Here is a 72,089-nt window from a genome sequence, read left to right as displayed (position 1 = left end):
TACTAATTTCTGCTTTCCTCCTGTCTTGAAGTTTAATTCATGAGTTACTCCAAATGTTTTTGCTTTCCTCAAAAATGCTTTGCAGATTATGGCTGTAAAATTCTTTAGACACCAGGCTCTCTAAATGGGATCTTATTGATCTGTAACAATCAGCAATTATTCTGCACACCGGGCTGCTGGCAAGCATGGTGTTTTTAAAGCCCTTTTGGCATGAAGAATATTTTCTGGATTGGAGTGAAATTAAAAAATAATCACTCGTGTGTGCAGTCACTTCACTTGCCAATTCCTCCGCGACACCAATTAACAGGCTCAGTCAACAGTGGTGCAAAAAACAACTCTATAATCACCTACGGAAATTGTGTGGGTCTCTGAATTGGTGGGAGTCAGAAAATAATTCAAATTGTATGTGCACTTAAAAAGACACATGGAAATAATATAAATTAATATACTCTGAAGGTGTAAAACACTATAGAAAACTGGGAGGTTATTTCTGGGCTAGTGAAATATCACTGGCAGTAACCTCAAGCAGTTTGGACAATATAGAGGGAGATTCAAAATTTAGATAGTAGTTGATGTACACTTTGGGAATTTGGGAAATGTTTTAACGAAGAGAGCATGAGTCAAAAAGAATCGGATGTTATGCCCAATCACATATGTGTATAAAGTTACAATAGCGAGACAATGCCCAGCATCATTGTGGGGTACAAGTAATGAGATGGTTTACATTTATTCCTGTTACTATAGATCAGGGGTGTCAAACTCATTTTCACTGGGAGGCCACATCAGCCTCACACTTGCCTTTAAAGAGCTGAAATAATTTTAGGACTGTATAAATGTAACTACCCCTTAATTGTTAAGGAGTTGACATTTCTTTCGGCCATTTGAAGGTAACTGTAAGGCTGATGTGTCCCCTGGTGAAAATGAGTTTGACATGCTTGTTACAGACAGTTAACTAATTATTTATAAGAAAGGGAGCAAAAGAAATTAGACATTGAGCTTAATAAGTTGGGATGAGTGAGCCTGTTTGCTTCACCAGGAAGCTAAAGCTTCACACACTCCAGGGGATCGGAGAGTTGCCCCATCAAGGATGAACCCTCCTCCCTTTCCCCATCTGGTACCAGGTTGTTGTGAGGAGCAGGGGGAGGTGCTTGATCATTGAAGCCTGCCAGTCTAAATAGGAGATGGACCTGTCAGAACAGTGAAAGCTCGGGAAGTTGATTGGTTATTTTGAAAAAGCTCCTGGTCTTTCTCAAGATAATAAAATCCCAGTCCAAGAATCTGCCTTCACCCCCACGCACTTGTGTGCTCTCTGTCCATAACCACCTGGCCCCAGCATCTGGGAGGACTCCAAACACGGGCTGAACCTGGGCACAACAGCTCAGCTGGGAATGGTGCCAGGCTACCTGGGTGGGGACTGAGACTACTTAGCAGCTGCCTGTGGACTCCAAAGGACTAAGCTTTACTATGACACAGAAACTCTGGACCTGACCTTAGCTCAGCCTTGCTAAAGACATGGCTGGACTTGTTCCATGGTGGGACGGATGGAGATGGAACACGGCGGCAGCCTTCCACTGGAACACACCTTACTACAAGACCATCATCCCATGCAGGTCCCTGAAATGCTTCCCTTGTGCCCATGAAACGGCCCCACTTCCGCTGGCACTATCCTACCACCGATAAAAGAGATCGCAGGAGAGTCCAGCTTCAAAGCACAAGAAAATATAAAGAGCCTTTAGGGAAAACAATATTCGGGTGCAACATAAACAAACTTGGAAATGTAGATTATCCTCCAAATAATCTTGAGATAAATTTTATTTATTCTTAAGATACTTTTTTTGCAGTCTAGACGGTAGAGGCAAGGTGTTACTTAGCTCTGCCCAGCTAGGTTTACAGCTATTCAATCTGGCACAAAAATATGAAAAACCACTACCATTAGTCATATCAACATAATATGATGATGTAAAGTGACTTAAGAAAAGATTATGAACAATACTGTCTACTATTAATGTGGTACCACATTATTGGAAACTGTCTGTCAAATTATAAACATCACCTCTGCTACCTGAAAACTGTCCTGGTGAGTATGCATGCTATTTTAACTTCACAGACAAAGAAACTAAAGCTCAGATATGATATGTAGTTCACCTAAACGCCTCTCTACTGCACTTGGGCAAGTTCTAGATTTTGTCTCTCTGACTCAAGTCTTTGCCCAGGGTCATGCTGTCTAATGACAAAGAGGCACTGGGCATAGAGAAACTCCATCTAAAGTCAGTTCACTGATGTCCTGATTGGGGTGGTTCAGTGGGTTGTGTGCAGTCTTGAGAACTGAGAGGTCCCTGGTTCAATTCCAGGCCAGGGCACATACCTCGGTTGTGGGCCAGCTCACCAGTTGGGGGCATGTGAAAGGCAACCAATCGATGTCTCTCAAGCACACTGATGTTCCTCTCCCTCTCTTTCTCCCTCCCTAAAAATAAATAAAATCTCCTTAAAAATTAAAAACAAATCAGTGCACTGAATGCAAATAAAAAGTAAGTTTAAGAATAAAAGCCATCATTTCAATACTGCCTGAGATTTGCTGAACATAATTGTCATTAAATAAAGAAAAACAGCTCATTTCTCTGACATGTTTAAACAACCCATTTAATGAGCATATTTTACTTGTAAAATTTTAATAACCCATTGAAAGTTAAGAAATACAATACATTTTAAGGCCCAACTGCTATAAAAGTGTCAAGGCAGTTTGATAGGACACCTGCAAGTCTGTGAATGCTATAATCCAATACTATACAATTTCATTTTGAAGAACTTGAGGAATGATAGCTCTTGCTATTTCCAAGGAAATTTAGAGATTTAGAATGGATCCCTTGGGATCCTTAGCGAATATAAGCATGCTCACCGTGGGCATGTCTATATTTTAAAAAGTGCTTAAGTGTCTCATTGGTGTACTCTAGAATATACAATCATCCATGTGAACCTCACCTAAAGTCAAGTTCAGATTGCTCAGGGTTTAATTAATTAGGCTATAAAATTTCACTTCCTGTCTGCTCCTAAGAGCCAACAAATCAGTTAAAGTTCTCAACTCATGTTGGGGTTAGAATTTAAAATAACGTTGGAAATTGCAATTTACAAATGAATTATAAATAATATGGCATTTTAAATTAGGCTCTTACAGTCAAGAATGATAAAAGCCTGTTTTCAAAACTTAGTTCTGTTACTTAATAAATCTACAGAAATGTCTTCATCTGTACCAGCAGAACAATGAAACACTTCCGTGGTTCTTATTAGAAGAAAATGAGATAATGCTTATAAAGTATTTAGACTGTTGCTAGTCTAATGCTAATTTCTCCCCCATGCTGATATTTCATCTCTTCTCTCTTCTCATCATCTCTTTCCAGGTCACATTATCTTATGAGAAGCTATAGAAGTGTTGAGCAATAGTACATGTTAAAATAACATGTAGGAGATGGAGAAAAAACCTGTTAATGTACCTCCCAAACTCTGGACTCTGCTTATTAGAAGGCTGCCCATACAGGCAGTAGCGCTGTGGTGGATGGCTGGCTCTTTGATAAGCTTTTCCATGTTGGAATCCCTGCTTACTTAGCCATCACATAAGTACTCACTAATTTACTGAGTAAATGATACAGGGAAAAAGTGAAGTGTTTTAGAATAACCTGTGTTCTCACTTGGACTTGAAAAAATAAGTGTGACCCTGGCTGGCATAGCTCAGTGGATCGAGCACCGACTGTGAATCAAAGCATCGCAGGTTCGATTCCCAGTCAGGGCACATGCCTGGGTTGCAGGCCCTGGCCCCCAGCAACCGCACATTGATGTTTCTCTCTCTCTCTCTTTCTCCCTCCCTTCCCTCTCTAAAAATAAATAAGTAAAATCTAAAAAAACAAACAAACAACAAGTTGAAGTTCGAATATTTAAAAAAAAATAAGTGTGTTTATCTTGGCTTTTGCATAGATTCTTCAATATATCCCTGTCTGCACCCATTCCATTGTCATCTAATTAACTGAGCTTATGCATTTTGTTAAAGGGAACAGATTAAAAAAAACAATTCCTCAATGGTTATTACACATTTAAAATAGATCTAGAAGTATACTGCAAGCACCTGTTTTTTACTGCCTTCCCATCTGTCAGGAAAACTTTCAACCCAGCAAACTTTGTTTTTGGTGTGTGTATGTGTGTGCGTGCATATGTTTAATATGTTATGTTATTACATGTGAAGTTTTTGTTTTTCCTGGGCAGGGAGCTGAGTCACCCCAGCAGTTTGACAATAGTCTGAAACATCAAAAAAAAAAGAGCTCTGATTGGTAATGAGGAATTAATAAGTCAAGTGGAATTCAGTGTTAAAAGGCAGACAGTTCAGTCAGGGCACCTTCCTATTTTAGGGTGTTTGTGCTGTTTTATTTGAATTAGATTAGCAAAGTGCCAATAATTTGAAAGGATTTGTAGACATACACACACAAACTATGATACATTAAGAGCAAATGGTTAATGAAAGACATTCAGAAAATAATAAAGCAAAGAGGTTTTATTTTTGAACTCCCTTTGCATATCATTAAACAGTGATCGCATTTCAGTAACTGGTTAAATTTATTTAATTTAGGATATAAGGCTGATAAAACCTACTTATACACAAAACACTTTCTCTGGTTATTTTATTCAGCAGCTCATGTATCTAAAATGTAGTAAATCAACCTTGCAAATAACTACTTGCCAGTGGCTAGAAATCCACCGGATTTGGCAGCATTAAAATGATTTGTTCTCTGAGGCATACAACTCTAGTAAAGATAGGAACAGCTTGCCAATGGTAAAAATAAGTAAATGAACTAAATCATGAAGTTATAATAATCATGAAAAAAGGGCAGATTTAAAGAACGCATGTTTTAATTAGAATAAATATGCATTTTTAATCATGTGTGAATATAAGGCATATTAATTTTATAAGAAGTAGATGTACATTAGAAATTAATCAGTTACTGTAAGAATTAAATTTAGAAAGTCCACTTATAAAATGCATTTTTGACTGGAAACATTTCACAAATTATAGCATCCATTTCTGCTAATGATATCTGCTAATATATACTAATACTACATGATACAAAATCATATGCATACATTATGCAGGATCAATACTAAAGAATAAAACCATAATTTTCACATTAAACTTTAACTATAACCTCTAGTTGCTTGTATTGGAAAAATGACCAAGTCAGTTCACTACCTTGTCTGAAATAGAATTATTTACTGACCATTCATAAATATGTATTTGATCATTCAGGTTAGCTCAATCAAGTCAACTAGATAAATAAAAGCATAGTATCACTTTAGTGATCATAAACTTAAAGAATGTTTGATTTGGGAGAACATTTAGAGGAAAAACATTTAGTCTAACCCCTTCCAAATACAGAAATACCTTCAACAAACTTCTAGGCAAATGGATTTCTATGCTCTACTTAAGTGAGAATGAAAAAAAGAAATTAACTTTGCATTGACGGGTTACCTAGAAACAGAGTGGAAACTCTCATTTGCTGCCATTCTGTTATTTTCAACAAAGCCCTCTATTTAGTATGTTTCCATCAGCATTTAAGTGTGGTCTCACATCTCTATCTACAAGAAAACCACCATTCTCAAATTACTATCATCTCACAGAACAAGTGCTAATTATGTACATTTATATATTTAATAGTAATTATATATTTTATATTTAATAGTAATTATATATTTTATATATTTAATGGTGATTATATATTTTATACATTTAATAGTAATTATGTATTTGTTCCTAGCCTTTACTACCTACCTAAGGTTTTTGAAATTCCAAATATTTCATCTTAAAATCATTCTTGCTTGCTATTTTTTGAGACTACTTTTCCGAGGTTTTTATTGTAATTCTTTGTCTTCAGTCTTCCTCAGGATTTTCTTCTCCTGCCTTCTGTTTAAATGATGAATTAGTTGGCTCTCTCGTTTTTTTCTTTAAACACTCCTTCTTGCTAAATCTACCCAATCACATGACTGACTGCCATCTATATACTGTTGACAGTGTATCAGTCAATCAGTAGCTGTTAACCTATTAAGAGTCTTGATCCTTTGAAAATCTTCGTCTACACTTGTAAAGAGATGATGTCCATGTAAGTTGTCTCTAAATTTGATTAACCACTAGCAGAGAATGTCTCTAGAACCAACCAATCATATATACTGGGACAATAGTAATCTGTTTCTATGTAACACTGTTAAGGAGCCCAGGTGGAATGCTGACTATGTCCTGGTGGAGATGGAACATATTAGGACAGATGTCAGAGGAAGAACTGCCATCATGACCCGGGTTCTGTCCAGCACATTAAGTCAAAAGGTTGGGCAGGTCCAGGGACTGTCAATCATAGCATGGAAGTGGCACATCCAGAATCATGTAAACTGTATTCTGAATTAGAATCTTATGCCATCTATCTTGGCTTCCTCTCTCCCTAAACTCCAATTGTGGTTGTTTGGGAACTGATACATGCGTGTTTGGGGGAGTGAAAGAAATGGCTTCTAACAACCTGCAGGCACTGGAAATAAGCCAAACTTTTTCAGAGAAAGGGACGTGAATCCAAGCCAAAAATAGAGCATGCTGCACTACAGTCCCACTTAGGGATGCCTTGAAAAGTTGCGATGTGGGAAATCCTCCCACAAGGCATTGCAGTGTATCTAAAACTTCACATTATAAGGAAAGACAAGTGTTCCATGTAAGAATACTATTAACTTAGGAGTGGAGAGGAATTAGCCAGGGGGCTGGAAGGAATAGATTGGAAGATCAGGATTAAGGAGCTCTGGGTAAGTGACACAAGAAGACATACAACCATATGGTCGCAAAATGGGAAAATATTTTATCGTATGTTAATTCCACCCAGAAAGCATCTATGACATAAGAGGCTTCTAACAACCTGACCTGGTAGTGGCATCAGGCACCTTGGTCAGACTACTCCAGTGCTGGCATAATGGCCACAAGAATGGAGTATCCTTGGTACCAGTGTGGAAGGCTCTGTATGCCTCCAGCGGTGAGCTTTTGTTGCAGCCAGCTTTTGTTGATGTCAAATGTCCAACCTGCTGTTAACAGTGTCCAAGGTAGACCACTTTCATTCATCCCTTATTGAAACAAACCAGCTACTTGGTGGCAAGCTAATTACATCATAAATCCCATCTCTACATCTTACTGGAATTAGCATGTTTTCTGGGGTTTAATTTTGTTTTCCTGGCTTAAGTGACTAAGCATCATTGAGTGTTTGATTCCGCAATACAGGATCAGGCCTCACCTCATATCGGACCAAGGGACTACCACTTTAAGTCAAGGGCTTGCTGGGATGAGCACATGACCATAGGATCCACTGGTCATACCATATATTGTGGCTCCCAGGAGCTCCTCTGTGACACAGCAATGGAACAGCCTTCTGGAGGTGTAGCTAATGGGCTGGCTTAGGGGAACCTTAAAATGCTGGGGCATCATCCTTTAGGATGGGAAATATATCCTAAATCAACAACTACTATATCACACCATGTCCCCTATATGGCCAGGGAACTATAGGAGTAAGAGTGCCTCCGTTTAAGATCACTCACCGTGACCCCTGTGGGGAATTTGTGCTTCATCTCGCATCTCTACTAGCTTCTGAATTTTTAGACTTTCCAGTTGCCAGAAAACTAATGAAATAGTTTTGATATAAATCAAAAAGTTACAAAACCATGCCCTTTTTTTCCCTAGTCACACTCAAATGAATCATGATCACCTCATGCTTTTATGTGTACATTGTAACATGAGTTTACATTTCAGCAAAGTATATGTGGTAGATTGGCTCATTGCTTTTACCAGCAAATTAGTAACAACATTTTAGTGGAATTTAAAAACTTCTATGTTATTGTTGTATTTGCAACACTATTTTGGGCATTGTGCAAGTTCAAACTTTTATCTAAATGAATCTTTCTCCATATAGAATATAAGATCTCAAAAACAGTAAAAATGAGTTTTGGAGGTTATAAATGTAATAAATGTGTATCTTTTTCAAATGTACTGTTGCAAATTGAATAAAATAAGGAAATAACTAAAATCTTATTTACCCATTCTTCCTTTCTGAGTCAATTGAACAGAGTCTGTGGCTGTTTGCAACAGATTTACTTTAAGTGGTTTATTGTGTATCAGTCAACAGTCCTCTGCCACAAGTTGATAGCATGAGTTTGAAAGTCATGTATCAAACTGCTTTGTTTTAGAGCAGAGGATCTATCTCATAGGTTTTATTTCCCAAGTGATGTATAGAAATATTTCTAAATATTATGTTAGTTTGGGTCAATGGTCATATATGTCAACACAGTGGCATAATCAAAACAACTATAACTTCTTTATCTTTGGAGGAAATTTTATAGAAAATCCCATATCAATAGTTTGACTGAACTTATGGTCAGAATTTTCCCCAATAATGTTGTGCCTTGATATTATCAGAGAACCAAATCTTAGGCAATAAACTGCTTCTGAATAGGGGCTAGTATTTAATATGAAATGTGGTATAACTCCTTCTGCATAATATTACAATTGGGAAGGAGTGGAAGACCTCACCACCCAGTTTTTAGATCTCAAATTTTAATGTAAGAAACGTTTGCTGAGCAATATCTGCTGTGCTCGGTATGGGACCAGTGGCTGAGGATCTTCTTATTACCAGTAAAAGGAGATTCCCCAGTCCCTAGACTCCCAGTACAGAGTCCCAATGGCTTGCTGGACAGATCATGTGTTTAATCAAGTCATACCTTCTTTTTATTTATAATAAAACACTTTCCTCACAGTAAAACAAAAAAGAAAACATAATAAAAACTGTGCACACTTGTTCAGAAAACTTGGCTCAAAGATACGTAATATACCCCAGCTATTTCTCTCAAGCTACAAGGTCAAATTGGGCTCACTTCGAATGTTGTCTCAGTATTAGTCAATAAAAATAGCAGGATTCTATTTACCAAGAGAGAGTTTAAAACAAGATCATTATCTGAGAATATCTTTTAAAACTAGGAGTTATGGCTCATATTTGAAAATGAGGAAGGACATTAATTTTAATATAATTCATTTTTCATCTAGTTCACTTAGAGAATAATTTAATTTGAAAAGATCAAATGCATCGATGAAAATATTTTCCCAAATACTCAACAGGAGGGTATTGGTAATGAAAAGAACCTTGACTTTCATCTTTATGATGTGCTATGCTTTAACATTTAATGAATAGAGTAATTTCTATGGAGTCAAAGACTTGGCATTTGACATTAAGTTCACCCTTTCTAGAAGGTCATGTTTTTCTGAAACTATGTTGAACTTTAAAGTATGTTTTGCGTTTCTTTTCTAGTTTACTATAAATTATATATGACTATAATTGATAGAAGGTAAAAAGCAGAATATAAGGTTTTCTCTAGATTATTTTTAATAATTAGAAGCATCTCTTCAAAGATGCTAAAAACAGAGTCCTTTTAAAACAAGATTACAGATCACCTTTCCTTTGCATCCTTTAACAGATATAAAGTAAGCTTACTTTTTCAGAGACAGGATTTCAAAATTGGTTACTGAGCTGAGAGAGTCCAGTAAGGACATCTCCCAGTCGGAGAACAGTTCTCTAAAACGATTAGTTACAAGGAGTTCCATTAGGTCCTGAGCATCTTCTTGGCTGACATTCTCCCGCAAGAAGACTCAGTTCGCTACCCCACACACTAAACACATGCATGTGTGTGCACATATGTATACCAAGAGCGATATATTACAAAAATTACATTACCAATTGTATTACTGAGTATTCCTACGTGGTGGAAAAAAGAAACATAAATAGCAATCTAGGTACATGAATTCTCATCCAAAGTCTGCCATTTATTTTGCTAATTAGTGCCAGAGAAGTAGGTATGGCTTCTTCTTATTGGAAATTGTACAATACCTAATGAGCGAAACAAACCAGAAAATAAGTCTATTATTTGTAATTATGCCCACTTTGAATATGAAAAACACTGATATTAAAAGTATGACCAGAAAATATTATAGCTCTGAATTCACTATTCAGGAAGAGAGTGTTTCATTTGCATATTAAAACTCAGTGATTCACAGTCCATCTAATAGTTCCCTTTGAGTTTCGGAAAATTCTAATTCTGCCATTTGCTGAGCACAAAATGAAATGACATTTTGTTGCATGCCTTCTGCATGTCCTTCTTTGCCACTCTGCATTTTATCCCCCAGTGATTCTCAATGATAGATGTACATTAGAAGTGGAATTTATATTAGAATTCATATTTAAAAGATCCGTGGATCTTATAAAAATGATGATACTAGGGTCCTGCAACAAGGAATTTTGACTTAATTGGTCTTTGGAGGACTTGGGATTGTATCTTAAAAATTATTCTAGATTGCCCTGGCTGGCATAGCTCAGTGGATTGAGCGCGGGCTGCGAACCAAAGCATCACAGGTTTGATTCCCAGTCAGGGCACATGCCTGGGTTGCAGGCCATGGCCCCCAGCAACTGCACATTGATGTTTCTCTCTCTCTCTCTTTCTCCCTCCCTTCCCTCTCTAAAAATAAATAAATAAAATCTTTAAAAATCTATTCTAGATTAACTAATGTGTAGAAGAGTTTCTTAAGATAAAGCAGCAACAGCCATTAACCCCCATGGGAGTAGCTTACCTTTACTTTTCCTAACTTCTAGGTTCCAAACGAGACCTACATTCTAGATGGCATAGCTGATAGCTCTTAAAACAGGGTCACACAGAGCCAGTTCTGGGAGCTACTGGTGAAAGATGGAAGCATGGGGAAGAACGATGGAGCAGCTACCCTCTCTCAACTTATATAGAAGTCTCAAATGATGAATAAATAATTATTCAATTTTGCCTAGTATTATCTTGAGTAAATGTTTGATCTTTTCCTTGAAATGCAATATGCATTGTCTATCCTAATCTTTACTAGGCATTTCAGTTATACAAGAGAAACTGTATCTATTTTTTTTATTTTTATTGAATTTATTGGGGCTACTGGTTAACAAAATTACATAGGTTTCAGGGACACAATTCTACAATACAGAGTTGAGATAAACTCTCGTGGTGATGAAAATAGAAGATGACATGCAAACTATTTAAAGTAAAAAAGTGAATTTATTTTGGAAATTCCTTTGAAACTGAGATTAGTACTACTGCTGGCATGTACCACATTCTTCCTATGAAAACAAGTAAACATATCCAAGCACTGTAACTACATTGATAGAGCACATGCATGTTCTTTACTAAACTTTAACAATGCTGGGGCAATGACATGAATGCCACCCAAATGTCTTTTCACAGCTCATTTTGTTAGCATTGATATATATTTGGTACATGGGTTTCCCAAGTTTGGTTTCAGCATATGATCCACTAACCTTCATAGAAAATTCAACTCAACTCGGGGCCTCAGCTATTTTAACAAATGCTACAAATTATTCAAAACCTTGAATATGGTAGTCCTAAACTCATGCAAATCAACATTTGACAGGCACCATACTTGCATAAATAATTTTGCCACAAAATAATGTGCCAGGAGAATGTGGGAACCTACCTGCAACATTTTAAAGACCCACAGTCCCTGGCTTTCATGCCTGCTATAGCCTTCTCCCACATCACTTTGAAGTTGATCATGTGACCAATAGCATGGGGGAAAAGTGATGGTACCTCATTTCTGAGATGAGGTGGGAAAAAGACCAGGGCTTTCATCTTGAGTGCCTGTTTTATCTTCCCCTTGGATCACTCTCTCGGATCACTGGCTCTGGGGAAATCCATGTCCCTCAGGAGGGACCCATATGAGGAGGCATGGAAGCCACATGCCAACAGCCTCATGAGTTAAACTGGAGGCAGGATCTTTAGCCCCAGCTAAACCTTGAGATGACTGCAGCCCGGGCTGACCACTGGCCTGCGGCTTTATGAGAGGCCTTGAGCCAGTGGTAGCCTTGCTCCTCACTTCCGGACCTTTGGAAGCTGTGTGAAATAATAAATATTTACTATTTGAAGCTGCTAATTCTTGGAGTTATGTTTTATACATTAATAGATAATGAATACCAAGACTACTTGGAAGAACAAGAAAGGGAGAAATCTGTTATAACTGCAGAGCTGGAGAAATCTTGGAGAAAGGGGTTGAAATAGTGCTTGAGAAATAAAAGCAATGGTGAGTGGGAGAGAGGCACAGGTATGCCAAGCTGCCTGAATAGTCTGTTTGCAGAAAACTTGAACTGTGCTGGGAATAATGGGTGGAAGGTCTGTAGTTTGGTTCCTGGATCCCCCGATAAAAACACGTAGAGTAGGAATGGATGAAAATGGCAAAACTGCAGTGGGCTTTGAATACCAGTCTTGTATATTGTCTGATAGAATTGCATATTTGAATTCCAACCACTTTTGATAATGAATTAGAAGAGAAACTACCACCAGGAAAAGCATCCAGTGGCCTGTCAGGGAAACAATGAGGCCTGAAAAAATTTTTTGCAGGGTGTGGGCCTGGGTTGGGGTAGAAAGAAGTGGGAGAGGAACAGCTTGGTGGATACTGTTTGGGCCTAGGTGAGAAGGGTGATGCCTGAAGTGATGGAGAGGGAGAAAGGAGAAGGAGGAGTGTAATGCTTCATGTTTTTGACCTGCTGGTCACGGAAGGAGAATGATGTCTTTAATCTAATGGAACGAACGGAGGAGGGGGGAAAGGTTGGGGGAAGATGATGAGAACTAACCAGGCACATAAATAATAATGTCTTCCATTGGTGCAGCGTTCTTTCATTAACAAAGTAATGTGGAGCCATTATATTGTTTGATCTTCACAACAATTCTGGAGAGAAAAGGGGAACCTCATCTTCTTCATTTGGGAGATGAAGAAAACCAAGATGTAATTGACTTGGTCATGATCCCAGAACTAGTAAATAGTGGACCCCTGACTAAAATTCACATGTCCTCATTAGTAGTTCTGTGTTCTCCCACTGCCTTCAGCATTAATACAATTAGTAATTTAATTTTTAATAAAAAGCTCTGTAGACATGCACTGAATGTGTGTTTGGTTGGAGGGGTGGTGGTGAAATGGGGACAGAAGAGCTGTCCTCTACATGCCAGTACTGGTGTCAACTTGGACAATCAGTGAACCACCTTCTATTCAACCCTTTCAGGGACCGAGTATAAGAGAGATCATTTCTCCTTGGCCTTTCTCAGTTTCTCATTGAGAGCCTTTACAACCGTCCTTCTGAAAGTTGTGTGTCCTTCATGTCCATTGAAGGATACCCAGGCGTTTGAAACACTCTGCCAGCTAACAAACATGCTTTTGAATTCTATGGGCAAGCAGTGTATTCACAGTATGGGCTGTGTTTCTTGTGCAGGATCTTTCATTTAGGAGGTGAGGATGGTGCTGTTGCTTAAAATGCCATCAGTGCTCTAGAAATCCAACCCAGCCCTTAGACCTAATTTAAACCAACAGCAAATATCACAACTACAATGAAGATGTTTTAGAATCGTAACGCAGACCTGTTAACATTTTCTCTATATTTTGAGACAGACGAGATCTGGTAGATTAATCAGAAACTTGGTAATCACAAGAAAATAGAATTCCAAATCTCGAGGTCCTTTAGGGTTTTCATAAGCATATATTTACCTCCAGGATATTCTTTTTTTTAAAGATTTTATTTATTTATTTTTAGAGAGGGAAGAGAGGGAGACAGAGAGAGAGAGAAACATCAATGTGGGGTTGCTGGGAGTCATGGCCTGCAACCCAGGCATGTACTCTGGCTGGGATTCGAACCTGTGACACTTTGGTTCCCAGCCCATGCTCAATCCACTGAGCTACACCAGCCAGGGCTATCGCCAGGATATTCTTAATAGAAAATTGTTCTTTTAAAACTTGAATGGTTTCCAATGTTATTCTTAACCATCTTAGACTGAATTTAAGTTGTGTTTGGTGAAGGCTCTCCTTTCTGCCTAGCGTCCAGAGGCAACTTAAGTGAGAAAGTAGGAGACTCTCCCTGGAGCCTTAAAGAAAGACTGCATAGAGGGGGCGTTATTTTGGGCAGGATCTGAAGGACCCGTGGAAGGAAAAAAGAGGGCGTAATCGAGAGCAAAGCACTCCCGGCAGAGAGTCGAGAACCAGCACGAAGGCCTGAGAGAGAGCTAGCGGGGTTCCTGCTCTTTGAGAGGTGTGTGCTGGCAATCACGCGGCAGGTGGAATTAAGAGAGGGACTGCGTAAGCATCCAACCTTAAAGTGGCCTGGCTGTGATGCAGAGGCGGAGCGATGTCCTCTGAACAGAAACATCCATTTAACGTTTTAACAAAGGATAAGGAAATAAGACTGGGTTGGACCAATATCACTCAGATCCCTGTAAAAGATTATAAAGAGATGAAAATGGAGGGAAAAAATTTCCCGCCCAAATGAGAGAAGGGGAGGGCTTACTCTAAGTCTGTGAAAGAGGAGAGAAGCATGTGACTTATTTAGGAGAAAGGGATGAGTTGGTAGAGGCAGATGCATGGGTAATTACTGAGAGTTACGAAGATATGGGAGCAGGGGGGTTTGTGATTATTTTTTTTAAAGATTTTTAGAAGATTTTATTTATTTATTTATTTTTTAGAGAGGGAGGGAGGGAGAAAGAGAGAGAGAGAGAAACATCAGTGTGTGGTTGCTGGGGGCCGTGGCCTGCAACCCAGGCATGTACCCTGACTGGGAATTGAACCTGCGGTGCTTTGGTTCGCAGCCCATGCTCAATCCACTGAGCTACACCAGCCAGGAATTTTTAAATAAAATGTGTAAGTACAGATGTATACACCTCAGAAGAACAGGCTTCTTGTTCTGTGGGTTGAGGAGAGAGAACAGTCATCAGTGGGTTCTTTGTTATATCAAAGTTAGAAAGATGGAGAATTCAGCCAAGTTGAATTGGTGAATTCCGAGAAACAGGAACAATTTGGAAAATTGGACGAAAATGAGCTTTAAACATTCTGAGGTGAAGCAGAGCTCTGAGAAGTCGGAAGACTATGATTTAGTAAGTAACAATACATGCTAAAAGAGTGAAAGCGAAAATAAGAAAATACAAAGAAAGAGATGGGGGAAAGGAAATGATGTGGAACTCAGTGACACATGAAATGTATATGCAATGAAGCAAGATGAATTTCAAAATTCAGAGTTGTTCTGACGAAGGTAGGGTGTCTGTTCACACGATGTGATTCGACACAGGACACTCTTCAGGGACTGAAGAAACGGTGGTGTCCTTCTCTACAGGAGAAACACCTTGGAATTCTCACATCATTCTTGTTCGACTGTCTCCTGCCATAAAAGAATGGGAGCTGCCGAGAGTCCAAATCAGAAGTTCACATCTTTGATGCAGACGGGCTTCTGCTAGGCTGGTGCCATCACTGGCTGGTCACGGCAATGCCCCGTAAAAACCTTCTCCCTGGGTGTTTAGGAAGAAGAGGTTCTAAGGCAAGAGGTTTGACGACTCACCCTCATCAGTTTCATTTAAGATTTTTCTTTTTTAGCATTAAAGTTACATTTTGAAAGTACTATAGAAATATCTCCCCTCTATCTTTAATTAAAATGGGTTTTATGTTTATAGTGTATCCATTTTTACCAAGATGTTTACCTGATTGATCTCCAGGCACGTCAGACACCTTTAGAAGGAGAAAGGATAATGAATCCTTTCACAAACAAGCATTTAACTGAAATGAGCATTTATTTTTCTTTTATTACAAGTTTTCTTACATTAAGATAATCTAGACCATATATATCAAAAATCAATTTCCCTTAAGACACAGAGAACTGAAAAATGGTCTTGTTTAGTTTTCATTAACTAATGCCTAAGTCATTACTTCTGCTCGACAATCCATTTCTTTCATAGGTAGTCGGAAACTAATGACTCAATCCAGAGCTTCGGGCAGTGGTCCTGTCTGCATGAGAATGGCACTCTGGAGGTACAATTCTTTGCAAGGCTCACAATGTTGTGGGAATCAGCAAAGGCATTTTAATTGTTTCAAGTTACATGATCTTTAAAGCAATCCTGCTATGTAGTTAAACAATTCTGTGCTTTGATGGGTGCCATCAGTAAAGGAAATGTGGTGAAAAGTATTTATGTTGCGGTTCTCTTGCCTTTCAGGTTTCTGAAACGGAAGTCACAAATTTGTCCTCAAGTCTTGCCAACAGGCCTTTCCTGTTTATATCCTCTCAGAGTAAAATCTCTCTCTGTTCATGTCCTGGAAATCTGATACAAAGAGGAATATAAATGATTGAGTTGATGGAGTGAAATACAGTCAGCCGAAAAATAACATTCATAGTTCTCGTATCAACTACCTTGTTAGCATTTCTTAAAGCCAACTTGAACTGAACTGTGAAATGAACTTTAGATTAAAATGGACTCCACAAATAAAAATACTGCATCTCTGAGATGGCATTTAAACAAGGAAAGGAAATATCCGAGTAAGTCTCAACTGCATGTTCTCTTAGGTTTTATCGTTGCTGTTTTTTAAAAAATGCAGTATTTATTCTTCTCCCCTTCCTCAAGCTCTTCCAGAGTTGGAGTTGCCTGTGTATTTAGAACACCGCTGGCCTTGGCCGTGTGGGTAACAGGATACAATAGAAATGCAACGTCGAAGCTTTTTAACGCGGTAGGATTTTATAAAGGCTGAAGGGAGAGTGTGAAAGGATTTGTTAATCTTTCTTCCTGACACAATCTAATCACGTCAAATTAAAAATACACGTTTTCCCTTTTTATTCATCACCTTCTGCTCATTCTCCACTGCCTTCTTCCTGTTCCATATACATGTATCTGTTTGAAGCCCCTTTAAGAAGCTCTACAGAGCCATAATCGATGTGTGGCTACAGTGATGTGAAGACAGCCAAGCTAAAACTCAGTGTCTTGGATACTGATGTTTTATCCATTCTGTACCTGGTGAGTAGGAACTGATAAGGGCAGGCTGTGACACCCTCTCATTCTCACTATGTTTTTCCCTTTAAAAACTCTGGTAAGCATTAGAGTTTCTAAAGTCACTAACCAGTGTTGTTACTTTCCTTTTTATTTTTCATTTTTTTAAAACATTTCCCTTTGAGAACTTTCTTTTTTTAAGATTTTATTTATTTATTTTTAGAGAGGGAAGGGAGGGAGAAAGAGAGAGAGAGAGAAACATCAATGTGTGGTTGCTGGGGGCCGTGGCCTGCAACCCAGGCATGTGCCCTGACTGGGAATCGAACCTGCGATGCCTGGTTCTCAGTCCACCCTCAATCCACTGAGCTATGCCAGCCAGGGCATTTTTTTTTCTTAATCCTTTTGCATTTTCTCACCCAGCCCCCCAACCCCCATCCCCTTTGACAGGTGTCAGCCTGCTCTGTATCTATGAGTCTGTCTCTATTTTGTTGGTTAGACCATTTCATTCATTAGCTTCCACATATGAGTGAAGTGATATGGTATTTGACCTTCTCTGACTGACTAGTTTCACTGAGCATGATGCTCTCCAGGTCCGTCCATGTTCTCTTAGTTTTAAACGTAAAGTTTTGAGTGTCATATTTTTAAAAATCATGAATATCGTGTACAGATATTGTTGTTACTACTTTCACTTTATCTTATGATCTAACAATATCTTATGTTCTAAGATATACATTAAGCTACTTTCCTTTAGAAAATAAGATTGAAAAAAGAGAACAATATTCATTAAACCACTATTTATTCTAAAAATATTTAGAAATGCCTGGCTAGTCTTGATGATGGAACTATTTGATGTTTAATTCAAATAAAAGTCTCTGCCTTTGAGGTTCTTACATTATAGTGGGAGGCATTATAAACAAATAAGTTAAAAAACATGATGTGTTAGATGATGATTAGAACTATTGGAAAAATAAGGCTTACTACAAAATATAGGGAGTCGTAGGTACTAAATGAAAGGCATGTTGTTATTTCTTAGATTTCTTTTTTATTGAGATATAAAATACATAAAAAGGGCACCTTTCTGAGTGAACAATTTGACGAAGTTAAGCAAATGTATGCACCTTTATAACCAATCAACATACAGAACATTTCTGTTTCCCAAAATTTCCCTTGTTGATGTCAGTATCCCCAGACCTACCTTGCCCCGGTGACTCATTAACATGCTTAGTGTCGCCATAAATTCACTTTGCCTCGTGTCTGACTTCTTTCACTCAGCACATTGCTTGCAATACTCACACATCTTCTGTGTGTAAATTGTTTGCTTTTTATCAGCAGTCGTATTCCAATGTAAGGATATACCATACTGTTTTTTAATACTTGTTAATAGACAGTTACATTGTTTCCAGTTCTGAGTCATCATGAATAAAGCTGTTATAAACATTCATGCACAAATCTTTGGACATACTTCAGACATATATATTCACCTGAATTTTTCAGCTTTATGGAGGTATAATTGGCAAGGAGTTTATAATTTTTTGAATTTACAGTGTATATGTTTAAAGTATGCAAAGTTTACTAGGGTTTGGAGGGTAGGAGAGATGGGTAGAAGCTGGTGAAAAGGTACAACCCTTCAGTTATAAAATGAATAATTCTGGAGATCTACCGTACGGCATGGTGACTATAGTTAATAGTTTCATGCTGAATACTCAGAATTTGCTAAGACAAAGATAACATATCTTTAATGTGATCACCATGAAAGATAATAAAAGGTACCTTTATGAGGTGATGGATCTGTTAATTAAGCTGACTGTAGTAATCATTTGCTACATTAATTTTATGATGTTATGGATTATGGGTTAGGTTAAAGAATTTCTGATTGTCCTCCTCTTTAAATTCCCTTCTCTGTTATTTTTTATACATACCTGGATTTTACTTACTTCTATCAGTTTATACATTATCATTTATTATCATAAGCCACACTAGCTTTACCTATTTTTAAAATTGTTTCTGTGTCACATTTTATGTTAGATTTAATCTGGGTTGTGACAAGAAATGAGAAACTTTGTTTTTGTACCTAGGATTTGCAAAAGTACAAATAACCTTAACATTATCTATTTTAACAGCTTTTTAAAAAGATTTTTTTATTGTTGTACAATTCCAGTTGTCCACATCCCCCCCCCCACATCACTCTCTCCTGCCCTACCCACCCCACCTCCCACATTCAAATGAAGTGTAATTCACATACCATGTAATTCACCCATTTAAAGTGTAAACCTTCAATGACTTTCAGTATATTTACACAGTTACGTAACCATCACTACAATCAATTTCAGAGCATTCATATTACCCCCAAAAGGAGTATCCACACCTCTTAGCCATCAGCCCAAACCCTCCATTCTTCTTACCCCAGCCCTAGGAAACTACTATTTCACTTTCTGTGCTTATTGCTTTGCCTATTCTGGTGAGTTTTGATAAGTAGAATCTCACAGTGCATGCCCTTTTGAGACTGCCTTCTTTCACTTAGCACAATGTTTTCAAGGTCGCTTCATGTGGCGGCATGCTGCTGACTAATATTCCATTGTGTGGACTGCTGCATTTTATCTCTTCACTGGTTCCCTCTTCAGGCTGCCTCACTTGTTACCAGTGTCACGGAGGCCTCCCAGTTTTCAGACTCGAGGGAAGCAAGGATCTCACAGCTGGAAGTAGAGGAGAAAGAAGGCAATGTTCAGTTCTCTCTGTTGCTCCTAGTTCCCCAGCTGTTCTTCATGGAAACAAAGCATCCAGGATTGAGAAGGCAGATCTCGATTCACTGGATGACTCTTGACTGCGTGCCTCAAGAATTGCCACATATTAATATCCCTCATCTAAAATTTCACTAGTTATTTTATTTCTGCAATGTTAAGTTTCAGAAAAAGTTGTGGTTTTAGTGATGTTTAAGAATATAAATTAGACATTCCATGTTCTATGTGGGTATTGGGTGGTTTTTTATTTCTTATTTTGTTGTGGAAAATAATATATGAAAATGGAAGAGACGCAGCACATTTAAACACATTCAGGTTCAACAAAATCTAAATATATTAAATAGTAAGTACCCTGATGGCCATCATCATAATTACTTGATATTTAAATCAACAGTCTTGGAATCCATTACAACTAATTCAGCCTAATTGTATTCAAATTCAATATATTTTTCTATTTGATTAAGAGCTAAATTACAGGAGATACAGTTCATATCAAAGTCAATTACAACCTTTGCAGAACCCAGTTCAGAACATGCTGTTCCATCAAAAATGAGCCCCCACAGTACACTTGGCAATGTGCCAGAGAGTAGTTTAGAATTAACACAATTAGGTACTTACTATCTGCTGTGTGGAGAACTTATCAAAGGCTGAGCAACAGACAACATATCTAAATCTCTCAAAGCAAACAGCTAAGATTTCTTTTGTATTATGTTGCACATTTTAAAAGCAAAAAGATGAAAAAATTCTGTTTTGAAATTTTTAATTGTGTATTTCTAGTGCTCAATGCTCTTTAATGATTATAGTGGTTAATTTATGTGGATATAAGAGTTTGTAATAAGGTATCAACTATGAAACGTTATATATATTTCCATTCAAACAAACACAAATAATCAGAAGTACAAAAACAGCCCCACATATTGATCTGGTTTGGGGGGATATGTTGTGAATGCAGATGAGGCTGCTGTGCCAGTGGCGTGCACACACGTCTGGGTGTATTCAGGCTGGTCGATAGTCACAGGGTGTGGGAAAATGCAGGCCCATAAATAAAATAGCTAGCAGAATAGAAAAAGCTTTGATCCACTTGCCAGATAATCTTCCTTAAAAATTTATAGCTGATAGAAGGTTTCAACCATGGCAGCTGTTTTCGTATACAGAGATAGCACTGAAATGAAATCTTTAGTCTAGTTGGATAGCCAGTTGACCACTATTTGTTCATGGAGAGCAAACCATCACTAAACTGGTAAGTTAATTAGTGATGAAAATGTAATATATCATCTTTAACGTCATGACTACATTTTGGCAGACTAGGAGTAAAATATGAACATCAGTAATGACTGGTACAGAACACAGATTGAGAGTAAATATTAAAGAAGAGAGAAACTTCATAAGCCTGAGAGTTTGAAGTGTTTTGTTAATAGTGATAGAGACGTCTGATATTTCACTTTGCAAAATCCAGAGATTGCACATTATGAAAGCTCATCAGGCAAGTGTGTATCTCAAACTGTGTTTTGAGAACATTTGTTCTGTGAGATGCTTTTTGAGAAGAGCTTAAATAGATGTATAAGCTTGTGAATGAAATTTACTGCTCCCTCTATTGCATTCTGTTATAGCTTTGTATACTGTAGACTGTAAGAAAGTGTACATAAAAATACATTTAAGTTTCTTTAAGTAATGTTTTATCAATCAGCTTACATTTAATAGAACAAGTACCATGTAAAACACATTTTTGGAAATACTGTGATGGCAATATCCATAGCTTTCATACTTTTCATATTCTGATTTTGCATGTTAAGAGAGATGCTGAAAGATAAATATTTAACCATCCATAGAATGGTAACTTGAGGGAAAAGGATATCAGAGAATCCCTCTTGCCAGATAGAATGTCGCATATTTTACATATAGTTTTATACCAGATGAGTTAACCTAAACTCCTCTATATTTTAGGGAGAGTCAGTTGTTTTATTTTAGGGTTTCTAAAGTAGTTTTTATTAGAATATATAGAACAACATAAGTTAATATTTTAATTGAAATATCACATATCAGGATTTTGCAGTGTACATTAACATGCACACTTAATTTTTTAAAATTGATATCATAGACTCCTGTGCCAGGTGAATGAATATAACTTATCACAACAGCATCTAACAAGTTCTTTGTCATCCCTCACCAGTTGCATGCCCTTCCATTCCCCTCCTTCAGAGTTATTCACTACAATGAATCTTGTATTATTTACTGAACATTTCTATTGCTGTGTAATATTTTAGTATACATATCACATCTTCTTTATCCATTTATCTATTGATGGACACTTAATTTGCTTCCATATCTTGTTTGCTAGAGGGGAGGAGTGGAGGAGAGGGTGACAAAGGTAAAGGGGAATAAGAGGTACGAAATTCCAGTTATATTGTATGTAAGTCATGGGGTTGTAATGTACAGCACAGGGAATACAGTCAATAATATTATAATGACTTTGCAGAGTGGCAGTTGGTCACTGGGCTTATCGTGGTGATTGCATCATAACACATATAAATGTCAAATCACTGTGTCGCACACCTGGAACTAATATAATATTGTATTTCAACTATAACTAAAAAATTTTAAAAACCTTGAATTTGCATCAGGATGATTAAAAAATGCAAACAAATGGGGCAATGATTTCAGCAGCCAAGTGTCGGTGTAGGGGTATGTGGCAGTGGGGCTGTTGCATTAAGGTGTCAAAGAGAGTGATTTGAGGGGTTCCCAAAACAAGTCTATGGAACTCAAAGATTTATTTAAAGAGACCAGTCCCTGTATGGGCAAGTTGTTGACTGTTTTCCAATCTTTTTAAAGGACTCAATATTGTCAAGATGTCAGTTTTACCCAGTTTGATCGAGGCAATTCAGTGCAATTTCAATCACAATCCTAATAAATTATTTTGTGAATGTTGAAAAACTAATTCAAAAGTCTAGCCCTTATAAAAGACTTCCTGGAATCCTGTATCAGCCAATAAGACTGAGGCTTTCCCGACCCAATTGGAGCTGTGCATTCCAACCAATCAGCGCGACTCTATTCTGACCAATTGACACATTGTGTTTTGGACCAATCAAATAGCAAGGATACAAATTTCTCACGTGAGAACAGATCAGACAGGGACCAGTCAGGGACCAGGGGCCAGGACTCCAGTTAATATAAGCCAGCTCCTCTCTGGTTTGAGAGCATACTTTTTGTTAAGACCCAAGAGTGAGTTCCCCTGGCTGAGCTGAAACATGGATGATGTCTTCTGGGAGCAGAAAGCAGAATGCAGCAGATTAGCACAGGCCAGAGCAGACTGGCACCAAATGGAGCAGACCAAAGCACTGCAAAGCAGACCAGCAAGGGGCAAAGCTGTCTAGCCAGAGAGCGGCCTGGCTTCCACCACTGCCTCACCACTGTGCTGTTTTAACAGCTATACTGTATCATGCCTGAGTTGTTCTGACTGAATCAAGTTTACTCCTTCACTGCACCTCCAACTGGGAATTGCCAACTGCAGTTGGTTGACATTACTAACTGTCCTCACGACTTTCTATAAAGCTACAGTAATCAAAACAGTTTGGTATTAATGAAAAGGACTGACATTTCAGTGGAACAGTCCAGAGGTCAGAAATGAACCCACATATTGGAAAAAAGAACAAAGGCAATTTCACTAATGGTGTTAGTGAAAAGGACTGACTGACATTTCAGTGGAACAGTCTAGTTGTCAGAAATGAACCCACATATTTAATCAACCTATCTTTGAAAAAAAGAACAAAGGCAATTTAATGAATAAAACATAGTTTTTCCAACTAATGGAGCTATAACAACTGGATGTCCACATAAAAAAATTTAGACAGAGACCTTTGGCCTTTTGTAATTATAGACCCAAATGTAAAACCCAAACTATAAAAGTTATAAGAGGTAACAGAAGAAAATTTAGGTGGCTTTGAGTTTAGTGATGAGTTTTTAGTTACAAACTCATATGGTTCAAAGCTAACAGCATGAACCATATAAGAAAAAAATAAGGTGAAATTCATTAAAATTAAAGCATCTGTTCTGCAAAATATGCTGGTAGGAGTGAAAAGACAAACTATAGACAGCAGGAAAATATTTGGAAAACATAGAACAGATAAAGAATTTGTATCCAAGATATGCCAAGAATTCTCAAAAGTCAACAAAAAGAAAATTAAAAAATGGGGAAAAGATCTGAACAGACTCCTCACAAAAGATTGGTGAACAAACATATAAAAACATGTTCACCATCACATCTTGGGAGGATTGCAAATTTTAACAGCAACTTACTTATGTAGTCCTCGTGGGGGATCCATTTATTTTTTTCTGGAGTATTACAATAGAAAATGTTTCCTTTTCTGCTCTGCCCTGAACATTACACCTTTCTTCTCTTTGTCAGAGTAATTTTCAGCAGTATCACGTTGCTTTCTGACCACTTGTGAGCAGTACAGTCTCATTTGTTACCAGTGAAGACATACGCATCATCTTACTTTTTATTTCTGAAGAGATCTTAATCTCCTTCTCAACTGTTAATGTCCAAAATTGCACCATCACCATCACTATCATCTTTCGAGTATCTGTACCTTATTTCCCAAGTCCTTCAATGTCTGATCCCATGATTGATTTTTCTCAGATTTACTCAAATAGAATACATGTACATATTATTATGCACCCAGACTCATAGTAAAATTTGGAATATCATTGAAAGTATTATTTTTACTCTCCAAGGAAACTGTCAATTCACTGACAAATGTAAATGCAAAATGTCCTTTTTAATCAAAACTGTTCAGAAGATAATGGCAGGGCCTGAGACTATTTCATCTAGCCATTAAAACTTATCAGGTTCTCATAAAAGCTCTCCGCTGTGCCTGGAGGGACAGAATACTTTGAAGTGCATTATGGTAATATTCTTTGTCTGTCTAAGCGATAGTTCCTCATCCCACTTCTGTAATCCTCGCAGCTGAGACAGTAAGCAAACAACCTACATATTCATCCCAGCTTCACTCTTGAATGAGACAAACACGTAACTAGATGCAGATAGGAATGCGGTTTCTTCGTCTGTCCTCTGCTATGCCAGAAATACCTAAGGAATGTCTAAAGAAGGGCATATATGAGGCATTTTACCACTGTGAACAGTGCCCCAGGGACACACATGCCACCAACTTCTTTCCTTGGGTTTCCCAGGAGTAGCCTAGGAGTTGACTCTGGAGAGGGGTTAGCCTGTAGAAGGGCAATAATTGTTCCCTGCAGTAGTAGTCTGCTTGTATATTCATCCAGCTGATTTGAATTGGAAATAATTTGAAAGCAAAACAATTCCAAACTTGCATCTGTATTCCAGTCGGATGCTTTCTAGAATATTTTCATACTGCAGGAGTATACTGTCTTCTAAGAAATTGAACCTCAAGTAATGTGTTGCAAAGTATACACATATGCTCGTATTCAAGACACATTTTACTTTGAATAAAATATAAACTTTATTAAAACTGAATGAACAAAGGTTTGCAATAAAATAACATTGAAAATGGCATGACAATGTTAGCGCTGACAAAGAAGAGGAAGCGGAAACTAATGAAGTGTCTTCTACTGAAATGATGCAGCGAATCGTGGGCAATGCCTCTGGGTACCTACCCACCTCCCCTCTGAGGATGCTCTGTTCTCATCCCAGCACCAACTTTGGGGTCTTCGTGTTTCTGTTAACTTCCCTGTTTGTCCTAATGACTGAGCTCTTAAAGCTGAATGATTAACCATGTAATGTGCCACTGTTGTTATCAGTGTCAGAAACTAGTGTAAAACTTCTTGAGCTTTCTAACACTAAACATGATCTAAAGGTCCTTGGGGAATTTAGTGTCTTAAATTATGCATGTAGCTATTAGCAGACAAGAGATAAACAATTTCATGTCCTTGGAGGAAACCAAACAGATACAGGGACCTCTGTTCCAAAAAACAAGACAAGGAAGAAGTGGAGAAGGAATGATCTAATACACCATACATCTGACAGATTTAAGAGGAGTCTGTTAAATATAAATTAGCTGAAAATTTTCCAGAATTGACAATATACATGGATTTTTACGTGCAGGAAGCGCAATAGATCTTCAGTTCAATAAATAAATAGCAACTCATTGGACAGCTATATTGTGATGTAGAAAAAAGTTAAAAGTCAGAGATAAAAGGCAGATAAACCATATAGTAAGGAACCCAAGCTTGGAGAGCTTCAAAAATGTGCCGAAGGGAATTTATTCAGTGAGTGGCAGAGCTGGGGTTTTGGCTCAGGCTTGTTTTGCTCTGAAGACTGTGCCCTTTCCATTATATAATCCATGGCCTCAAGAAGATCCCATCCTAATGGAAGAACAAACAGAAATAGGTGCAACTAGAATATGATAAATGTGTACCTGAGTGTGCTGTCTCCAATATTGGACTCTGAAGTCCCATGGGAACATTGAGAAAGAACTAAGAAAATACAAACATGGTAACAATTGATTTGTTTGTGGAAAGATAAATAGTATTTCATCCGTGGAGAAATGGCAGCTAGGCCGTGCCAGTATAGAATTCCCTGCAAACTATTTTTCCACTGAGTCGTCATCTCGTGGGGAAGTGGGACCATGGGGCCCCTCTTCAAGAGTGTCTGGTGGTCCTTGAGGAAGAACCCAGAGGTGTGGAAAGGGATGTGTTTTTTTTTTCCTGTTTATCTTGCAAATGTGTCAGGCTTAAATGGTAAACTCTATGTGGGAGTGCTTGCTAAGCTTCAGACTGCATAAAACCACATTTTCAATAGAGAAAACTAGTAGTCTTAAATGCTAGATCAATATTTCCATTTTTACCAGCCTGTGTTTGAAGAGCTAACATTTGGAGCTGCGTTTGTGGTTAAACATTAACTGTTGAAGACACACTTGATTAGCATCGTCGATTTCTCATTCCAAAATCATATGCCTAAGCTGTAGTATGAACCCAAAGGAAGTTAAGACCGATTACACTTTTCCAAATCCTAAGAAATCACACTGACTGTATACTGTAATTTGCCATGTATAATGCACACCCACATTTTTGTGAGCATTATTCCTGGGATTATTATACCCATTATTAGACCCATGGTAGGTAATCATACCCATGTATAATGCTCATCCTTATTTTTCCCTCAAAACTTTGGGCAAAAGCATGCTCATTATACATGGCAAAATGTGGTATTCTATGATACCATTCCTGTTATATTATAAAGTAAAGTGCTTTCTTGTGGGCATTTTAAAATATTATAATACAACGTTGGTTTAATGTGGAGTATTCCAGCCTTCAATCTTATTAAGGTCAAGTTTACATTAAGGTTAGAACAACTGTTGATAGCTTCTTCATGCATTTACTTATTCACCAAGTATTTATTGGGTCTTTGTGACTGTAGTGGGGCATAGGATATACCAGAACAAAGCTACAAACGTACTCTTCTAGTTTTCAGTGTAGCAAAGGAAGAGAGAAAACAAGCAATAAAAACTGTAATAAATACATAAATGGTAGAAGATACTAGAAGGTGATATACAATCTGTGGGAAAAAAAACAAAGGTGCATGGAAGGTATTAGAAGTCTTGGTTTGGGGAGAAATTGTAGTTTGAAATATGGTGGTCAAGACAAGATTCAATAAGAAGGTACTATTTGAACTTGAGGGTGCGTTATGTGGATATTTGGCGGAAGGCTTCCAGGAAGAAGTAACTAACAGTGAGAGGTCAACAGTCATGTTGGAAGAACAGCTAGGACTAATTACAGTTAAAGGACCATGAGCAGTGGGTATAAAGTAGGGAATTGAAAGGAAACTGGATCATGTAGGAACTTAACAGGCATTCTGAGACTGGCTTCCCCCTGACATTGGGGGCCATTTTAAGGGATTCACTTTTAAGGAAATTCAGTTAAATTTCACTTAAAATCAGGCGGCAGGATCTGATTTACATTGTGCAGAGGTGACCCTGGCTGCTGGGTTGGGAAGAGCCAACAGAGGTCAAGAGCAGAGGCAGATGCAGGGTTAGAAAGTTCTATTCTAAAGAGAAACAACAGGCCTTTAGCTTTCCCATACATTTTCTGTCTCTTTTTCTGTTTAGCAATGTTGCTTTGAGCAAATCACCACATCTTCTTACATTTTCTCATTTACAGAGAGAGAAAATTGGTTCAAAGTGATTTTCATGTTTCTTCCAGTTCTGGCAATATGTGAACCATAAATCTGCACATTTATAAAAATAAATTTCTCCTACTATTTAACAAGGCACTGATGATTTTAAAGATCATTGTTTAATTTCCTAGCTTTTTTTGGCATGCAACCGTTGGTTTTCAACCCGTAAGGATTTAAGAAATTGCTGAGAGCCTAATTTTCATTTGGCATACCCTTGCTGAGTTGAGATAATGTATCTGCTGACAACTGGTCCCACGTTTGTTACTTGTGAAAGGAGCGAAGCAAGAGAACATCCAGTTTGATGGTTATGAATAAACTTGATAGAGTGCAGGAGAAAGTAATAAAATGAATCAAAGTCCAAGTTTAACTTTATTCATATAGGCAAAAAAAAATGTGAGGGCAGAGGGGAATAGAAGGAATACAGGGAAAAGGAAATATTGAAGATCTATATCTAAAGAATCCAGGGCCCAGTATAAACTTGTGGGTATTAGAAATGATTTGAGAAATATAAAAGGTTACTGGCTTTTTATTATTACATTCTACACTTTACAAATGTATAAAAGGTGTTATGTATTTGTTTTATAGTTTCTGAATTAGTAGTAGAATAATCAGTAAATCTTGGTGATTTTTTTCAATAAGGCCACATCTATCTTTGTGACATCTTATCTTTGAATTTTAATGTTAAGGAGACATCTTTGAATTTTAAAAAAATCCTATTATGTAAATTAAGTAAAATTTCAAATGTAAAAATGATTGATTTTTATAAACACTTTTCTTAGCAACCTCCTGAAATTGAACAGTTACTTGGGTAAAACAATAAATATAAGTTTAGAAGAAATGGCCTAGGTGTTAGCTCAAGATCTAGCCAGACAGATTTTAGTTTAAAGTAAAATTCTGAAACTTACTTCTGTGATCTAGAGAGAACTTATTGTTCTTTAAGCCTGAATTTCCCTCTAAGATGACATAATAGGATTAAATGACATGATGTGTTAAAAGGTACAAAGTATCCAAAAGATGCTGCAAAATGCTTTCTATTATTATTAATTCATTGAGATGTCCTCTTGACTTTCATTGTTGTCATTATCTCCATGGAAACTGGATCCCTAAATATTAAAAAAAAGAATTGTAAAGATATTGTTTTCTTACATAGTCTCAATTATTATATTTTTTCCCCTAAAGGATGGTTGCAAAATGCAAAGAGAAAAAAGAGCGAGCTAATTTTAAAGCTAATGTATTATTTCACATATATTTTTTTCACACCTGCCAGCAACGTAGAGGGAAGAGAGGAGGTGAACACACAAAATACATGTGTGGGCCCCTTACCATGTGGAATTAGTCCTTCAATGCGGTTTCACTTCACAGGACATTAAATGTGACTGTGTTCATTTTCATTTTATCTGCTTTTCTTGGTTTTTGTCTGTGTTTATTTCTCTACAACTCTAACCTACTAGCACATAAAAATATTGTGTTTTCAAACTCTTCCTTGGAAGAATATTTTTAAACAAACACAAATACCACCATAATTGCGTAACAGGAGAGAATATAATACAACACGATACTCAACAAAAGGTCATGGAAATGTGCACTAGAAACACCTGAGTAATATAAATACTGTATATAAAAGCTGGGGGAGGACAGTATTACTCAAGATGTGAGAGTTACAACAGGCGTTCTATATAGCAAAATAAAGGAATTCAAAATAAAAATAGCATTTATTAATTCAACAAGTGTTGATTAAACAGCTAATATGTGTTGAACAAACTGCTAAATGCTAGGGGTATGGTAATGAATAAAACAAACAATGAAAATCCCTCCCCTATGGACCTTATATTTAGCCTAAGGGGAATAAAAAAGAATAAGTAATAATTTATTTATTCTTATTTATGCTATATATTATTATTCTTATAATATTTAAGCAATAAACAGCACAAAATAGATGTTAGATAATAAAGAAGGCCATGAATGGGTGAGTCGAAATGCTAAAGCAGTTGAGAGGATAAAAACTCACCAGAGGAGGGAGGTGATGAGCACCAGGTGACCAGGAAATGTCTCCAAGAGAAGAAGACTGCTGAGAAAAGACGAGAAGGAGGAATGCTAGCTGTAGAGTTACATGATAGAAGAGTGTCCATGGGAAGGGCACAGGGAGTTCAATGTCCCTGATGTATCTGGCAGGTTTAAGGACTAGTGAGGCTTTGGTGGGACATTGTGGAGAGAACAGAAGAAAGAGGAACAGGAGATGCCTTGGGTGGGAATCCACATCCACCTGTCGAGGTCTGCAGGTGCAAGCATTTGATGGGCTTTCAGTTCGCTTACAGCCTTTTCTGGCCCTCTTTGTGGTTACCAAAAAGTTGTAGAATCTTCTGGGCCTAGTTTTTTAAATGTATTTTATTGATTATGCTATTACAGTTGTCCCATTTTCCCCCTTCACTCCCCTCCACCCTGCACACCCCCTCCCACCCACATTCCCCCCTTTAGTTCATGTCCATGTGTCATAAGTTCTTTAGCTTCTACATTTCCCATACTATTCTTGCCCTCCCTCTGGCTATTTCCTACCTACCATCCATGCTACTTATTCTCTATACCTTTTCCCCCTCTCTCCTCCTCCCACTTCCCTGTTGCTAACCCTCCATGTGATCTCCATTTCTGTGGTTCTGTTCCTGTTCTAGTTGTTTGCTTAGTTTGTTTTTGTTTTAGTTTTAGGTATGGTTGTTAATAATTGTGAGTTTGCTGTTATTTTACTGTACATGTTTTTTTATCTTATTTTTCTAAGTCCCTTTAACATTTCATAAAATAAGGGCTTGGTGATGATGGACTCCTTTAACTTGACCTTATCTGAGAAGCACTTTATCTGCCCTTCCATTCTAAATGAAAGCTTTGCTGGATAGAGCAATCTTGGATGTAGGTCCTTGCCTTTCATGACTTGGAATGCTTCTTTCCAGCCCCTTCTTGCCTGCAAGGTCTGTTTTGAGAAATCAGCTGACAGTCTGATGGGAACTCCTTTGTAAGTAACTCTCTTATTTTGTCTTGCTGCTTCTAGGATTCTCTCCTTCATTTTAATCTTGGTTAATGTAATTATGATGTTCCTTGGTGTGTTCCTCCCTGGGTCCAACTTCTTTGAGACTCTCTGAGCTTCCTGGACTTCCTATAAGTCTATTTCCTTAGTCAGAATGGGGAAGTTCTCCTTTATTATTGTTTCAAATAACTTTTCCATGTGTTGCTCTTCCTCTTCTCCTTCTGGTACCCCTATAATTTGGATGTTGGAATGTTTAAAGATGTTCTGGAGGTTCCTAAATCTCTCCTCATTTTTTTTTGATTCTTATATCTTCTTTCTTTTCTGATTGGATATTTCTTTCTCCTTCCTTCTGGTCCACTCCATTGATTTGAGTCCCAGGTTCCTTCCCATCACTATTGGTTCCCTGTACATTTGCCTTCATTTCACTTAGCATAACTTTCATTTTTTCATCTATTTTATGTCCAAATTCAACCAATTCTGTGAGCATCCTGATTACCAGTGTTTTGAACTGTGCATCCAATAGGTTGGTTATTTGTCACTTAGTTTTGTTTTGTTTTTTTACTGGAGCTTTGATCTGTTCTTTCATTTGGGCCATTTTTTTTGTCTTGAAGCACCTATTACGTATGAGGGGCAGAGCCTTAGGTGTTCACCAGGGCTGGGCAACCCAGTTGCTGGGTTGTGATGCTGTATGTGGGGGCAGGGTTCGAGAGGGAACAATGGTACCTGCTCAGCTCTCTGTCTGATCCCAGTCCCCTCCACTGCTTCCCCCAAGCTAACTGGGCCTTTCTGGTGCTGATTTCCCAGTGGGTGGGCTTGTGCACGTTCTAGGACCCTGTGGGTCTCTCCAACGAACTCTCCTGTGAGGTTGGGAGTCTCTCCCTGTGCCTCAACCCCCACAGGTGTTTTCAATCAGTGGTTTGAGGCTTTATTTCTCGATGCTGGGACCCTGGATTGCATGGTCTGTTCCGCTCCCCAGTTTCGCTTGGTTTATCTGCGAGCGATCGTGAGACTGCCCAGTCCACCAGCCACCTTGTGCGCTGCACCCCTCCACAATCTGCTGCCTCGCTGAGTCTGCCAGCTGCCCTTTGCCTTGAGCCCTCTTGTGCCCACTGCCCGTCTCCGCCCCTCCTACAGGTCAGGACGAACATGTCTACTTTAACTCCTTGGTTGTCATACTTCCATACAGTTTGGTTTTCTGTGGGTACTGGTTGTTTTTTGTTTCTAAATTGCTGTTGTCCTTGTTCTGGTTGTGTGAGGAGGCACAGTGTGTCTACCTATGCCTCCATCTTGGCTGGAATGGGCCTAATTTTTTTATTTGTTAAGTAAGTAGCGGATCAGAGACTTAATTCCTACTCTGGTGATCTATGACTCTCTATAAGTATGAACAAATTAAAAATAAGTTTTCCTCTAAATACTCAGGTTTCAGGTAGCCAGGGGCCAAAATAAGAAAAGTAATGTAATCATTATATGAAGTATGAAGGTTTGGACCATGGTAGTGGTCTTTGGGGAGGTGAGAAGTATTAGAATTTTTTAATGTTTTATTTTCTTATATTATATTTTATTTTAAGTGTTCAAGTACAGTTGTCTCCATTTCACCCTCACCGTTCTCCCCCATCCCACTGACCCCTATCTCCCACCCTCAATCCTACCCTCCTTTGGTTTGTCCATGGGTGTTTTATACATGTTCCTGGATGACCCTTCATATTCCAAAGGCAGAGCCAGTACTAACTACTGACTGATTAGGTGTGGGGTACAAGAGAAAGAAAGCACCTAGGAATGACATTCAAGGTAGTCCCATTATTTGCAGATCTCTCGTGTTCTTCAGCATTGAGAGAGAATGAAAAGCACCCAACATTCAGTCTACATGGTCTATTCAGTAGGTGCTTGTAAAGACACAATGTCGTTATGTCACAGCAAAAACCTGAGACCACAGAAACAATGAGACCAAAAGAGATGCCTAAAACATAAAGAAGCCACATATCCAGTGAGTGCTGAGCTTAGATTTGACCTCACATCTGTCCTACTCCGTGTGATGTCCCCTTTGTCTTTGCTACTCTGAGTATGATCCATGGATCAGCTGCCTTGGCATCGCCTGAGAGGTTAGGAAAAATCAGAACCTCAAGTATTATCTGAGACTTACTGAATCAGAATTTGCATTTTAACAACTTCCCCTGGTGATTTGTGTGCACATTAATTTTGAAAAGCACCGTGCTATGCTTCATGGCCCCTTATTACCACTGGAAGCATTTGTGTACCTCAAGGTCCCACTCAGGGCACTGCTCAGATCACCTGAAATCTGCAGTAAACTCCAAAATCAAGCTGATAAAATTCACTGGAAGACTTGATTAGGGTATTCATGTATTCACACACCTATGTATATACAAACACACACACATACAGACACATGCACCTTGCAGGGCAGGCGGGGGGTTAGAAGGAGAGAAAGAGAGAGGGAAAAGGAGAAACAGAGACAGAGAAACACAGAGAAGACCTACTAGAAAACATAACCAAATTATAGATACTGATATAGGGATTTGATGTAATCATTTTCACAGAATTAAGACATGAAATTCATTCCTTCAGCAGATCCTCCAGCAGACCACTTACTAACAGTCTCTTGCATGAGAAATGCGAGACCCACGTGCCATGAGAAGAGCACATATAATAAATGGCGGGTGTTGATTCTTCACTTATTCCCAGATTACTCATCTCCAGACTCTTCGTTATTAAAACTTCAACGATATTGAAAGGCCTCCAGGCATCATTTACTCTGCATCTGGAAAGAGCTTCCAGTGTCAGAGTATTAAATATATTTATCACTTCAAAGTCATTGCTCTGTGACGTTTGCATGGTTTTAATAAAGCAGCAGGCATTACGGAAATCATGAGGAAGGTTTCTGTGCAGGATGCAGGCAGCATTAAGCTAGATGTCAGGAATTCATACCTGAAAAGAGTGTTCTGGTCATAGAAACGTGTGGCTGGGCTGTGTTTTCTGCCGCAGATGTCTGACTCTTCAAGCTCTCTTTTATTCCCTCTGATTCCACTTCTCAAGTCTTTTTTTGTAACTCTGAGATTTTAAAACCATATTCTTATGCCAATATTATCTTGGGGAAATATACTAAATTCTGAGTCCATCATCCTGACACCCTGTATATTCGGGTGTTTTGATGCGCCAAGCACTGGGCATGAAGCCATTGATGACACCCGTCTCCTTCAACTTGCGTTCAAGTCCTGGAGGGTGACCGACTGAGGTTACGCTGACACTCAAGTGATGTAATTGAAACTAAGCTGCTGGGCATTGAGAGTCAGGCGGGACCTCTCGAAAAGAAGCTGGGCTTTATTTTGTTTACAGTGTGATACAGCATGTTGATTGACACGTTGACCTATGGAATCAACCTTCCTAGTATTACTAGCTGTGCAACTCTGAACAAGCTAGTTGACTTTCCTGTGACTTGATTATTTTTTATCTCCAGAAGTTGAAGTTGGTTCTTTTGGTTGTTGTTGTTATATCTTCCATGGCTGAACTTAGCAGTCTGAATATGTAAAATGCTATGACATTACTCAGTTCTGAGTCAATGTTAATTGAATGATCTTCTTCCACATTATGGGTCAGATTTCCCTGCTTTTCCCCCATGTTTTTTGATTGGGTGCTAGGCATTTTAGAATTTACCTTGTTGAAGAATCTCATGTTTTCCACGAATATAGTTTTAATGAGCATGATGACAAATATCGAAGTCATTTTACTTTTCACCCTGCCAGGTTCAGTTCACACATGGGGTAATAGAATCCTCTGGTTTGCTCCAGCTGGAGCAGGTCTGCAAAAACTGAGCAAGCGAGCAGCAAGCCTGCAGAGTGCAGGCAGGGAGCAGACAATGAGCATGCGTGGCAGAGAGAGTAGGGACCCTCGGAGCTACACTGCGCTGCATGGGACATGCAGAGGGAGTGGAAATGCCAGAGCACACAGGTGGTTTCAGGTACGTATCAGCAGCAGGCATCTCTCCGGGCACCCATTTCTGTGTGGGGACCACAGGAAAGTTTTCATCAGGCCAAAGTTGCAAAGTCACTGGGGACTATGCATTCCGGGTGTAGGGACTCCGACAGAAGTCCTCCCACATACACTGCTGACCCCACCGTGCAGCAGCCCAAACTGCAGGAGAACCCCTTCATCATGCAATGACCTCCCAGTGCCCTCTACTGAGGAAGCATGATATCGTGTTCCCTTTAAAGGAGAGATTCTTAAAGAGATTCTATCACCACAGGATATATATATATATATATATATATATATATATATATATAAATAAAACATTTGGGGCAGAGAGGCTATCTATACCTTGGTAACAGGAACAATAAAGAAGTGAAATGAATCACTGTACATAAATCCCAAAGAGCCCGAACATTGCTACACATTAGCATGTCAATATGTTCCAGGACACAGAAAATGACCAGTGGTGTCGAATCTGCTGAGAAGACTAGAGGAATGAGGAAGGGCTAGTGTTCCTTCATTTTGGCCAGATGGCGGTTATTATTGTTCTTGGGGAGGTCAGCTCTGGTGGGAAGCAGCCAGATGGGCTGAAAGCCAGAAAGGCTTTCCCTGTCCGCACTATCATGACACTCACAGACGTGCACAGACCACGTGTGACGTAAGGCATATTACTGCCTTCACTCACAGTAGTGCTTCTCACCAGACCCAGACCAGTTATTGACGGGTTTGCTTTAACCTCAATGCAATGCATTTTGCCCCTTTTTGTTCAGGCTAAAGGAAATACTAGAACAGAAAATGGGATGTTTGTCTAAATCTAAAGGAGCTAACTGTATTTTAATTTTGTACAACAAAAATCAATGTTGATTTTAAAGTGCGATTTTTAAAACTTCTCTAGTAAATTCCGCACACATGAATATTGACGAGACTCATTTTGCTGCAAAAGTGAGAAAGATATTTTACTAACCCCACCCATATTAAGGTTTCAAAACTAATTAAAAACTTTGTTGTGTGGAAGATTTTCAGTGTGTTTTTAAAAAATGACATTTTTATCCTTGCTGTCATGCTTAACCTCTTAGTAGAGAAGAAGGAAGCCATGGTTTTATAGAGGTAATAAAATTATTTGAATACTCTTGTGAATTGAGATGCTACTGTTTTCAGCTCTTGACCTTCTATCAAATTAAATGTATCTTTTAGGGCTATATCAAGGGCAAAGTTTCACAGAAAGTGTGCTGAGACAGGAAAATGGCAGAAAGGTGTTTACGCAATGTAACCACAGAGACTCCTTACCTGACATTTAATTACTGTTATTTGTAAATGTAATGAGGTGAAGAAGAAATGTGCACATTTTTGTTGGCTTTAGAGCCTCAGCATGATCACAAATCACATTAATGACTTGGGTGTGTTTCCTGCCTCTCAGCAGGAGCTGTGATCGGATGAACTGCTGATGCACACTCTGGTTGTTAGAGATACCAATGAAGAGCCGAAGACATTTTGTGCAGAACGGTGACGTAAAATTAACATCGGTATGGCAAATGCAATCTCTCCCACACTGAGCACTCATAGCAATCCTGTTTTAAAAAATGAAGATTTTTAAAAATTGCTACTGAACATCCTTCTCTAAGAGTCCCCGAAGGAGCAACCCACTCTGTTTTGCCTGCAACTAGTCCTCTCGACCTCTGGCTCAAACTGTAAATACATCCATACTATGATTTTTCTTCTCTTTTTGAAAAATAAAAATACATTATGAAACAATGTTATCATATTATAATATGAATGTATAGAACACATAAGTAGAGCTTATAAAATAAAAGTAAATGTGCATGTACTCACCACAGGGATGAAGAAATAATAGAGTTTATACTAAAGAATCTTCCGTGTGTCCAAAGCAATGAACTATATTTATCTTACCCATAGAGGAATGTACTGCCCCAAGTATATAATTCGCATACTGTAAAATACACCCTTTTAATATATATAATTTTGTACTTTCAGTGTATGTACTTTCACAATTTTGTAACCATCACCATTACTTACTTTGAAAACATTTTCATCGTTCCAAATAGAATGTGCCCAGTCCTCTTAGCCCCCGGCCCTAAGCAAACACTTAGTGACTATCTATCTTTGGATTTATCTATACAGGATATTGCATTTAGGTGGAATCAATCAACATTTTCTGTTTGGTTGTTTGTTTGTTTTGTGCCTGGCTTCTTTCACTTAGCATATGGTTTCAAGATCAATCCACATTGAAGCATATATCCAAACTTCATTCTGTTGCAGTGCCAAATGATATTCCATTGCGTGGCTATGGGCTATGTCCCATTCATTTATTCATTGTTCCATTTGTGGATTTGGGTTGTCTCCAATTTTTGTTTCTCATAAATGATGCTGCTCTGAACATTCAGTACAAATGTTTGTGCAGACATGTATTACCTTTTCTCCCGGGTGCACCCCCAAGAGTAAAGTTGCTCAGTCACATGGTGGGGACTCTATGTTTAGCCTTTGAGGAACGGCCAGGATGTTTTCAAAAGTGGCTGTGTCATTTTTAAAAGGTCTTGGCCATTGTAACTTCAAATTTGTCTCCCGCTCAATTACCCCTTTCTTCTCCATCTGGTATTCCAATTAAATGTATGTTAACTTTTTTTAAAATTATCTCACAATCCTTTGATGTTCTGTTTTGTTTAGTTTTCATTCTATTTTCTCTTTGCATTTAGCGTGGAAAACTTCCATGGATGAGTGTTCAGGCTCACTGGTTCTTCCCTTGGTTGTGTACAGTCCACTGAGAGCGATTTTTATTTCTATTACAGTGTTTTTGACTGATGCCTTACATTTTCACTTTATTCTTTCTTAGAGTTTCTGTCTTTCTGCTTCAGTTGCCCATCCCTTCTTGTTGGATCTCTGCTTTCTTCATTATGCACCCTTCACATATTAATCATATCTATCTTAAATTTCCTGTCTGAAGATGCTAAAATTTGTTTTGTATGTGAATCTGGGCCTGATGCTTGCTTAGACTTTTCATACTTGTTTTCTCCTTGCCTCCTTTAATGGCCTCTATTTTTTGTTGACAGGAGAACACTTTACACCCAGTAATAGGAAATGAGGTGAATAAACCTTTGTGTGAAGAGGTATTTTGATCTGGCTGGGAGTCAGGCCGTAATTTAATGTCTCTCATAGCTGTACGTACACAGCTCGAGCTTCGTCCTTGTCTTTGTTTGCCCTCTTAGTTTTGTAATTCACTGGGCTCTCTTCCTCAGAGAAAGTCTGTGTCCTTTAACTCTTACAATTGTAATACAGGGGTCCCCAAAAGTAAGGCCTGCTTGAGTGTGGTTGGCAGGGTAATAATATGGGTATAATAGTTTATAGTTTTAATTTGAACCTTTCACCTAAAATGTCATATGGTGTGTTTGAGTGTGATATTGTCGTGTTACAGAATTACATGCTTATGATTTTGCAATAAAAGATTTTATAATAAAAAGGGAATGCTGTTTGTGTCAGACCCTGTACATTATTATTATGATAGGGCCTTGTGAATCTCATGGTAAATGTGTGAGATACAGGGATTATTCCATAATCTTCCATGGAATCAGTCTTTTAATGGGCCTGTGTCTCTGGATTGTGAATTTCACAAGTGTTTCATCAGGGAATAGCTTTTCCCCCCTGAGCTTCCCTTCTCTGAATGCAACATTCCAACCTATTTCCTTAAAGCTCTGATCCCTATAAACGTCTTTTTTTTCTCCTTTATGTGAGAATAAAAGTCTAGAGGAAACTGCAATGTGAGTAACTTTCTTCCCTGAGCTGGCTCAGGGCTCTGGCCTCAGGTGGAAGAGGAAGCCGTTGCTATGGAGAGGGGCTCTGGGAGGACTTCCCAAAGCTCACTCTTTACTTCTGTCTGCCTGAACCACCATTGTTCTTGTTCCAATCTTCATCAAGAACCTGGTGAGCTTTCTGAAGGTAAAGCCCACCAAATTACTGAGGGCTCCCCTAAGACTGAAGCCCCCAGGAGTTCCTAATTCTCATGCTAATTTACATCGAGTCTCTAGCAATTCATAAAAATTGCCATTTATCAACATAAAGAAAGAAAACAACCCAATTAAAAAATGGGCAAAGAACTTTGACATTTCTCCAAAGAAGAAGTGCAGATGGCCAGTAAGCAATGAAAAGATGCTCAACATCAGTGATCATCAGGGAAATGCAAAGTAAACTACAAAGCAATATCACTTCTCATCCATTAGGATGATTGTTATAAAACAAACTAATCGAAAACAGGAAATAATGAGCTTTAGTGAGGATGTAGAGAAATTAGAACCTTTGTGAATTGCTAATGGGAATGGAAAATGGTGCAGCCATTATAAAAAACAGTATGGTGGTAATTCAAAAAATTAAACATGCATTGACATAATTCAGCAATTCTACTTCTGCACATATAGCCCAAAGAATTCAAAACAAGGACTCAAACAGGTATCTGTACGCCAGTGGGCCTGGCAGCATTATCCACAAGAGCCAGAAGATGGAAGCAACTCGAAAGTCTGTTGTTATGGATGAATGAATAAATAAATGTGGTCATACACATGATTGAATTTATTCAACCTGAAAAGGAAAGAAATTTCTGACACATGCTACAATAGGAATGAAACCTGAAGGCATGTTAAGTGATATAGACCAGAAACAAAAGGACAAATATTGCATGATTCCACTTACATGAAATACCAGGAGTTGTCAGACTCTCCGACAAAAAGTAGAGTGGTGGCTGCCAGGCCCCGGGATGAGGGGATGACAGGAACTTACGATTTAACGTGTCTGAGTTTTAGTTCAAAAGGGTGAGAATGTTCCAAAGATGGATGGCGGCGATGGTTGCACAACAATGTGAACATACACTTTCACATTGAGTGAATAACTGCACATACATAAAAAGTTCAAAAATAGTCAACTTTATGCTATCTGTATTTTATCACCATTTAAAAAAATTACCCACTTGTGTAACCGTACCAGTTTGTGACTACAACGACTTTTGTTCTGGCCCGTGGATCTCAGCTGTTCCTCTGTGAATGTGCCTTCCACAGGAGGTTTCGGGTGGTGGTTTGCCCTGGGACCTTCTTCCATTCTTCCTTGGGTCTCAAAAAAGTTGTTGATTTTTGATTTGTCCAGATTTATCTCCTACAACAGGAATGATGGCTTCCAACTACTCTGCATTTCAGAGCTAAATTTTTACATTTGCACCAGCAATCTGTGAGCATTCCAATTTCTCCACTTTCTTGCCCTTCCAGAATCTTACTCCATTTCCTGCACACCCACTCCCGAGTGACTTACTGCCAAGACTGAGATTTCCACTGTAATATCAATATAAATGGTGTAGCAGCTTTGACTTATTGGTGAACTGATGAGTACGGGTTCAACCTTTCAACATAATGTATGATACTTCCTGTCGATAGTTTTGAGAAAGCATTACATTTAACGCAATAGTTTTAGAATTGTAAATTTCAGAGAAAGATTCATCTCAGTCATAGTCCATTAACTTATCCAAGCCTTAGTCATTCTGTGCTTTAAAAATAAAAATTTGACTTTAATACCAAAATGTCATGAAATTATAAGTTTTTGCAATTAATTGCCTCATTTTTGCAATAAACAGATAAGATATATGTTTGAAGATATTTTATGCCCTAATACTTTTAAATAACTCTTACTAACAGTATTGAAATTTTAGGACATGAGAATCCCACTTATTAATTCCTTAATACCCACTGAAGAATTTATTTATAAGTTCTTATGACAGTGATTACTTCAAAATTTCCAGTAGAGGAGAAAATAGAAATGAGCTTTCATTGCTCGTTTTAGAAAACACAAATCCGTTCCCAAAACAGAAGGGAGTATATAGAAAGATTAAAATAGTGACTAGACTGTAGCTACGTTGTGATTTATTGTGACATTTGAGTGGAAGCCCTTAAAACCTTGGCCATTCCCAAAGTAGTTATTATAACAATTTTAGCAGCATAAATTTTAATTTATAGAAATGTAGTCCCATGACTAAATTATTATACTTCTTTTTAAAAAATTATTATGAAACTACACAAGTAGCCTAGAAGGAATATAAACCAAATTGCTTTTATTAAGTTGTCTTTCTATCTCATAATAATATGGCAAATGACTAGTTTATTAGATCATTTTGCTGTAGCGCACAACTCACCACTGTAATTTACCCGTTCTCCTTCCTGGGCTCTGGAGCGCTTTCATCTTTGAGCTTCGTGGGTTTAGCTTTAAGGAAAATTAAACTCCTAATCAAATCTCCCTTTTAAAACAGTTTTCTTCTCAACTGACTTCATTTTACATCCTTTCACACTCTTCACTGCAGGCGGAGTATTGATTCATTAGAAAGACAGTGTTGGAGGTGAACTCGGGGTACGCTGACCCGGACCTCCAGAAAAACAAGCAGCAGGGGGTCCCAAAGCAAATGATGCCTGAAAACTGCTGGAGGCAAACATGACAAAGCTTCACAGGGCAGAGTGCTTTGTAAAAGACAATCGTGCCGGGGGATAAAAATAGGAGGTTGTGGGAAAGAGAAAGATCAAAATGAGCTGGATCGATTGGCGAAAGAAGCCGTGGAGGGAGGATTCAGGAGCTGAGCGGGGCTGTCCGGCATGGGAAAGGAGGCCATCCCCGTATGTCGGTCACCAGGAGTCATAGCCGAGTCAACAGCATGTAACATATAGAGACAGAGTATGATTAATAATGTCAGTAATTATATCGGCATAGATTTTCTTTTTCTTTATGGGTGGTTAAATAAGAAATTGTAATTCATTCTGTGACCTTCTAATTAACAGTATCCAAGTGGAGAGAGAGAAAAAAATTTCAGGTACAAAGCGGCATACTATTATTTAGTCAATAAATATGTTTTGGGTATGGTACTCTGTTCCATAATAGATTTGACCTAAAACTGTAATGGCAGGTAAGACAGACATATTATACTACTTTAATAACACAATGTATATGCTACATTATATTGATTTACATTTGCTGTACATATTATTAATGTTAGAAATTCACCTTTAATGGAATACCAAAGTGAAAGATTTCTATGTTACCTGTAGAATAACAAAATTTTCTAGAGAATGATAATATCTAAAAGGGAAAACGTAAGCAAAGCAAACTTGGATAAAAGAACTTTATTATGCTTACAATTTTTTTATAGGTCACATATGCTTTGTCCTTACTTTCTGAGATCTGCTGAACTTGGGGCCACTTAGTGTTCTAGAAGCAACGACAGGTGGTAGGAACAGGTTCTGAGGACAGTCTGCTGCCCCTGTGAGGGCAACTATCCCAGGAGATGCCATTAGAGTTTCCTCAGACTAGGAAGTCAAACTTCAAGTGGCTGTTGCTTCTGACATAGGAAGCCTGGCCGTATTCATGCCGTCTCTGGCTTCCTTACTCATATGTCTCCATCTCAGTTCATATGAGCTGTGCCAGTCAGTGCTCTGACTTTAACACAAGGGGCCTTACGTGACTGTGAGTTCACTATGAATTGTGATTCAGCCACGCACAGGGTCAGACTTTGAGTTTAGTTCCAGCAGTTTCAGCCCTGTGCTACGGTTGATAAGGGTTCCTTTAAGGGAAGTTGCGTAAGCTTTCTGATCATTTTCTTTTGACTTGGGCCTTGAGGTGAGACTATAAAAGCCTTGTCACCACTTTGCTGTCTGGTTGTCACCTCAACTGCCATCTATTGGGATGATTCAGATGTAAGGTGAACACATATTCGGAAGTACATACTTAAATTCCACCAAACTTTAGACCTGAAAACTTCAATGTCACCAGTCACCTCACCTCCATTTCCATGCAACCCAATTTGCAAACTTCCAACATTCCTTTACCATAGAATGGTAAAACAATTTGAGGAAGAAAGCTCAGAGAAGTCAATAGCAGACCTGGAGGGCTGTCTTCAAGAACACTGAATATTTATTGAATTAATGAGCAACATACGGTATTGCATCTCCAATACCTAGGGCACCTAATATGGAAATGAGGAGATGACGATGCTGGTAAGTTTTCCCATTCTCATACTCTGGTACTCATTTACAGAGCTAAGCGTTGCTCATAACTGTGGACTTGGCATCTTCTGAGTTCGTGAGCTCTGTGATAATTCCCAAGCGGGGGAAATTCCTTCCAGGGGACAAAGAAAGGGTACTGTTAGCTGAAAGTTGTGACTGGCAATGGACTCTTTGTGTTCCTCTTGCCAGATCAGGATTGCCTGGTACAACATTCACGAATGCTTCTGAATCAAGGTCACGAGCTTAGAGCATGGGCAGAGTCTAGGATGAGACAGTTTGTCATCCTAAGTGCTTCCGTGGCATTTAACCAGATGAGCATGAGTTAGCCTGAAGCCGTTAAGCCTTTGTAGCTCATTGTTTTGAATCTGGCCGCCTGAGGCACGTGGCTCGCTCCTGAGTCAGGACAGAATGCTGATGGGAGTGTACAGGCTGCTGCGGAGCCTGTTGTGGTGCTACGTGTCCAGGACTCCGTGGAATCCTACAGTGTCCCCTAACGTCTACTCTGTGTGAGGTCATCTGTAGGAGAAATACCGTGTACTAGGGTGTCTTCAGAGAGAGTTATTTCACTACGCACTTGATCTATAGCCATGGTGTTTCTTGGAGAGAATGTAGAGCAGACCATTGAATGCATGCCCAAGGCCAGAATACGATACCCTGAAATTATGTCTCTTAATGGCTTGTCAATAAGAAAGGAAAAGGATTGTTACTTGGACAGGGATGATGGATTCCTTCTACAAATCGTGCCCATAATTATTGCATTGATAGAAGAAATGCTTTGTACCAGCAGCAAGAAGAGAAAATAAAAAAAAAAAGAGGAAGCGCTTACGAAACATGAGGAGGATGCCAAGAATTGCAAAGGGGTGAGAGGCTACCAATCAACGTTTCTCTCGCACACTGATGTTTCTCTACCTCCTTTTCTCCCTCCCTTCCTTTCTCTCTAGAATAAATAAATAAATAAAATCTTTTTTAAAAGCTGTGCTTTCCCAATCCTTTCATTAGAGAGAACTAATGTTGGGGCTTTTTCTGATCCGGGTCCTTTGGTGCTGCTGGTTGCTGGTGCGTCTGCATCTCAAGGCTGGGATGTGTGGGGCAGAACGGGAAACCCATGGATGCCGCCACCATACCATTCCTTGGGTCTCCAGGATCCTAGCTGGGCTGCCTTCTTCTCGCCACCATTCAGAGGCATTTTATGCTTATTTTACATAAAATATTGAGGGTTGTATTTGTACTCAGCAGGAGGAATAGAGACAAATACATCTAGTGTATCTCCCAGAAGCTGAAGTGCCTGCAGACAACTATTTTTTCTCTCCTAAATGCAACACTCCCTCGCATCCGGGTGGAAGACAAACTGCATATTTATGGTTTTGTTTTGTTTCTCTTCTGAGTTAGAGGTGTGATTAAGGGAACAATGCCCTACTTTGAGATAACATAAGTCTTCACAACACTGCACCCCTTTTTCTCTACCAAGAAATTTATGCAAATAAAAAATGTCATCTATCTTACAAAGAAATGATGACTTTGTGAAATACACTAAATAAGTATTTTCCAAAACTGATGGAAGCTTATTCTTTATAGTCAAGACCACTGCTCATTGTTTCTGCCACATTAAAAGCTAAGAAGCTCTTTGCCATTACTAAAAAAGACTCATTTGCCCTGCAAATTTAAGAGACCTCATAGAGGAGAGGATTAATCTCTTTTCGATTCCATTTCAATGAAATACATTTTGTCCTGATTTTTTGTAGATTACAGGAAGTTTGTGATCTTTGCTTCCTGAATCATATCTTCATTATCTTATCAGAAACAGCCCTACACTGTGAATTCCTGAAAAATCTTCATATTTCAGGACAGAAAAATTGGCTTTTTTTAATTTAGATAATCTCAAGGGTTCCAATGTTTACCCTTGGAGTGGAAGGGATATTGATCTCAAGCTATTCCTAAAATATAATAGGAAAAAAATTGTCCTGAAAGCGAATGGGTAAATATTCTAAAACAGGTTTCTCAAACTTGAGCCATGTAATAAGTATTTTGCTGAATAAAGGATCTGTCTGACTTTGGTGATGCAAAAGTTATTACCAAAATGCTATGGGGGGAAAGTGGGAACATCGGGACAACTGTAATAGCAGAAACAAGAAAATAGCTTTTAAACAGAATGCTACAGAAGTGTGTTATTACGTCAAACTGTGTATGAAGTTGTGCCGAATCTCTCGCTGCGGAGGTCTGGAGGGGAATACTTGCTTTAGAGAGCGCAGAGAAGCTGCCAGCGAGGGATCCTGATCAATCTCTTCCGTCGTGTAATCAAACTAGGTTTTTCCAAGCAGGTATAGGTCAGATGCAAACCTTAAATAAAAAACTAACCCTGGGCCCTGGCTGGCATAGCTCAGTGGATTGAGCACAGGCTGCAAACCAAAGCATCTCAGGTTTGATTCCCAGCCAGGGCACATGCCTGGGTTGCAGGCCATGACCCCCAGCAACCGCACATTGATGTTTCTCTCTCTGTCTCTCTCTCCCTCCCTTCCCCCTCTAAAAATAAATACATAAAATCTTAAAAAAAAACAAAAAAACTAACCCTGGCAGTCAGCAGGGTAATGGGTACCTTAACCAGCACATCACAGATTTTATTACTTTTATCTTGGCCAAATGTCAAAAGCCAGACCTTCAGGCAATCCCTGAACTTGAGATAAAGTCTTTCTAGTCCAACTGTAAATCAACTCTACCTCCATATACTCCTGAATTAACTTTGTGTGATGTAAGAAGGTATTATTTCCTTTGACAGTGTCCCACATGCCATAATAAATGATCAACACAAAAGCAATGAAATCTTGCTTGGTACCTAGTAATGTGGTAACCATATAGATAGCCTTTCTTTTTTTTTTAAAAAAAAACTGCCTTTTAAAATAGTTTTTAATACATAAGTTAACATTAACATATGGATGTACTTATTTTTGTTATGTTTTGTTTTTAAATGTAGGTGTCTCCTTTCCTGTTTCCCATCTTCTCTCTACTCATTCTTTCCTCTTCTTACGTACTGACATCACAATAGTTCATGGTAGTAACAGAGGTTAAGTATAGTTTTAATTTATTTTGTTTTCTCAATGCCTTTTACCAGGTTAAAGAAAGTTCCTCAAATTTCTAGTTTTTATACTGAATGAATGACAAATTGGTTGAACTGTTTTTTTATGCATAGAGGAGATATGTCCGTTGTTTTTCCTCTTTAATTTAGTAATGCCATGAATGACATTCAATTACAAAGAAGTCAGGCAGTGTAAACTTCTCAAATAAAGTGTGAAAGAAGAAAAGGGCAGTAATCCTTCGGCCAATTTGTTACATCCTATAGGCAGTTGAGGAAGGAGCGATCTAATTGCTTCAACTCACATGGGAAATAAAGATGTCTCATAATTTTTAGCTGTTTACCTGTTTATTGTTTTCTTCAGGGGAATTCAATTCAAATTCATTCCCTTTCAGTAATTGCTTCTTTCTTAGCTAATGCCAAGAAAATGTTTCATGTTTGTTTTAAAGTCAGGTTTAAATGAAACCATCAACATTCATCCCAGTTGACACAAATAATTTCTGGTTATTACAACTGGCTCATTTTAAGAGGTTTGTAACATAATAGTTTATTTACTTTGAAAACAAAACATAAACACGTCATTGTTCTCCCTTTCTAGCCATGCCTAGGTGACAATTTACTTTGGTCAACTGGAGTATATTCCAAAGCAATAATCTTGTCACTCACAGGTCACTAAAACAATGAGCTTCAACAAATCAAACATAATTATCATGCCTAATGTAGCATGAATTTACTACCTTTGCAATGTAGTAAGGTATTATTTCCTTTGACAGTGTCTCAGTTGCCGTGATAAATGATAAACACAGAAACAATGGAATCTTGTTTGATACCCAGGTATGTGGTAGCCGTACATATGGATTATACCTAATAATAATTATGGGTAGCAAAGTCATTCATTGACTTCCCAACACTTGGGAAGAATTCTTAATTCTACTGTGATCAATCTAGAAATAATCTGGTGAATTAACTATTCAGGAGAAATTCTGAGAGTATCAGTGTGCATGAAGCACAGGGGGAAAAAGGATGACAGAGAAAATTAGGGTAGTTCTCAAAGGTATATCCATTGCAGTTATCAGCTTAAGGGCTTGACTGGCAGTTAGTTACTTTTACCAATTTCATGAAAGAGTTAGATCTCTAAGTTACAGGAAGGAAGGGGCAAAGGTAAGTATTAATTCTTCTAAGGTGTTAAAATGTTAATCATAATAGATGTAATTACACTCACTGTGACAAAGAACTAAGGAAAATGACAATACAAAAGAACAATGTGGAAGCTGATCTCTGAATATTAGTTAATGAGAAAAGCTATCACCATTTCACCACCTGCAAATCGGTGTAAAATGATAGCATTGCGTTGCTTTAATTTGCATCTTGGGCTTCGAATGGGTTTGAGCATTTCTTCATAGATTTGTTCACCTCTAATGTTGTCTCTTCCTTAAATTGCCGGCTTTTCTGTTGGTCTGGCTAACTTTTACCTGATGATTTGCTGGAGTTCCCTGTGTATCTAGACAATAATTATTTACCGTTTCTACACATTGCCATTGTCTGCCATGTCTCTGTTACCTTTGTCCATCACATTCTTTATTGAATAGGTAGCATTAATTCTGTGTGTTTGCATTCATCATTCTTTTACCTTGTGGGTGGGTGTGTGTGTGTGTGCGCGCACACGTGCTAAACTTTATTTTCCATCAACCTTATTTCCATTCTGTTTAAGAGTTTGTGAGCCCTGGCTGGTGTAGCTCAGTGGATTGAGAACGGGCTGCGAACCAAAGTGTCGCAGGTTCGATTCCCAGTCAGGGTACATACCTGGGTTGCAGGCCATGGCCCCCAGCAACCACACATTGATGTTTCTCTCAATGACGTTTTAAAAATAAATAAATAAAATCTTAAAAAAAAAGTTTGTGGAAGAAGAGCTAAGACCAGCCGGTGGTTGTTCCTACCCATTCAGTGGCCGGAGCGGTGGGGGCTGCACACGAGGCGTCAGTGGGTGCTGAGCGCGCCAGGCTTCAGGCGGAAGCTGCTGCATAGGCACAGAGGGCCCCTGCGCCTTCAGCCCAGGTGGCAACCTCAGGCTGAGCGGCAGTGAACTTGGCAGTTGGAGCAGTCCATCCACCCTGAAATTCCTCTTTCATTACAGCCTTTTCAGCAGCGGCCTTCTCTTCCTTCTCAATTTCTTCAGGGTCTCTGTGGATGTAGAGATCACGCATGAGGTCCCATGGGTGTGCGTGGGAGATGGTGCCACACATGCGCAGGACTTCTGGGGCCGGCGTCCACATGGGGCCCACTGAGTGAGTCCCCTTGTGTTGCAAGGGATGGCAATGTCTGTACAGTGCAGAGGGGAGTCTGTGTGACCCAGAGCAATGGTAGGCAGTTACCATAAGACGCCTCTGTGAGAAGCTGGTGGTCAGCCCTGGGATCAGTCACCAGCAGAAGACTCCGCTCCCGGGTGGCTACCTGGATCCGTAATTTCTAAGTGTTGTTTTATAAGTTCTCTGCTATCCCTTGAAGGTAGCGACGCTCTCTTGCATTTTTCTTATACTGTCTGTTTGAATTCTTTTCGCATTAAATTCTTTCACCTATCTTGAAGACAACATGTTGTTGAGGTCATTTTACTTTTTTATATAAAATGAATCAGCTCTTTCATTTTACAACCTAAACTTTTCTAATTAGTCTGTGATACTATCTTTTCATATATTGTGGGGTTGGGTATTTGTGCATGCTCACACGTGCATATTAGTCTAGTTTCCTTTTGTGGGTGTGTTGTATCAATAATAATATCTTTGTGACTACATTACTACGGCTTTCTAGAATGCTGTTACTAATGTTGTTACTACGGTAAGTTATCACTATCTCTATTTGTTAATATTTACTTAGCTATTTCTGGAATTTTATTTTTTTCACTTTACATTTTATTATAGGTTCACTGAGACCCTCAAAACCCAGCTGGTTAGAATTTTGATTTATAGAGTATAGGATTGCACCATTTTTCTCAACTGGTCCAGGGGGCATCTAAGCATCTTAAGATCATTGTCCTTCATTCATCTCAGCAGAAACTAAAAATTAAAAATAGATGGATTATCTAGGAAAAAATCTATAGATATGCTATTTAATTTTTTCCTTAAATAATTATTTGTCATATAATCAAAAAGTCCTCTTGCTTTCCCCCCTTCCTTCTTCCCTCTCCTGTGTCCTGAGTGGTGCTCATAAGAATAACACTACTCTGGACTCAGAGAAGCAGAATCCCTGCCCGAGCCCCACTCCTCAGGGGATCCAACATTTTGGAGTATCTTACTCAAGATAATGCTGTGTGTTACATTCCAGTTCCAAGGACCATCTAGGACTGCACAGTCATCTGCACAGCGTGGCAGCACCATCCCAGGTGGGGACTCTTGGGGTGCAGGTCCTTATTTCAGTCCTTCGTGGGGCTCGCTAAATCTCTACCCACATACCCATATACAAGGTTGACAATCTGCCCCAAGGAGCTCCGGGACTTGTCCCCATGGGACAGTTTTAGGGCCTCTTTACTGGCCTTGGTTCCAGGAAGGCAGTTTGGGTCACTTCCGCTAGCTGGTTTCATATCCTTCCTCTTGAATGGAAGATTAGGCCACCAGAATGATGCTGATATACTCGCAATGGACACCGGATAAATCTGGATATCTGGATACCAGCAGCCCACTGTCAGCCTTGGACTTGAGTCTCCTGTGTGAAGCTATGTGTCAGCTCCTACTCAATTAAGTTTGACTATAGTGGTGCCTTTGGTCTTTCTACAGGGTGATTTGTGGGAGGGGCTTCCATGTATATTTGCCCAAGGCCCTGCACATGGGAAAGGGAGATGGAGATTTTTTTCATCTGAAATCAAAAGTCATTGTCATAACTACAAACTATGTGTATAATAAGTATATATACACATATATATGTATAACTCTTAAGTCTAATGTTTTCACTATAAAATGGAGTTAAAGTTTACTCCAAATAATTGTCATTGCATTTAGAAAACATTTTGCTTTAGATTTAAAGTTCATTCTGAGGTGCATTTAATGTTTTTTAAATATAAATATGTAATCATAATATTAATATTTGTAGAAACTTTGTATTAACATGCATTATGAAAAATATGAAGGATATTACATTGTATTTAGTATAATGCTGGTATATGAATATACAATTATTTACAAATACTAATTTTCTAGTAACATAGACCTATAATAATTATGATTCATTTTCTGTTTTAAATGTAAATTATTAATATTATGAAATAACATTTATTAGTTAATTTTTTAAAACATATTCATGTACTAGTCTTTTAATACTTACTACCCTTGATGTTTTTTTAAAGATATCTCTAGAGGTTTTATAATGTCAAAAGAGATGAAAATTATATTTTTCTTAGACTTTTTCAAGATAGAATAATAATAAAAAAGCAACTGGCTTTCAAAAAAAACAAAATTAATAACAGCTTTCAAGTTGCTAAAAATCCCTTTTAGCAGTTTGAGAAAAAAAATAACTGTAATTCATTTTGATCCTTTAGGTATAAATTTGAATTAGTTGATAACATAAAGATTTTATTTTTAAAATCTTGTTGGTTTTTGTTTGAATCTGTTTTTTTGCTGTTTTTAAAGCCTTCTAAAGCTAATATAAAAAGTTTCTAAAGTTAATCATAGGCAAATTGAAGGCAAATGCATCAGAAAATTTATTCAAAAAATTTCAAATTGCTGTCATTTTCTTTATTTTATTGTAATAAATACTTCTATGCTTCAGTATTGTGAAGTTTGACACAATAGGTCATTACCAGTCATATCCTAAATAAAACTGTGTATTCAAATTGCTATATAAGTTGAGATTGCGTATATATTAAATTAATATTTAATAAAGAAAATGACAAAATGACTTTTGATCAAATTGCTGTCTTTTTCCTCTCAGAAACAAAGTGGAATGATTTTTCTGTGCTTTCCATATAACTGTTTACCCACTTCCAAAAAAGGGGGGCGGGACACAAGGAAAGCTTCCAAAAGATAGAGTACAATAGAGCCTTTCTTTTTTATGCTTACAGACAACATTTAGGAAACCAGTTCAGGTCCATGTAACGCACCATTTAAGGCACAAGTAAATGCTGATGAAATGCAGTCTATCTTAGAGAAGAAAGTATTTTATCTGTGATGAAGGACAGAGCAAGCAAAGAGATGCTGGTCAGAAACAGGGTCATAAATAAAGAAATTCAAATCATAGAACGTCAAGTCTTTATTTTCACAACTTTCAGAGTGAGAAGCTGTGAGACACGGAAGAAAATAGTTATGTTACAATACTGCTATTGACATATAAATAATGACTTCCCTGATCTTGAAATAATATAAAGCCTAGTAATAAGTGTGAGGCACAGATGGTAATTTATCCTAGACATAGTCATTATATCCAATGCTATAAAATACTAACTCATAATTATTCTTCACCTGAAAATATTAAAATACGCATTTATTTGGATAATAGGTTATGTATACATAAAAATTTTACAAATGTATGTTTATATGTAATTACTATGCTGTATTTTGCACCATCTGCTAGGTGGAAAGCTATATATTACATTAGAATTCACAATATGTCTTGAAAAGGAGTTAAGTCATTTTAACAATCAATATTTCTTTTTTTGCTGGTTGTATTTCACCACACTTATTTAAATTCTTCACCGATTTTTTTCACTTCTTGCTGAAATATCTGTGTATATATCTTCATATTCTTTCAGAATTTATTCTTCCGTATTTGCTTTAACATGCAAATATTTTTTGTTTCTGCTGGTTACACTAAGCCTTGGCTTTTCATGTCTATTTGTAGCACATTTTATTATCAATTTAATTATCATAATACTGAATTTGTTTTGGCATTAACCATATGCTGGACAATCTTTTGGCTGCTTTATGCAGTAATTTATTTGATTATCACAGTTGGTCTGTGAGATACATATACTACCGCATTCACACCATTGGTACCTCTCACACCATTCACAGATTAACAAATTGAAGCCCAAAGAAATGAAGTTTATTGTCCAAGATTGCACAGTTCATAGAAAAGATACTGGGATTCAGATGCAAAAGTTCTGTTTCCAGAAGTCATGTCTTGAACTATCAGTGGCAGGAAGATGGGTTAGGTCTTGTGCTGGCCAATAATGACACGGCTGTTAGCAGTTAGTGGAGGGCCTTCACCCAGTGTTTATTCTTTGATGTGCAGTGGTCACATGGAGTACACATGGAACTGTTCCAGGGGTTGCCGAGGTAATGATGATAAACATTGGCCTTACATTTCTATACAGATAAGCTCAGTGTGCACGGGCTTACTAAGCAAACTGTCCTTTCCTTGTGGATGCTGCCTCACTCCCCAGAGAAGGATATAAGCAGTGGTCCTTGAATTGCAATAGTCAGTGTTATTTCCCAACACAACATTATGGTCTGGAGAGAACTTTAGGTGATGAGTAGGTCTTCTTACTCTTTTAAGAATATGTAAGATTGAACAAAACACCAACAGTACACTAACATTAGAGACGCCCTCAGTTCCCATCTCAATATTGAGTGTCTTTCCAATGCACCCAAGGCAATTGGGTAACTTTATGTGAAAGAAGTTATCAAGATTTCTTACTTCACAGATTTAGGACAAAAAGAAAAGAGTTTATAGTCATGTAGAATTTTAACAAGAGCAGGATAGGGGAAAGGTTATCAAAGGAAACCTACTTTTTGTCCTGGTTGAAAGATTATTTGTAAATAGTCTAAAATGGAGCCAGTACAAATGGTGTGACACCAGGCATTCAAAAGCAGTGTTTTAAAACTGTCTTGCCAATCTCACTTTATTGGATTTTTAGAATACTTCTTGGCAAGGGCCACATGGTTTTCTACATCACATATAAATAAATGACTTTCAGAAAGCTCACCATACAAGATAAGATAAGAGTCTGGATAAGAATTAGAAGCCAGTGCTAATAAATTGCCCAATTATTGTGAAATAATAATGGCCTACCGAATCAAGTATTTGGGCAAGTTACATATTAAGCAGTGCTTTTCTAAATTTTACTATTTATGCTTTGATGTTAGAAAATGTTTTATAAATGTCAACATTTACACTCTGAAAATTTTTTCTCTTCCCCATCTAAATCTGTGTGTGTGTGTGTGTGTGTGTATAAAACTTTGTTTTTATGTACGTATACACACATACAGAATAGATATGGATACACGTATCCCTATGAGTTGTATACATTATCTACATACATTTTAATTTATATATTTCTGATTACATGCATATATGTTTATATGATACTATATATAGGTATATGATGCACTGATTATTTTATATATACACATACATCTAAAAGTATATGACATACTAATTATATATACTAAGTATATGTATATATATAATATACAGATATTATATACTTACATATACTTTTTATTGTATACAAACATATATGTATATATATTGTATACACACATGCATATATATCCACACACATTTATACCCCAAATTAGCCATTGCATTGCCTCAAATTTCGGATTCATTTTATTGTTACTGACTTATACTTCTGGAACACAATTGTTAATACTTCAGATATATTTACATAGCTCACACACATATAAAAATGTTTGTATTTATTAATGTGTATATATTATTGGCAGCATTTTTTGTAATAGAGAATAACTTGACACAAACAGTAGAGACAGGTTAAATAAAACATGGTACATACTTATGTGGAATCACATGCATATGTAAGAAAGTAAGCAGTCATTCTTTGAACTAATATAGAATGACCTTTCACTTATTTTATTAAGAGAAAAAGTAACACCAGAGAAATGTGCTATCAAAAGAATATATTATATACAAAATCTGTCCAGAAAACATCCAGCCATGTAATATGAAAAACAGAGACACTTATGGAAGAAGATACAAGAGACAAGAAACAATGACACAGGACAATGACACCTTAGTCCCCTTCATACACAAACCGTGGGACCTCACACAGTTTTCCCCATCACCATTAGCTACCCTGTCCTGTTTTCCTGAATCCCATTGTTAGCCTGAAATCTAGTCCCTTTCAAAGGTGATTTCAGTTTTGGGAAAAGCCAGAAGTCACAGGGCACCAAGTCTGGGCTGTAGGGAGGCTGAATCACCTGGGTGATTTGATGTTTCACCAAAAAACTCTGCACGAGACATGATGCATGAGTGTGTGTGTTGGCATGATGAAGTTACTAATCACCATTTGCCCATAGCTGTGGCCTTTTGAATGATCTGAATATTTTCTGCGGAGTTTTCAAGCTTAACACAAAATTTGATGCAGATCCGTTACTCTACTTGCTCAGTCATTTTGATTGCAATGGCCACGCAGTACATGTGCTCACTCAACAGTGTCTACTGTCCCCACTAGTACAGTGAAGTCATTATTGTTCACATATGTGCTTTCCAGTTCACTCTCCTTGGCTGCCAGGTTACATTGATGTCATGCAAACTATTATTATATTAACAATGGCTGGACTTTTTCAGACAGACCTTGTGTGTCTCCGGAATGATCTTCCCCCAAAATGAAGTAGTGGTTGATTGGAGAGAAAGAAATTGGGGCACCAGTGGCCACAAGTAGAAAGAAACTTTACTGTTAATTTGCTATTGTTTAAAAAAAAACTTTTAAACTGTTACATATGCATTTTGACCTGTTTAAAGTAAATTAAACAGTTGGGAAAAACCCTAGGTAATAGCATAAAAGCTTCTAAATAACTAAGAAATCTTAATGTTTATAAACTAGTATTTCCAAAACTAGCATCCTTAGAATGCTGGTCCTGAAAGATGTTCTGAAGGAAAACAAAGTGCATGATCACATACATGTGGGCATGCACATGAAATATCCCCCTCGTACTCATTATGAGTCATGCATGTTACAGGTGCCAATTAATCATTTCATAAAGGAACACCTTTAACTCTTTTTTATTCTAATTGTTGTTCAAGTACAGTTTTCTGCCTTTTACCCCATCCCAGCCCACCTCTCCAGCCCTCCTCACCTCCCTCCCATTTCCACTCCCCAACTTGTTATTGTCCATGTGTCCTTTATACTTGTTTCTGAAAACCCTTCCCCTTTTCCCCTGAAGTTCTTTAACTCTTTCTGTCAACATAGCTAGCTAGCCAATTATTAATAAGAAAAGAAAGCAAAGGGAATTAGATATCGAGTTTAATAAAGTGAGGAGCATGAGCCTGTTTGCTTCACCAGGAGGCTACAGCTGCACAACCCAGGGGATCATAGCATTGCTCCACCAAGAGTATTAATGCTCCTCCCTTCCCCTCTCCAGTACAAGATTGCAGGGAGCAGAAGGGAAGTGGAGGGATGCAGGCACATGCACAATGGAAGTCAAAAAGGTGCTGGGGGAAGGTGTTTGACCCTAGAGCTCTGCCACTCTGGCCTGAAGAACAATCGATTGGCTAGGAAGTGAACCCATCAAACAGCACACAAAGCATAGGAAGTTAATTGGTCATTTTGAAAAAGCACCTGGTCCATTCCAAACCCAAGGTAATACAATCCGAGTGGAACAAAGAAGAGCTCGCTCTCTCTCTCTCTCTCTCTCTCTCTAGTGACCTGTACCCACTGGGTTCATGTGTGCAGTCTCTCACCCAGAAGCACGCAAACATGGGAGTCTGACAGCTACCAGGCCTGGCAGCAGAAGGCCTTGACTTCAAAGGGCTAAGCTTTAGTATGATGCAGAAACTACACCTTGGCTGTTGTTTTGACTTTTCAGAAAACATGGTTACACTTTCTCCATGGTGGGAAGGAGGGAGATGGGGCATTGGAAACCCAGGAACAGGTTTCCACCTGAATAAACCACCTTCCCACGCCACCATCTGCCTGCCATGCATGGGTCCTTGGAATGCTTTCCTCACACTTTATAATTTAAAAAATTGTGTTTGTCTTTTTAACGTTAAAATGCAATTGACATAATATTGTCAATATTATGTTTTAGGTATACAACATAGTGATCGGATATATATATATATATATATATATAACAATATATATATATATATATAAACAATTATATATGTAATATCCATGAGAATACATGTCTGAATACTGACTGGGGCAGAGACCCACATATATATATATATATATATATATATATATATATATCCGATCACTATGTATATATATATACATATATATATATATGTATTGTGAAATGATTACTGCAATAAGTGTAGTTAATTTGCTTTCGACTTAAAAAGCATTTGACTTTTCATTCCTTTTAAATGGACCAAATTTAATATCCAAGTAATTTTCAGCCTTCATTATTTTGGTTTAATTATTTCTTTACAGACTTCTGTAGTCCTGGAATATGCATGTTTTTCTACAAAGTCATGTTTATTTGCTACCTAAATAGAAATGCAATAATGCAAATGCACTACTTTACTTGATAACTGTTTAAATGGCAATACCCATTTTGAAGCCTTTAGATCTTTCCTAAGCAAATTCTAATCCTGCCCTATTTTTTTTTATTTAAATGACATTGTTGTTCTTGTTTTTCTTTTGCTTTTATCTCTTAGTCATTGGGTTCCACTACAGCAAGAGAGAAACATAAGTTGGTTGGGGAGAGACACATTTCCTAATCACTATGAGAGTTTTGAAGAGAGTGAAAATAAGAGAAAAGAAAATTAAATTTTCTGGGCCAAGAGCATTTATCGTTTAATGAAGCAAGCATTAAGTTCTTCCTTACCAAGTAATGATTTTAAACCTCGAAAATATTGTTTCTCTGAAAGCAAAACACATTATGAAAGCCAGAGTTCTCTGCAGGGTACATGGCAATTAGGGGAGCAGCAATGACAGACTTAAGAAAGTGGTGAATTAATCCAGGTTGTGTAATATGCTAGTCAACAGGAGACTAAGAAATTAGAACTCTCAGGCAACGACACCTCAGAATGGTCAGAATCAAAGTTTTGAACTTATTTTCTCTGAAGAACTTATAGGCATTATGTACTCTCTTAAATTTTAAGTAAGCCAAAGATGTCCAATTAGATTGGAGTCGTCCACTTTTCATCACAGAAGAGTCACAGAAAATGCAGGAAAAAAACAATTATATATGTAATATCCATGAGAATACATGTCTGAATACTGACTGGGGCAGAGACCCACCTTCAGGCTGAATTTTAAGGTTGACATCAAGTCATTCTTAGAGAAAAAGGAAAAGTGTAGTTTGATGGACCGAAGTATTTTAGTAATTTGATCAGTAAAGGGTTACAATATCCCCTTGCAGTGTGAGTGGCAGATTATAACACATATATGAAATCAAGTAATTCTTTTTCTGTGGGTAGTTTGCAATTGAATTACTAAGTACTCTGAGTCCTGGGCTTTCTTTTTTAAATGAGCTGAATGTCTATAATGTGAAATTTTTGTAGGAAGTACAATGGGCCTAATGGAGCACTTACATTTTTTAGAAAGTAATGCTATTCTTTCTTTTTTTTAATACACACATTCATAAGTGTACATGTTCTTTAAGTACAATTTCTGTTCCATCTCACCTGCTTTTATGTTTGATGATTTGACTTAGTTCTGGTCCATCTATTACAGAATTGTAATAATTTCTTACCTAAGCCTCAACATAAAATGTGATTTCTAGTTTCTAAATATATGAGAAACTTGAGGCTAACTTTGATTATATTATATTCCCATGTTATTGAATTGCATGGTTTGTATATTTTGAGTTCGTTCAAATTCGTTGAGACCTTTTGTGGCCAAGGACATGGTCAGATTTTCACATGTATGTGCTTTTAAGTGAGCCTTCCGTCTTCATGTTCATCTCAAGTGGTAGCTGTTTTCTTTCTCCGATTCTCATCTGGAGATGAATTCGTTGTCATCTTTGCTACTCATTGCCTCTACTGCTCATTATTTTCTCCCCCCTCTATAAAAGCACTCCTCCTTGTGTCTCATGTCACGAGACTTCACCACCCACCGCATTACTTTACTCTGAAGATGTTTAACTCTCGGATCGCTGTAACTCCTTCCAGCACAACTATTGGTGTAATTTTCAAAATGATTTCAATATCTGTGTCTCCGATGCCTTCTAATACTCTTGACCCATCCCATGCCTTTTCCAATGATCATGTCTTCCATTAAACATTAGTCATTCACTCTTAATGTCACACCCTTGACTTTGTCATTACAAATATGTGCAACCCATTTACAAGACTGCAATAATCTCACAATTATCTTCAGTACACTGATTCTACCACATCATTAGTCACTAGGGAAATGTAAATTAAAATCGTGATGTTATGCAATTAACATTATAATTGCATACACCTATTGTGCAATTTCTGTTCCATCTCACCTGCAATTAATGCAATTAACATTATGCATACACAATAGGTGTATTATGCAATTATACACCTATTAGAATAGGTGTGATTTAAATTTTAAAAAATCTGACAACTGTAAGTATTGACAAAATATAGATCAATTGGCATGGCCATCCATTGCTGATACAGGAATACAGCATATTAAATAAAACACATCAGTTCACACAGACAGCTGTACACAGATCCTAGTAGTTTTATTCATAATCACCCCAATAAGGAACAATCAAATTTAAAATATTTGCAAATCAAATATTTGATAAGGGGCTAATATCCAAAATATATAAAGAACTTACACAACTCAATAGCAAAAAAACAAATAACCTTATCTAAAAATGGGCATATTTCCCAAAAAGGCATGTAAATGGCGAACAACTACATGAAAAAAAATGTTTGTTTTAATTTAAATGTTCAAGAAGCGGGGGCTGGACAGCAAAAGGTGATCTGTATGTCTTCATTTTTGTCTGCATCAGTAGCTTAGTTTTAAATTACAATGATCAAAATAATGTGTTTCCAGTACAAGAATCAATGGAAGATAGAAAATGATATGCAAATACAAACCACAATAAGGTGGAATTCTAAATAAGTGGAACTTAAAAAGAAATACAACAAAGTATTCTTTTTTATCTGTTGAAAAAATATTAAAAATATTATAAAGTACTGTGATTGTATAAAAGGAAAGAAAATGAAAATAAAAATGACTCTCAATTTTATTACTATTATCATTTTAAAAAATAGTAGTGAAAAACTAGCTTCACAGAAAATCTTAAAGGAAACCCACTGAGAATAATAAAGGTCAGCTATATTTGTTGGAGCCCATTTGTCAAGCCTGAAAACCACCTGCTCCTGGGTGGTCTCTGAGGAGATGCTTAGGAAACTTAATCAACCACAGTTGGACCAATGATGAAAGGTGACTGGGGGACTCTCGGGGGTAGAGGGGTCAAGCAAAAAGGTGAAAGAACTCCTGGTCGGACAACACTGTGGTGATTGCAGGCGGGAGGAGGGCGGGAGGAGGGCGTAAAGGGGCTAAAGGGCAATGGGGGAAAACACAATTAAAAAAGAAAGGAAAAAGTGGTTGCAGGTTGGTAAAGCCGTGCTGCCTGCCCGCCTTCCCAGCTGCACTTCCTCTAGACTTTGTATCTGCCGAAGCTTCTTTACCCTGATGGAGAATGTTGAGGTGTTCACTCGGCATATGTCTTTCCCATGATTCCACTTATGTTATTTAAAATGAATACTAACTTTGCATTGAACTCACATCTCTAAATCCTTTTAAATAAAACAGATACCTTTCTCTTCCATTGATTCATAAACACAACTAGTGTTTTTTGACAGTAAGAGACAAATTGATGGTTGCCAGAGGGGCGGGGCTGAGGGCTGGGTGAAAAGATGAAAGGAAATATAGTCAATAGTATTGGGATAAGTTTGCATTGTAAGGTATAAAAATGTCAAATCATTACATTATACACCTACAACTAATATAATATTGTATGCCTGAACTAAATAATTTTGTATACAAACTATACTTAAATAAAACATTTTTTTTAAAAAAAGAGGTTCACTGAGGGGATTAAGATACATTAAAAGCACATTCTTTGGGTACAGGGTTAGTCTGGATATCCAGTAGGACTCTCAAAGCTTGATGAACAGATTATGCTACTACGGATCCATACGAAGAAATTCTGGTTCCTGAGTTCCAGTCAGGACAAGAGATCTCTCGGCATCAGAAATATCTCTGCCCTGCCTCCTGCCCAGCTACTCACACCGTGAACCCTTCTAGGCACACCATCCCACTAAGGGCGAGAGGAAGCGACTCCGGGGCGCTTTCCTGATATTTGGTGCCTGATGAGTAGGGTATTACGGGAGGCGTGAGAGACTTCAGTGAAGAAGGAAAACCAGAAACAATTTCCCAAAGGAGAAAACATCGACTGTGGAAAATGGGAATAAAATCCCCGCTGCTGCGGGAATCTGTCTGGGAAATCCAGGGAAGGCCACTCCGTGTTCTCTGGGATTCACACGTTTTTTTCCCCTTTATTTTGTTGGTACCTCCAATTACAGTTCCTTCAGAATGTTCTAGAACTTAAATCTTTCAATGCATTATTATTTATTTAATCCTTGTTTTTAATTTTAAAATGTTAATGTGATGGTTTGAAGAAAATGGGATTTATAGATCTTATAAATATTCATATAATTCGCACTTCAGAAGACTTCATGGAATTTTTTTTAAGATGATTAAATGCTTCAAAGAACAAACTCCATGGAAATAAAGTTATTGCATTAAATAGTGTATCAAACAACACAGCCTTAGCTAAGTCTGCTGTATTCAAAGTGTTGTTGGTAGTTACATTAAGTAAAATTGTCACACACTATTCTTGACATAAGATTTATAATTATGCTACTAGTTCATCTTTTCTACTTTCACAAGAAGAAATTATGGTATTCATTGGTTCCTGAAAGATGAGAACTTATATAACAGGATAATTTTATTCTAAGATACACATTTCACAGGCAATCAAGCAGAAATGGTTTAATTTCAATTATTATTGTTATAATTACATTTCAAAAGATTTAAAGTTTCATTCAGAAGTTCTCCATTTTCTGTTGGGGAGACAAAATCTGATCAGCATGCCTTTCTCAGTAGAAAATGCCTTTTTAAATTTTAAAAAAAGATATTGATTTTTCAGAATTCAAGTGTATATATAGATCTTGTTTCTTGCTCGGGGTTGGCTCTGACCCCACCCCTTCTTTTGACAGATTTCTTTTGACAAGTAATACTAAGGCTCAGCATTGAAGACGAATAGCATGGATGGAAACTCCATTCACCTTTCTTTAAAAAGCGACCCCTGACCTAGTACTTGGTTCTCCAGAGTGAAACTGGGCTGCTCCCATCTCCATATCCTCTGTGCCCTGTGACCCGTGGCCTTCTCTTCACCTGAACACGCGTGATGTGACTCCCGCTCCCGACTTCCGCTCTGATGTGTGAGCTCCTAGGCCCTTCCTTTCTGGGCAGGCATTGTGCTGTCTGTGGCCACTCGCCTTCTTTGAATGCTGGCGTGACAAACGTCTCCATCTTTCTTCTGGCCAATCTTTTTGGATGGGTTCAAGGATCACTTCTTATGACTCCTAGATCGAGATCTCTAGCCATCACTTCTCTTTTACACGTTCTGAATATGTTTTCCCAACTGCCTGCAATTTATTTCACCCTGAAAGGGTGTGCAGTCATTTCAATGTTGAGTTAAAAGCATAGGTATTTCTCCGGGATGGCGTAGCTCAGTGGATTGAGCGCGGGCTGTGAACCCAAGTGTCACAGGTTTGATTCCCAGTCAGGGTACATGCCTGGGTTGCAGGCCATGACCCCCAGCAACTGCACATTGATGTTTCTCTCTCTCTTTCTCTTTCTCCTTCCCTTCCCTCTCTAAAAATAAATAAATAAAATCTTAAAAAAAAAGCATAGGTATTTCTTCCACATGTGTGAATCCACAATGCAGTCCATTTTCTGGCTTTGAGTAAGTTCAGTAAACTTTTCCCTTTGTTCCTCACCTCCAGTTGTTTAAGTTGGGGAAATATAGAGGGTGGGGCAAAAGTAGTTTTTTATCTTTTTTATTTTTTTAAAGAGATACAGTATAACAGTTTATGCTGGGCTGACTACCTTGTGTACAAATGTTTTTTCCTATTTCTTTTTTTTAAGATTTTGTATTTATTTATTTTTAGAGAGGGAAGGGAGGGAGATAGAAAGAGAGAGAGAGAGAAACATCAATGTGCAGTTGCTGGGGGTCATGGCCTGCAACCCAGGCATGTAACCTGACTAGGAATCGAACCTGTGACACTTTGGTTCACAAGCTAAAGTAGTTTTACAATTGTGAGTACATAAAGCACATGTTTAATCTTATATGTATTAGCTATTGTATCGTTTTCCATGTGAACAACTATAAACCTGCTTGTGCCCCACCCCACCCTGTATAAATCCTCAGAGTCTGGCCGGTTTAAAGGTTCCTTCACATATTTCTCCCTGAGGCTCATCTGTCCCTAACCTCTCAGCCTCTGCACCCCATCAGTGTGCTGGGGGGCGGAGCAGGGTTAGGATAAAGACCAGATCTAAAGAAGAAATTCATGCTATCCACATTTTTCTCTTGGCCAAGATTTTCAGTCTAATTATTTGTACACATCATTTTAAATAAGAATACATAACATAATTAAAGCAGAATCCTAATGGGAAGTTCAAAGACTTACTTAATCTTGTCCAGAGCTCTCATAAGACAGCTTCACACAGAATATGCTCCCATCTGTTAGGAATAAATTTTCCAGCTTCTTTGTGGCAAGCGTTAAGGAACTAGCATGGATAAGGAATGGAGATACTGATAGAATGTTCTCAAAGGATTTGGAGTGATGGGTGCAGGTGAAATGCTGCAGTTTTGCTGGAAGAAATGATTGCTAAGCAGCCAAAGAAACTTTGAGAAATAAAATGGCTCTTTATTTCATAAGTTACATGGAAAACTCAGTGACATTTATTTATCCATTTACTTAAAAACATTTGTGAAATAATTACTATGTGTCACAAAGATAGAGCATCTGTAACTGACAAGTTCAACTTTTTGGGAACTGTTTATTCAATAGTTTATTATTAGGTTGGTATTGTGAACTGCTGTATGAAGTGTTAAGCTTTTGCCCTACTTTTTGGGACATAAAGGGTCATCACACGCCAGATAGAATAGTGGCATAGAAACTAGGAGTTTACTATTTAGGGTAGCAGATACATACAAAGATTAAACGTCACACATTTCAGTAAGTGGGGGGCTGAACTCATGTTCAGTTTATGGTCTGAAAAGGAGGGATTCAGTGGCAACATGAGGCCATTAGGGTGCAGCAATAGGAATTCATTTTGGAAGACAGAAATAGTTATAAAAATAACAGTTGATGTTCTCAGTCCGAACAAAGGAAAATAAAAATGAGCAATAAAATGCTGGAATAATATATTGAGAAAAAGGAAGCATAAATGTAACATTAAAAAGAAAATTTACTACTGAGGATTTAAAAGTTTACTAAAACTTTGTTAGAGGAAGTTGATTTAATGGTGTTAAGAACATGTATAAGAAATCAACTTAGAATTCAGATTAAAATACGACCAATGAACAGACAACAAATAACAAGGATAATAAAAATTCGGCATAAGGACATTTATATTTCCTTAAGAAGAAAGCAGAAGTGATGGCTTAGGAATAGTAATTGAAGAAATGTTTTCCTGAGGTGAAGAAAAATCAGGAACTACATAATGAAAGAACTCACTATGCGGCTAGAAATAAAAAATATCCAAAACCAACTAACAGCTCTTGCTTTAGACGTACAGGCCCAAATCTCAGTGGCATAAAGCAGTAAGCAATCACTTCTTCAACCTCTGCAAGATCACTGGGTGCACCAACCTGATCTAGGGCCATGCGCATGTCTGGGAGTCAGTGGGGAGGTAGCTGATCTAGCATTTGGGGGCGGGGGGCCCTTGGCAGGGTGAATCCACTTCAAGTCTCAGGCTTGGCTGTTACAGGTCTGCTCCACATTCTGTTCTGAGACCCAGGCTCAAGGGCAGCAGCTCCTGGGTCTGCCGGTCTCATGGCGATAGCAAAGACACAAGGCCAAGTCCAAACACACAAGCACACATCAGAGCCCTACTTGCATCACGCATCTTAACCTCCCACCCACAGAAGAAAACTACGTGGCTGAGGTACTTGAAGACAATTTTGTAAGCAAATCGGGTTCATCTAGTGAAGCCAAAAAGAGCTGCCATTTCTTGTAAGAGCTCTATGTTCAATAAAAATTAACTCAGCAGTAACTAGAAGTATGTTCTTCATTCATGTATTCATGTTGTAATTTAATGACTATAAAGTGAATTTTAAGGATTTCCATATCATTCTATTTCTAAATTAAATGTAATCTATAAATTATTTGCAGAGGATGTCATTTAAATTTTGCCCCCACTGAACAAGAGGAAAAAAACTTCAGTTCCATTGCCTTTTTAATTCTAATAACATTATTTCTCCTTTTCCTAGTGATTCATTTATTTCTAAATATAAAAGCACGCATTTTTACTTTGGTGAGGTTTCAAATTATATCACCGCTGTGATTCATCACTCATCCCTAGAAGAAGATAGGCAATTTTGGTTAAACTACTCTCAAAGTAATAAGACTAAAGGCTCATTTTCTGGTTTTCACAGAAAATCTAAAGAGAGATGAGCTGCTAATAAAATACCATTTATGTAACAATCCCTGGGTCTTTCATGAATATTTCCAATAAATCAAATTCGACAGCATTACAGATTGAAATGTGCTACAAGAATAAAGCATGTTAAGGATTTCAAATGTGTGTGTGTGCATGTGTGGGTGTGTGTGTTACATTTGCTGAAAATAATTATTGGAGATGGGCAGGTAATTTTATGTACTTTAAAAAGTAATAGCATAGAAAGGATGGGTCAGAGGAGGATATACAGGAAAATAGACACTGTGTCCTGTTCATGGAAGTTTAATGGGTGCAGCCATTCTGGATAGAAATCCAACAATGCTTAGTAAAATTAAGTATGAATTGTTATTATTTGATATAGCTTTAATAGGATATTCAGGTGAAGGCGGGCTGGGTTTTATTGATCAGAAATAAAATGTGTGATGCCAAATGAGCAAAATTACTCTATTCTAAAATAAAGATATTATTCCCAATAACTAGTGACTGTAGCCAATCTTTGTATGTACAACACAGAGTAGTAAAAACGTTTGCAAATGAAATTAATAGTAGTTAAAACAAAAGGAGACGTTCTCTCATGCACTCTGAATTGGAGGAAATGTTACAGAGGCTAAGAGGGTGGTAGGCAAAGGGCTTGGATGATAAAATTTGTTTTAAAAATTACTGAAACCAGCCCCTGGCTGTTGTAGCTCAGTGGATTGAGCGTGGGCTGTGAACCAAAGCATCGCAGGTTCGATTCCCAGCCAGGGCACATGCCTGGGTTGCAGGCCATGGTCCCCAGCAACCACACATTGATGTTCCTCTCTCTCTCTCTCTCTTCCCCCCTTCCCTCTCTAAAAATAAATAAATAAATCTTTAAAAAAAGTTACTGAAACCGTATGCACAAGACTATCTTCAACATAGTATACTCTGGTCAAGACCAAAATTTGTATTGCATTATATAGCTTGACCTGCCCTGTTAAACAGCCTGAAGTAAAGTCACAAGCTCAAATTCTCACGCAGGTCAAGCTGATGCCTGAGTGGAGTGAAGCTCCGTTGAATTTACAGCAAGACCATAAGTCCTTTCTCAAAAGTGCAGCTGCCACACGGAGCAGCATTTTTCTTGTCACAAAAGAAAGTATCAGTGTATGGGGTTTGAGTTTTTCAGGAAAAGATAGATTAAAAAACGGTGGTACATTTATACAGTGGAATGTTACTTGGTCATAAAAAATAAAAGGAAAGCTTATGCTTTGCGACAGCATGGATGGACCTGGTGAGTATTAATGCTAAGTGAAATAAGCCATTCAGAGAAAGACAAATACCAAATGATTTCACCTATATATGCAATCTAATGAACAAAGTAAACCGAGAAACAAAATCGAAACAGACCCACAGATAAAAACCAGAAAGCTGCCTGAGGGGAGAAGGGTTGGGAGGCTGGGTAAAAAGGGGATTAATCAAAGAAAAAACCTCAAACACAGACAACAGTATGGTGGTCCCCAGAGGGAAAGGGGGCGGGAGGAGGTGGGAGAGGGTTGAAGGAGATAAATGGTGATGGGAGGAGACTGGACTTGGGGTGGTGGACACACAGTATGGTATACAGATGATGGATTACAGAAGTGTACCCCCGAAACCTATATAACTGTATTAACCAGTGTCACCCCAAGAAATTAAATAAAAATTTATTTTTTATTTTATTTAAATTGTTGTTGCAGTACAATTTTCTATCTTTTACTCCCATCCCAACCCACCCACCCAGTCCTCCCCTCCTCCCTCCCATTTCCACCCACCCCTAGTTTTTATCCATGTGTCCTTATACTGGTTCCTGTAAACCCTTCCCCTTTTCCCTGAAATTCCCCTGAAATTCCCTCTCCTCTCCCCTCTGAACTCTGTCAGTCTGTTCTCTATTTCAGGGAGCCAGAAATTAAATAAAAATTTAAAAAGATAAAAGAAAAAATACAAACAAAAATGCTTACGTGAATCTTTTGATTTTTACATTTATTTGGTTTACCTTCAGAGTTCAGGAGAATAGTGTTACATTAATAATTCCACTCTATTATAAAATTTAGCTATTTAGATAGTATACCTAAATGTATTATGATATAATAAAAACATAAATTAATAATACTATTATATTATACACATTATAATCAAATCCATAAATCTCCATTGTTTTACTTTTATATTTGATTTTTTATCTAGTTTAATTATTTAATTTAATTTTATTATTCCATACTCTGGTCACCCATTTCTCGCCACTCCTTGTGTACTGTTCTGATGCTTTGGGTGTCCATTGGCCACGGTGTAGCTTGTTATAAAACACATGTTTACAAAACGTGTCACATAATTTTGTTGTATTTCTTTTAAATTACTTCAAGTGCTATTTAGCTATTGATCATTTTTAGGATTTTAAGCACAATGCTATATTTTTAGTTCACACTAGTCCTCCTTTGAATCGTGCTCTGTGCTTTAGACACTACGCCCCTGTGGGCGGTGTCGTGCACTGTGGCCCCTCCCCCAGAACAGGGGATGTGTCGTAGTCCTCATCACCGGGACCTCAGAATATGACTTCATTTGGAGTTGGAGTTATTGCAGATTTAACCAAGTTTAGATAAGATCATTAGGGTCGGCTGTAACCCAGTGCTTGATATTTTCATAAAAAGAGGAAATTTGGGCACAGAGACAGATGCACGCATGGCAGCACGCCATGTGACGATGGAGGAGGAGATTGGAGTGGTACTGCTATGGGGACAAGGCATGCCACAGCTCACCTGCCGCCACCGGACGCTGGAAGAGAGGCATGGGACAGCCTCTCCCTCGCAGTCCTCTGCAGGAGCCCACCTGCTGACACTTCGACTTCAGAGTTCTTGGGGGGGATTACACACACACACACACACACACACACACACACTTCTGAATACATGGGAGTATAGGGTCGTTTTTCTGACTTTGATGTCATATACTAGGAGAGCTGCATTATATGCTGTCTCCATAATTAATTTCATTAACTGCTGCCAGATTTCTCTCCGGAATTGCTCTACCCAGCTCTGCACGCCTCCGCTTCAGTGCCGTGGAAGTGTTCGTCGCTCAGCCTCCTAAAGGGCTTCAGACCTGTCAGACTCCCATCATGTGCTCCCAATCTGCTCTGCATTTCCCCCTTTCTGTGAATTTCTGTGAATTTCCTATTCATAACATTGAGTCTTCTTCTAATTGAAGAGTAGGATGATTCTTTTCTTTAAATATTCAGATACTGCATTGTAAGTACTTTTTCCCTGTCCTTTGCCGTTTTACATTTCTTATGTTGGCTTTGATGAGAGGAAGACTTTATGAATAATTTCCTTTATAAAAAAAGCATTCATCTTGTCTTTTATAGCTTGAGTATAACAATGGAGAGTTTAAAATTCTCTCCCTACCTTGGTGTCATACAGCTAGCTTCCTCAAGTTCGTTTCCGAATGTTTAAGGCTTGCTTTACATGTTAAGGTCTCTGATTCACATGGAATTGGTTTATCTGGATGGCGGGAGATAAAGTCAACACGTATTTCCCCAAGTTTCTGAAATGTTTACCGCCTGATACGTCTTGCTGGTATGCAAGGCCAGTTTGGTTATGCATAATGCTTCCATGTATTCATATTTGCATTTCTAGAATCCTGATTCTGTTCCACTCATGGTTTTCCACTCATGAGCCACCGTCACATGGCCTTGAGTACATTACACATACAATAGTATGCAGTGAAATAATGTTAAGCATTCTATATAGATTTAAAAAGAAAATTAATTTCCACAAAAATATACATAGAATTCTAATTGGAATTATAGTGAAATAACGATTTCCTTCAACAACTGATATCATTTAATAACTATAAAATTTATTGTCCAAACAAGGACATACTGAAGAATAACCAAAAGTTTTGTTATTTCCCAACAATCTGTATATGGATGTTTGAAAATGCTTTTTAAAAATTATTTGCAAAATAAAACCGTTTCTGAGCATATAAATAACATTTATAAATCATTAAATAACCATTTGATTTTGATAATCTGAGCATTACATATAATGTAAAAAATTATTTTGGAGATGCATATGCATATTTTAATGTTCATTTTTCATGTCTGCTTTTAATAGTATTCCCTTTGTTATTTCTAAATAATATTTACCATGTTATTATTTCTTAGTTGTTCATGAAAGTATGTATCCATTTATTCAAAGAAACATTTTGTGGTTATTGAATTTGGAATTGCTTTCAATTAACTCACCTCAGTGGACCCTAATATACTTTATAAAAATATTATCACTATATATGTTAGTAGACATAAAAAGAGAACACTTTCTGTTAGAAGATAGTCTTGGTCATCAATGTGTCAAATAAAATGTATTACTATCACAGCTCATTAATTCCAAGGACAATCTTTTAGCCTCCTAGCCCTTTCTTAGCAAAGATTTTTCTTTTTCTTTTTTTTAACAGAGAACTCATCAAATAATAATTACACTTATGGTTATATCCTTACATTCATTCGATTCTGGCAGAGGATATAAATTGATTTAATTACACATAGGGACTCTATCAAATGATTCTTTCCACGAAACAAAATGTTCCACATCACAGGTACAGAATTTAAATATTAAAACTTTTGTACAGACACAGAGAACAGACTGACAGCTGTCAGAAGGGAGGGGAGTAAGAGGGCTGGGGGAAAAAGGTGAAGGGATTAAGCAAACAAACAAACAAACAAACAAAACCTCACAGGCACAGGCACCCATGTGGTGATGACCAGAGGGAAAGAGGAGTGGAGGAAGTAGAAGAGGGTAAAGGGGGGGATGAATGGTGATGGGATAAGACTTGACTTTGGGTAGTGAACTCACAATACAATATACAGATGATGTATTATAGAATTGTACACTTGAAACCTGTATGATTTATTAATCAATGTCATCCCAATAAATTCAATAAAATTTTAACTGTTTTCTAAAATTGTGCTTAATGAATATAGATATTATTTATTTTTTGAAAAAAAAGTTCAGCTCTGCCTGGCATAGCTCAGTGGATTGAGTGCGGGCTGTGAACCAAAGCATAGCAGGTTCGATTCCCAGTCAGGGCACATGCCTGGGTTGCAGGCCACGGTCCCCAGCAACCACACATTGACGTTTCTCTCTCTCTCTTTCTCCCTCCCTTCCCTCTCTAAAAATAAATAAATAAAATCTTTTAAAAAAGTCTAATATTTGCACAAAAGTATCTTGTAGGTGTATGCCTTGGAAAGTCAGAAAGTTTTTACAAGAAAATCTTAGGTATGTGAGCACACTGGGTATTTGACAAGGTGGAGCCTTTTTCAGCGATCTTCTGGTAAATGTCTACTTTATAGTCAGTCCTCACATACGCATGCATAACTGTGGCCTTTTAAAACTGTTAATGCAATTTAAAATGTAACACAACTTTTCTATGTCTCCCATGTTAAGAAGCTTAAAATTTCATGTTAATATAGTTACAATAATTTCATGCATCAATTAATTAACTGATGAGGTGTTTTATTGTTTTCCTCAGTCCGAACATGAATTTTAGTGTTCCTGTTAATGTTCCGTCAATGGATTTTAATTGAGGAAGCGGTCATGTGAGCAAAAGAAGGTATTATTTTTAATATATAATCTATCTTATTATTTAAGCATCTATGTTCTTGATGATAGAAATATTTTGATGCATACAGCAATGATTTTTCCTTACTGAGACTGATACACATTCCCCATATGGGATAATTACAAAGCCTGAAGCTTTTGGGTGTAGTACCAGTTACTAGTCAAGGTTCTCACAGAGTTATCTCATGCATGAGTGTGAAATCCCACAGAATATTGCCTCAATCTAAGGGACTCACTTGTCCGGTATAAGTTCAACAATGGATAGATGGTAATAGGGTCCATTTATATATCATACCAACTAGAATCTGTTTGCCTGTAAACATAAACAGCTAGTCTCTTAAACTAAGCTATGGTATCAGCTGAGGGGTGAAATCTGTGTTACTTGGTATTGTTCAGAGACACAGAACCAATATGGTTTCCACACAATGCACTGTCTTTTCCTCATGTCCAGATATGACCAATGTGATAGCAATGTATAAAATGCAAATGAGGAAATGCCCAGCCCCAACCCTCCCATATACTCAATAAGAACAAATACAGCAATAGAGTATCACAATCAAAGGGAAGCAATGGAAACACACAGTAGTCTCAGGACATAGGAATTTTGAAATCCTTCAGCAAGTCTTCTGAAGCATCCCTACCTTGCAGGAGGCCAAGTTCATTAACTGCTCTATTTCTGCTCCCTGAAAAAAAAAATAATATCCCATGTCCATGGCACCTCAGAAGATCTCATGTCCATTGGTCCCTGGATCACCTGTGTGAGCTTCCTTGTATCCATCTTCCTTCGTTGGTACATTTGAGGTTGGTTTGGGTGACTTTGTCCTGCTTATGAGCTGTGTGGCTTTCCTCGTGTGTTTCCTACTGCCGCATGTGACAGTGTAAAGTTGTTTTAGAACTTGAATGGTTCAAGCCTTTTAAAATTTGGCCTCATTTCTTCCCTTGCTGAGTAAGCTTTATGTATATTTTTAATACATTTTATTTACTTAAAGGTGTCTTCCCCTCCCCCCCCAAATAACTATCAAGCCCAAATTGGGTTTTTTTTGCCGCCATGCCCTAATCCATTTCTTTCAACTTATGTAACTGCAATCTGGAGAATTCAAGCTTGAGTGGGAAGAGTTTCTGCCACTCAGAGTTATTTCAATCTTGCTTCCTACTGTTTGTGGTTTTCTCAGTTCTCTGAAGTTCCATATTTCTGGAATCTCTCTTTACATTCTTTCTGCCTAGATCAGCCAATTGTTACTGAAGTCCATTTTGTATATGCTTTGTTACACTGAGCTAATGTTATCTAAAGTATCTCAGAATATTTCATTTCTATCTGTTCGCCAACGACTCTAGGTTTAATAGGTGTTATCAGTTGTTTTAATATTTTAGCTATGCTAAATAAGGTTGCAATGAACATAAGAGTGCATGTATGTTTTTGAATTTTTTAGATAACTATCCAAAAATGGAATGGCTGGATCATATGGTAGTTTTATTTTTAATATTTTGAGGAAACTTCATATAGTGCCCCATAGTGTCTGCACCAGCTTACATTCCCATCGACAGTGCACAAGTATTTCCTATTCTCCATGTCCTCATCAACACTTGCTATTTTGTTTATTTCGTTTATTTTGTCTCTTGGATAACTCAGCCACAAAAAGGAAAATGCTACCATCGGGAACAACATGGATGGATCTTGAGGGCATTAGGCTAAGGGAAATAAGTCAGACAGAGCAAGACAAATACCATATGACTTCACTTACATGTAGCATATATCAAAACAAAACAAATGAATAAACAAAATAAAACAAAAACAAATTTATAGAGACAGAAAACCGACTGGTAGTTACCAAAGGGAAGAGAATTGGGTAGAGGGTAAAAGAGATGAAAAGGATCAATTGTACAGTGATGACGGTAATAAGACTGTTTCGAACCTGCAATTTAAAAAAATAATTAATTAATTTGGAAACCCGGCTTTGTTTGGATAGCTTCCCTTTCAAGTGGATGTGACGGAAATTGAGTGGGGTGATGGGAAAGAGAAAATTGAAGCAGCAAAGCCTAC

At 37.8% G+C, this 72,089-nt stretch overlaps 1 pseudogene; it reads right to left on the bottom strand.

The window, feature by feature from the left end:
- Positions 1–47,772: 47,772 nt before the first annotated feature.
- Positions 47,773–63,657, bottom strand: LOC114495115 (annotated as a pseudogene).
- Positions 63,658–72,089: the final 8,432 nt, after the last annotated feature.

The sequence above is a fragment of the Phyllostomus discolor genome, chromosome 4, assembly GCF_004126475.2.
Source record: "Phyllostomus discolor isolate MPI-MPIP mPhyDis1 chromosome 4, mPhyDis1.pri.v3, whole genome shotgun sequence".
Taxonomy (NCBI): domain Eukaryota; kingdom Metazoa; phylum Chordata; class Mammalia; order Chiroptera; family Phyllostomidae; genus Phyllostomus; species Phyllostomus discolor.
The sequence above is the reverse complement of the archived record's forward strand: the minus strand, read 5'-3'. Positions and strand labels throughout refer to the sequence as shown.